Here is a 70,001-nt window from a genome sequence, read left to right as displayed (position 1 = left end):
GAAGGCTTTGAGTGACATGCAGATGTACCTGTTCCAGGAGAGGGAGCAAGTGCTTTGCCTGTACGCAGAGAATGACCGGCTGAAACTCAGGTGAGCTGCCTTGTGTGGGGGCTGAGGCACTGCCAGCAGCAACTCATGGTGCACTGTGTTCTCAGCCAGACCTGGAGTCCTCAGAGCAGCAATTATTCCACACTTCCTATGAAACCATACCAGTGGAGGTGCAGTGCAATACTTTTCCACTTACTATTCCTCCTATTCTGGTAGTAGAAGGAAGAGCAGAATTGAACATTGGTTCGGATTTGAATTGTGTGTTACCAGTTTGAATAAAACTATCTCTGATGGGTTGACCTTGGCTGGATGTCAGGTGCTCCCCCAAGACTCTCTATCACTCACCTACTCTGCTGGACAGAGGAAAGACAATACAAGATAAGTGTCATGGGCCAAGGTAAGGACACAGATCATTCACCAGTTACCATCACTGGCAAAACTGACTTGGCTGGGGGAAATAATTAATAATTAAATCACCAGAAGGCTGGAGCCTCTGTCTTACAAAGACAAGCTGAGAAATTGAAGGCTGTTCAGCCTGGAGAAGAAAAGGCTCCAGGGAGCCCTTATAGCACTTAGAGGGGCAACAAGAGAGCTGGAGAAGGGACTGTTACAGGAGCATGTAGTGACAGGACAAGGGGGATGGCTTTAACTGAAAGAGGGTGGGTTTAGATTAGATGCTGGCAGGAAATTGTTCACTATGAGGATGGTGAGGCACTGGAACAGGTTGCTGAGAGAAGCTGTGGATGCCCCATCCCTGGAAGTGTTCAAGGCCAGCTTGGGTGGGTCTCTGAAAAGCCTGGTCTAGTGTAAGGTTCCCTGCCTGTGGCAAGGGGCTCAAAACTAGATGATCTCTAAGGTCCCTTCCAACCCAAATCATTCTATGAAATCAGAGTAGGATAATGAGAAATAAACCCTGATCTTAAAATACCTTTCCTCCACACCTCTCTTCTCCCAGCTCAACTTCACTGATGAATTTTCTTCCTTTTCTTCCTCCTCCCAAGGGTCACAGAGGGGCAGGGAATAGGGGTGGTGGCAAATTCATTACATATTGTCTCTGCTATTTCTCCTCACTCTGTTTCCCTGCTCCAGCATAAATTTTTCCATTAAAGATTTAAGAACTTAAGTCAAAACATGTGTTGGTGTGCTTTGGCAATTCACAGGAGTGTGATAAAAAGTCTGTTACAGCCCTTAGTGTAGCTTGCTTTAACAACAACGGACACTTACAATCTGAAAGAATTTTAGGTAGTTCCTAACTCTTAATGCAAATTTTTTCCATGATGTGGTATTGTATCAGCCTACATAGTGTTGTCATAATTGAAAAGAGAAATGCTCTCCAATCTCAGCAAAATTGGTGGTGTTCTTGTATTGGCAACATTAAGAATGTCTTTGGGAGCTGATTTTTAAAGTAATATTCTCAGGAATTTCAACAGGTTGGAAAACTGCAAGCATCAACAGGTAAAGGAAAAGGATAGTGTGCCACAGTGATGTGATATACTTAAAAAATCAGCTGACCACTTCTTTTGTCTTCCAGGGAAATGGAGGACAAAAAAAAAATCCAACAACTCCTGGCTGCACTAGGAAGAGATGAAGGAGAAGTTACATATTTTCATAAGGAGCCTCCACATAAGGCAAGTTCCATCTTTATGTAGATCTCCTCTTTGGATTGTAACATGAGTATCTATATCCCAGAGTCTGACCACAGACTGGATCTGTCCCACAAGCCAAAGATGGCTAAATGAGCCCAAAAGAAGGAGGGATCTGTAGCCACATTGGGTTTTAGTAGAAATGCTGAAAAGTAAGTAAGAACAAACACAGTGCAAGTAGGTCCACTTAGCATCAGCCTCATTCTACCTTCAAAACATCCCTCTAAAATGTCAGGAGTGTGAAGTCATCTGGCAAATGGTTGTCAAGAAGATGGCAAAACACCACAAAAAGGGGGGAAAAAGGTGCAGTAAATGACCAGGCACAGTGTTTGAAGCTCAGCTGTCTTAGAATTCCTGTCTCTTAGAGCTTCAGGAAAGAATATGTCAAGGTTGCTGCAGCAGTTTTCTGGGCAGAAGACTGCTGAAGATCCATCCCTCTAGACAACATTGTGTTGCATATTTCAGGAGTGATGCTAAATTGTTTAAATGACAGTGCATATGATGTGCAATGTAGTTGAACAAAAAAGTTGAGTGATTTGGATATACAGAGACTATGATGGGATATAGGATTTACTTCAGGAATAAGGTGCAGAAAAAGGCTGAAATATGCTGCATTGTTCATGGTTGCTCTGTGCTGCTCAAACTCTTCAAAAATCTTGCAGAAGCTTTAAAATTCCTGATTTATGGTAGCTCCAAAATTAGGCCAGTTATGAAATATCAACCTAAAGATAAGCATTGGGGTTATAACCTGCTCTTTCATGGCCTCCCTTTTTTAGGTGGGTTTCAGTTCAACAGTTGAGTTTCAGTGTTTTTATCACTTAGCTTTTATCTCAGGCTTGTTCAGTATCTTGAATGAATGTGCTGATAAATGCATCTTCATGTTTCTCTGTCTAGCTGAGACAAGGAGGAGTATAGAAGAAGGAAATAACATTATCTTCACTTTGTCTTCTGTCTCCAAAATGCTCTTTTTCCTCCTGGGGGTGCTGATTTTCATCCTAATGAAGCCATCAAAGACAGAATCACTTTCCACTTTTTCTGGTGAAAAATATAGAGGCAGTAATGGCAAAACTCAGCCAAGATAAAGGAAACTTTTCAACATGGGCATTACACTTGTGAATGTTTTCTTTGTCTTGTGGTAGAAGTGAGGTAGCTTTTTGGATATCTCTTTTTAACTTTTTAAGATGTGTTCTTGACCACTGCACCTTTGGGGAAGTAGATGCTCAGTGCAGATATCTTGTTTCTGTAGGTTACTGTTCTGCCAAGGCCAGCAGAGACCCACCAACCAGATGATGTTTCTAGCACAGGTACCACACTAAGCTGAGTAACAGCAGCTCAGCCCTTGCTTTTTTTGTGTGTGTGTCTCCCACATGCCAAAAAAATTCCTGTCTGTGAACGCTTTGGTAAATCTCCATTAAGTTCCCTAAATAATTGTCTCATCAAATTGACTGAAATTAGCCAACAAGCTCAAAACTCATTCAAGCCTTGATGTTAGTGCAGCTGTGGCATCTGCCTGCTCATCATTTATTTTAAGAAAACATGTCAGGTTTTCTTTCTACATATGCTGACAAAATTAGGAGGGTGCCTAAATACTGCAATATGAATAGAGGGCATAAAGGTATGTGATCATTCCAAGTTCTAGAATTCTTGTCTTTAGCTAACCCTCCTAGAAAGTCCTTGTGACTGTAGCAGTGGCAACCTTTTTGCTGTTCCTGTAGGCCCACCAGAACACAAATATGCCATGCTTGGAAAGGTACTGCAAGTACACTGGAATACCCTTCCCTACTTCTGTTAAATTTCTTCAGTAGGTACAGAGCAGAGCACTCTAAAACCAACACCAAAAGGAGAGAAACCAGCAAGTTCTGAGAGATATCAAAAAGATGATGAAACACTTCTACTTCAGGTAAAAACATTTGCTAACTGATAGACATAATTGCTGGCTTGCAGAAAATAATGATAAAAACTATGCTGTCTGCTTAGATAAGATGTAGATGTACAATTGCATAAATCCCTGTGTTTTACTATGGATTCACTCTTTGTCAGTTTACTTGGCTGTTTCTTTGCTGTGAATGTAAATTTAAGAACTGATTCTGGAAGCTTTATGTAAGCAGATGTTCCAGTAATGTTAACTGAAATATGTTGTCCTTAAGTATAGAATATGTAGTTGATGTCATCTGCCATAATCTGATAGCAGATATAAATTTACATTAAACCAACTGAAGATGTGCAGGGTTGGGTGTTTTGTGGAAGCATGACAAAAGCAATGTGTTTGAGACAATATTGGGCAGCCCCCATGAGGTGCACTGAGAGAATGAGATGTTCCCTTTTCTAGACTTCCATAAAAGTTTAGGTATGGGTAGCATGACAGAATGAAAGATAAAATGTGCAGAATCACAGACTGGGGAAGATACTAGAAGCTGTATGTAAAGTGTGAGGAAGGATGAAGCATGAAAAGCAAATAATGGACAAACCTGTACAGCAGATATTGATGGTGGTTGTTATTATAAATATTATTTGTTCAACCAAAGGTGCAGAAGTGCCTGTCCATATGCCACAGGATTTGTTAGATGTGTGCAATTTAAATCTTAACAATATAAAAATTTTAACAATCTAATGTTCTCCTTATGGTATGCCTCTCTTGCCTGCAGCATGATTTTTTTTAAAATGTTTTAGTTGTTTGAAATACTTAGCACTAAAACAAAAGCCAAAGATTGAGAAATGAGAACTGCCAAAGGTGTTATCAGGTATAGTTTTTGATCTAAATCTTGGAATTGAAGAGACTTGCAAAGACAGGAGCAGAGGTGTGAGGTCTTGTCCTGTAGTGTCTTTGTTTGCTGGTGCAGGTGAAGGCCCTGCAAGCTCAGATGGAAGAACAGACACGATTGGCCAAGGAGCAGGTTGAGGCACTGCTCGAGGACAGGCGCATTCAGATGGAGGAAGCTGAGTTCCGGCATCGGAGGGACCAGGACAGGATCAAATCTATGTCAGAAAAGTGAGTGTCAGAGCGTGACTGTGGTGTAGTCATGAGATGAGAAGACAGGGACCAATAGAAATGTTATCACTTTCAATGTGTTGCTTCCTGCAGCAGGCAGAAAAGCAAATTATGCAGCCATCTGGTAGTGTGTGTGGAAGATGAGTGGAATAATTTGCTTAAAAGTCCTCTCTCGTATTGGAAAAGCACTTCTTTGATGAGATTAGAAGAGTTAAACTCACATTTAGACCACCTGTCTTCTTGTGCTCTTCTTCCAGCTTGCAGTGATGACTGATGAAATTAAGGTAGGTACTAGGAAAGAAGTTAACTCCACTGAGATCTCTTTTTGCAGGCTCCATAAGACCCAAAGCCTTTTATATGAGAGTACCCGGGACTTTCTCCATCTCAAGTTGAGTGCCAGAGCCAATGAGAAAGCATGGATGGCAGAGAAGGACAGTCTGTTGAGGAAACTTGGCAAAGACCTGGATCATCTTGCTTTCAGCACAGAGTCAGGAAAAAAGAAGCAGAGGGAGCTGAAGAAGACGCTTCAAGAAAATGATGGTGCTTCAAAACTCCACAACAAAGAAATAAAGGTGATTTTTTTTTGTCTTTGGTAGAGGCTCTTTTAACAGTTTTTGACTAGAAAATTGCAAGTGCCTTGGCTTTGGCACAACAGTCGCTAGCAGCAGTTTCAAAGTTCTGCTGGATTGCCTTAAGTTACATTGTTGTTGGCACTCATCTAAATTTAAAAACCTCTCCTACTTCACAATCAGTGTCACTTTCGAATTTCAGAGAGAATGTATAGTTAGGATTTATGATAGCATGTTGCTGTCAGTTTCTTTCATGCCCAGAAAAAAAATCCCTAATTCTGTAAGCCATGTAATAAGTGGGGCCAACAGTTTCTAACCTGCTGATTTGCCCGTGGCTCTCTGTTCATCTAAGTGCTCTGAGCTTATGGTCTTAGAATGCTGTGTCTGGATCTTCTTTGCTGCTGTCAGGGGAGAATGAGTCCTCTCAATTAATGTTTTCTGGCTCTTCTCTAGCAGTCTGAATTTTTCTTCCTCTTCCACTACACTAACAGTGAGACGTTGGGAGGTTAGAATAAGGAATTGGAAAGTAAACAGGCAATATGGAATTGTTTCCATCTGCCCCTAAAATGCAGTGCTGGACAAGCAGCTATGAAAGGGGAGTTACAGCATTAGTTGAATGTTATTTTTAATGATGAGCAGTCATACAAAACTGGTAACTTAATTCAAAGGTTTTGGTAATGCGACTGATGTTAGAATATTGTGCTCACATAGTTATGAACTTTTATTATCACACTTGCTTGTCCAGAGCAGGGGAAGTTTTGTAAACACAGCCTTGAGTTATTCTTTCTGTTCCTCTTATGTCCTAGGTACTGCAAGACAAGCTAATGCAGGAGAAACACCTGTCACACATGTACAGAGAGCAGTGTGTCTCCCTGGAAGGGGAGGTGGCTAGGATCCGTGAGGAGCGAGATGTTGGCAAAGAACTCTTTAAGGTAATTAGTCTGTAATCATCTCCTGGCTGGTGTGATCTTCCAGCACTTATTTTGTACAGCCCATTGAGATTTCATCTCCATAGGAGCGCTCAGAAAAGATGGAGAAGCGCCTTAAAATGATGACTCGGCGATGTGAAGCCTTGGAGAAACGGCGCAATATGGAAGTAGAGGGCTTCAAGAATGACATTAAACAGCTTCAGCAGAAACTGAAAGGTGTAGAGAAGCATATTTATAAGGTAACAGCTAAGCTTTTCTCAGGTAGACTTTGTGGCCTTATCCTATTGAGATGTATTCTCAGTATTTAATGTAGTGTTCCCCTAGGGTTTAGGAAATAATTTCTTTTCTAAGTACTCCTTTAAATATCAGTATCTGACAGAACATGCCTCCTCTGTATTTTACAGAAAATATTTGTCTTTTTTTATCCATTAGGCATTAAGCTTACCAGGTGCTGTCCTGCCTATACATTAGCTATGTATTTTTGTTTCCACTCTCAAAAGTTCTTATGTGAGACCTGTAGCTTAGTTAGCTGTCTCAAAATTGCAAGGCAGTACTTTGATTCAGAAATTTTTCCTGCAAAGAAAATGATTGATTTTCTTTGTGAGAGCTATAGTGTTTGGTTCTGTTCCAGTAAGAGGTAGATCAAAAGTGTGTGCTACTGATGAGTTCTTTTTGCAGACTAATGCATTTAGTTTGATTAAAGGCTTCAATTTTTCTTTTTTTTCTTTGGCTTGTGGGTTTTTCAACTTTATTCTAAAAGCACTAACAGCAGTATATGAAAGGGGGGGAAAGTATTCATGATGCCTTTACTGCAGATTTATATGTTTTATGTCTGTGGGTATGCCCTTCATTGTATTCTCAATTTCTTAACACTGTTAACCACAAGAGGGCAGGGGAACAAAATATTTGCAAGAAGTCTCCAGAGGGATCATTCAATCCTTCTTGTCACTTGAGGTCAAAATGACTAGAGATGACTAGTCTTCCTGATTTTGATATTAAATTTTGGACCGAGAACTTCATGATGACACAATAAGAAACCATCATGGGTCAAGAGAATAGAGGGATTTTAGAGCAGCTTCCAACGCTGTGCCCTTGAAAGTGTTTGGGCTGGCATGCTATCCAGTTGCAGGGTGACAGGAAATGTCAGCCCTGGCCAGCTTGCCATCAGGAATTCTGATTATCCAGCAGCCTTTGTTAGACTCAGCACAGGCCATGTGGCACTGCCTGAGTCAAGGCATTAGACTTGAATTGCTCTTGAATCCTGCAGTTCAGAGGGCAGCAGGTCAGCTGCAGCGGTTAGAGCACCTATGGCTGCAACAGCAAAAGATAAAATGTTATCTCCTCAGGTACTTAGAACTAGACATGAGTTACTTGATAAATACTTTAACTTGCCCCTTTTTGTGTCTCTCTAAATACTACAGGAACTAGAAAGGAGTCAACATGGTTATATTCTATTAAGATTTCTTCCTTGCCAGTGCTATAATACAACAACATAATGTTATGAAAACTTTATTCTTTAATTTTGATTTTGGAGCATTGTGCTATTTGCATTATCCTAGTGCTATTAACTTACCATCCCCTTTGCTGGTTACAAAGGGTCTCCTTTAGAGTTCTCTCCCTCATATACTTTCCATAATACTCCCTAAATTGTATACTCTACAGCTTTGTTTTTCTTGGTCTGTTTTTGTTTTTAGGTGGCTTTGAATCTGGGACCAGACCAGGATCTTGCAATTCTCCGGGAGGTCCGCCAAGGAAACAAACTAACACGTAAAATTCAAGGAGAACTGAAAGACTTAAAAGCCAAAATCTTCACCTTAGAGGATGAACTACGGCACTGCTGAAGCTGAATTATTAGCTGGTATCCTGATTTTAGGACTAGGGCATTGCTAGACTTGAATAGTCATATGCAAGAAGAGCTCCTGCTTGTTTGTTTCCTGGCATCCATTGACAGAAGGTTGAAGAAATCTGCAGTTCATGTCCTAAGTGTGTATGAGGCATTCCTAGTGTCCCAGATTATATTGCTGTTTGAGCTGAGAGATGGCACCTGATAAAACTGACTTTGAAAGAACATGACTGATACATCAGGCTTGTGTGTATGACTATATCTTCATTTTTGTGGTAGGGATCAGTGCATAGTGTCCTTTGCCTTTATTTGGTGCATATTATAAATCACATACATGGTTATAATGAAATTATTAATCATAGAAGGATCTAGTTGAAGATCTGAATTTTGACTGACATTTTCCTATGTGAGAAGCAGCTTTTAAAATAGTTTGTGATTACTGTTTTGGTACTCAGCACCTCAGGATGTAACTGGAAATTCTCATGTAGAAAGTCTGCACTAAAATGTCTTATATTTGACTCCTGGACAGGATAGCTATTTTAAAATTACTCCTGTTTGCTTGGGTTTAATTTAATTGGAACAAACCTAACTGATTTAATATGGTGGGAAAAAGAGAACCCATTACAGAACTCTTCTGCAAGGATGAGCAGCATCTACATGAGTTCTGGATGCTTGGTGGGAAGGGAGGTGCTATACAACTGAAATTGCTCTTCTCTTCACCTTCCTCACAATTGTTTTAACACACAGAGGAAGTCCAAAATAAAGGGGATCTAGTATCTTCCTTAAACACCATATTATCTATCTTTGTAGCTCTAAACAAGATCATTATTATGTGCAGAGAAATCATGGTTAGCTTTTGCTACTGCAGTTGTTTCTACTGAGCTGTAACAAACTGGGGTGGAAGAGCAGGATCCCAGTTGCTACATGAGAGCTGGAACTGTAGCTATATAATGATTCTCCAGCTTGTCTTCATACCAGACATCACAATTCTAGAAAACAGATGAAATCATGACAAGGGTTACAACATGGCTTCAGGTGAGTTTATAATTGCAGGTATTCATGCTTTTACTGCAGCATCAGCAAATCTTGTCCACCTTGCAGCCTGAGAGCAGATCTGTAGTGAAGGGATTTCAGTGCTACTAACTATATACTAACTTAGTAACTAACACTTCCTTGCTCTTCGGGAAGAACTTAGTGTGTGAAAGCAGACAATTTCTTTTGAATGTGGAAGTGGCCCTGCAGATCCTCATTTAGTGTTTCATAGGTAGGTATGGAAAAGATGGATGTTTGTGCTGTGGAGGTTTGGAGAAGGAAGAATTGTTTTTATAGCATCAGCTAAAGCCATGCAGGACGGGAAATGCCCACTTAGTTGTGACAAGCTTTCTGTCCCTTATGGTCCTGTACTGTGGCTTTTATTCTGTATGGGCTCTTGAGGGCAATTGATCACAGACTTCAGTGTGAGTGGGTGACAGTCTGTCCCTGGGTGCTCTACTACACTGCAGCTTGCAAGGGGCTGTTTTAAAGGATGTTGCACTGATCAGTTGAGCTGAAAATGCTGAACTGTTCAGAAACTGATTCAGGAGCAACTTGGGTGCTGATGTGATGTGCACAGTTGAGGAAGGGTATTTATTGCTATCCATCATTTACTCTCACTCTTTCCTAGCTGTCTGGTACTTTCTTAGAGAGATCAAGTTAAAGTGAGTTCAAATGTGGAATAACCTAAATCTGGCTTGAGGAGAAGAAACCAATCCTACCACAGGGCCTAAGAGGCTGCTTCTCAAAATTGCTATATAATGAAGCCTTAGCCACTCATTCAGCAGGATCCATCTACTTAAATTCAGCTGAGAAGAGCCTAGCAAAAAGATCTCCTGAACCTATAGAATCCTGCTTATTTTCAGCTGTTTCAAGCAAAAGAACTGCTTGTGAAATTACATTTTCCTCACTTGAAAGCATGATGTATATCTGGGTCAAGACTTAAAGCTTTTGCATTCAGGTTTGTAAGACTGGGAGAGGAAGTATTGGGGGAAGAAGGATGTAAATGTTTAATTTCCTGTCTTCCTTACCTCTATTCTTTAGACTTCAGAAAGACTGAAGAGAATAAAACGACAACATTCCTAATATATCTTCTAGTGTATCAAAATCAAAGTACAATTTGAACATGATTCTTACTATGTCACTAGGCTATGATCACATCCTCTGTGAAGGGGGTGGGAGGGAAATTACAGTATTGTTACTCTGTAAATCCATTTTATTTGGAACCTTGAATATTTTTCAAGTGCAGGAAGTGCAAAGTATTGTACATGCTCTTTCTGTCTGACATCACGTGATCATGTGAAATGTTGCCAAAACAAGTGGGGACCTTCATGCCAAGAACTGCTTTTAAAGAGCCAAGTGCTTCCTACCACTGGCAACTACCCTTTAAAATGTCAACAAAGCATTACTGGTGCTTTCAAAAAGGTTTCCTGGGAGAAGTTCCACTACATGACTTATTCAACTTCTTTTTTCTACAGTTTTCAGGTAGAAATGAAAAAGTAGCATTTACTCCAAAGATTGATTAGCTTTTTTTGCTAACTGGAGTTAGTAATGTATGACTGGTCATGTATGACTTTTTATCATTTCAATACAGCTAATGCCAGGTTATGAGTGTAGGAGCACAGAATCTGAAAGATTTGAAAAAATATCTGCTTCTAAGATTAGAGAGACTATACTACAGGATTAAAGGTTAGAACTGGACAAATGTTCCTATTGTGAGCCAAGATACTAAAATATCTCTTGCATAACTAGGAGAATAATGAGGACTAGGGAAACCTTGTTGTGTAGCTTCTTTTAAGTGAGGAAGGAGTGCCTGCTTTTCAGAAGGAATGTTGAAATATTGGTTAAGGCATAGAACCACAGATGATTCAGAGGAAGGGAAAAGGTTGTGCAAGAGCTCATTTTGTCTTGCATAAAGAAGACTGATTAATATGTGTCTCTTGAAGAAAAAAAAACCTACCAAAGGCCTCTCTATCCTAGCAGAGCAATGCTGAGCAACAAGAAGTGGCCTGAACCTGAAGTTAATTTACAAAGGCATACATTTTTACCTGGGAGATTGTGCTATTTTTCCCCTTATTGTAACAAACTAGGTGTGGAGGTAACAAATTCTCCATCTCTATCTTCAAATCAAAAAATTATTTTGCCTCTGGAGAAGGTAGCTTGTTTTAATAAGTTACTGGGTTTGACCCATTAGAACTTAATGAAATGTAATGACATGAGCTAACAGGAAATCATTTAGTGGTTCTTTCTGGCTTTAAACTTGATGTATTTTTATGCAGTACTTGTTGGAGTTTACTTTTCATGCAGTTATTTTAATTATAGGGACATGATGTGTCAGCTAACCCTGCACAGCAAGGTTACACAAGGTGAAACAAAACCAAACCAAAATTTTAAAATCCCTCATCTTCCTATATCACAATCTGCAGTAACTCCCAAGTGCATTGATGCTGTGACTGCACTCAGGCAGATCAACATTCTCATAGGTGTTAAAAGTCTTAACAGTCTGAACAGTAATATAGTATATGTATGCAGTGGCTATATTTAAATTGCTTATGTAAATAGAATTATCACTTCAGAAAACATGTACTTTTTGCCATTGTGAATAGACTCTCTGGACAGCCTGATGTTCTGGAATTGAAATGTTTCTATGCAGGCCAGGAATTTTTGATAATCAGTATTTTTGAGACTAGCTAGGAGCAACATGCATATGTACTTTGTTCTGGTGGATCTGTTCATACTCATGCAAAGTGATGTTGTTCAGACTTTTAAGTAACTTTCACAAACACATTTAATTTGATGTTCTAGAATGTGTTTGTGCCTGCTCAGTCAAAATCCTAATAAAGGTGTCCTATTTGTCCCCATTCAAATAGTATATTGTAGACATTCAAAGAGTTTTCTTTCTAATTTTTCTGCAATATTTTGTTTTTCTATTTTCCAGTTGCTTTGAATTGTGAGAAGATATCCACTTTACTCCCTAAAGCATTTTCCTTAAATGTGCAAGTCTAACTGTAGAAGTATACACATTTTTAAGCCTGCAGACTGGGATTATGCACCAAAACATTCTTGGACACAGTGTAGAAAGTGTTAATGGTGGGAGCTGTAGTGATCCCTTTTGACTGCTGCCTTCATAAGGTTTTAGACAAAAAGAGCAAAGTTGGGATTCTTAGGTTGCATCAAAAGTTGAGAACTTCCTGTCCAAAACAGGCCATCAGAGGTAAGCAATATTTTAACCCACTGGCAGGAAACATTTCTGCTATGACTGAAGTATTTGAGAAGAGTGTGGTGGACCTGTGGTATTTCCCATTTAGCACCAAGTGAACTGTTGGAGAAAGGGCATCTTTGAATATGGGATAGAGAGGCTGCCCTGCAAGTAAGCTCCAGCAATACAGCTTGGAAAAAGAGTCCTCAATAGGGTTGACTGTTCACTTGCACTGACTAAATTGCATATTTTAAGAATTGCGATGCTGTTGGACTGGGGACAGATGTGTAAATACAGATTATTTGGGTTTATTCAGAAAACTCAGAAGGGTTTTTAACACAGAAGTGCTTCAATGTTAAAGCAAGACAGTTCTTAACTGCACAGGCATGAAGGGATTCACTCTTGAAATGGGTTTGATTACAACAAAAAGCTCAGGATTTACCCTGGTGAAGCATGTCGGGGATGTGCCAAATGCTCCTGTATTGATTCAGAGATGAAATTGCTTTTCTTTTACTGTAAACATTTATTTCAGTATAGTGTCTCTTCTAAACCATCCAGTACAACTGTTTTTCCTCTTCAGTCCTAACTTGGGTGGACAGATGTCTACAGGGAAAGCTGTTCATATTTGTATCTTGTAATGCCTCTGATAACATGACTATGTTGCATCTTTGGGGCTTCTTGAAAAGTAAGGATGATAAGCACAGTCACTTAATATGCAAACTATGTATTATTATGATCAAGACAGGGGAAGGAAGAAATTATGCAAGACTACATTGAAAACATGGATTTCCCAAGTTATCCAATACATATGTTCATCTTCCATTATGGTAAATACCTGAATCCTGCCATGTCTCTTGAAAGTTCTCAGCTTGAAGTATAGAAAAGCCTTTTTCAGGAAGTGCAAGTGTGTGCAGAATCTTAAATAAGCCTTTCTACCCAGACAGCCAGGCTGTAGGAAAGCAATGAGATCATGATCCTGTCAGTCAGTCATGGCTGTGTGTGCAGCAAAAGGAAATCAAAACCCCCAACTCAGGCCATGCCATACAAATGCTGGCAGTGTAACTGCAATGATAAAATATGACCATGTTAACACAGCCCCCTGTATCAGCACCACTGAACAGGGCAACTTCTGCTGATAGGTTGTTAATTGTGGGGCCACACTGATTCCCTTACAGTGATGTTAAACTGCAGCACTCAGGGATTTTTCTGGGATTGCTCTACCAGTAATGCCTTTTAGAGCCAAATCAAATCCTGAGGAGCAGAAAAGAGAAATAATGGGGAATTGTGTCTTCAGAAACTGCTTATTCCTCTTAGACTTCAGCCTTTGAGCCATTTCTATGAAGAATGTTGAGATGAAGTCATTGTTTGTGCTTCAGAGCACAGCTGAGGTCAGGAAGAGGAGTGTGAAGCCACCAGGGTGGTGAAGCCTAGGAACAGGGACAGTTGGGTATCTTTGGTGTGGAACTTGCAATTAGTGTTGAAAATTACACAAGAAGAAAGAAGGGAAGGAGCAAGTGGCAGATAATTGAACCTTTGGGGAGCCTGCAGAGAAACAATGTTGGCATGGGGCTAAAAGTGATTTACAGAACAGAGAAGCAGTTGTTAGATAACTAGAAGCAAAAACATAATAAGAAGAGGCAGAGATACTCAGAGATGGATCTAGAGAGGAGTGAGCCAAGAGGAATGGGAGATGCTGTTAAGTGCTGCACTTGTATCAAAGGCTGCTTTTATGATGAGGAAGCATAGCCAAAATAGAAAACAAACAGCAGCTCAAACAAAGCCAAAAAATACTCCAGTTGGCTTCTCTGGCAAAGAGTCAGTTTCTTTGAAGTGGGTATTCAGGGTAGGCTGGGAGAGCTGTGTCCTGAAGCCAGCAGCAATGTCCAATATTCAAGGTCCATCAGCAGGCAGCAGTGTCAGCTCTCTGAGCCACCTCCACACACCACAGCCCTGTTCCTGCATCAGCCCCTCCAGCTCTCCTGCTGTTCCTCCCCCTGAAGGGCTGAGCCCAGCCCATGCTGCCATATCCCACACAGTGAGGATGAGACAGGTGGAGGTCTGACAATCTGAGACTACAAGACTGCTGGTGGACTTGAGATAAAACCAGCTATGTGAGGTGCTTTGAACATCACTGCCAGAATCTTATTTCTGGACATCTGTACTTTGTGCAATGAATAAGCAGTCCAAAATAAGTTATTTCAAGTATAGTGCAGAGCTATTCAAGTTTGACTTCACTTTTCATTACACATTCAGATGAATTTTGTTCCTTAATACTGTACTGCTGTGACTGGATTGTAACAGATAGGCTAGTACCACACCATAGTCATTTCTATAAACTTTTTCTCCAGAGACAAGAGCTTTTCTGTATCACAGCACAGTCAGGAAAAAGTGTTTTTCTTTATTAGTTGACAGTGCTACTGTTAGCCTCCACTTTCTCTTTTCCCTTCCCTCCATTTTAGTAGAATGTTCACTAGAGAAAAATGTGATTACTTATTTTAATATGCAACAAAGTACAGTTGTTATTTTTCAAGCATAAGGCTGTTCATTGAAGAAATGCAGACAACTTTATGCTAAGAATACATCCTTCAATTCTCATGTTTTAAATGGTAAACAAAGTTTAATTTAGATCTGTATTTATTACACACTTTTATTAGTATTTTCTGCCTTTTTTGGAACAAATATAAAAACTTAGTTTATTTCTCTCCTGCTGGATAAATCTCAACGCACCACAAAAAACTCTTAACAGTTCTGTGCCTTGTAAAGATGTAACTGGACAGAGTTTCTCATTTTTAGCTGTGTGGGTGCTGGTGCTGTCTGGCTATTGGCAGCTCTTGCTGTTTACACTGGAGGGATTATCCCCCATTATTCAAGCTTGGATGATGCATGTGCATCCCTGGCCTCAAATGGGGTAGGAAGGAGGAAAACAAGCATTGCATCCATGTCATTTAAAAGGCTTTTGGCACATTTTTAAAGCTGAAGAACAGTAAGCATCCTTTTGTGCACACTTAAGAAAGCTCCTTCTAAGTAGGAGTCTCAAAACAAAAAAATAAAAAGAGTAACAAACTTTCATTAAAAATTGACTCTTTCTCTTCATGGCTCCACACAACACAGGAGCTGCATCTGTGCAGGAGTGGAGCTGTCAAGGAAAACAGTTGCCACCAATGTCCCAACACATATCACAAATTTTCAGAAAGAGGTAACTGGAGTAGTGCCCCAGCTGGATACAAGATGTACATTCCAGATGTTATGTCCCATTTTCCTTCACCGAGGAGAAATACAGCATCTTGGTGGATGTGAATGAAACCAACAGCACGGGAAGGACTCTGAGAAGTCAAAAGTGTGCTTGAGCCATATAATGGAGCAGCAGGGAAAGTCCTGGTCTTCCTGTAAGTCTCTGCCATCCTCCCGCTGAGGGGTCTGACGATGGAACATTTCAGCTGCTTCAGAAAGCAGCTTTGGAGGCTTCACCTGCCCCCTTGTTCATCACTGAGCAACGCACCTCCAAGTACCAGGTGAAAGACACTTTAGAATGCATTCAGCTGCGTGTAGTAACAGCGTGAATTTGAATCATCCCCCGGCAGAGCAGTTCTCATCCCCGTCCCTTCACCGGGGGGATGCATCAGGCGCGGGTTTGGAGCTGCATTCCCCACCGAGGCGGTGCTCAGGATGGGATGGGAGCCCGGTAGGTGCGGGGAGCGGCTGTGAGCGGGTTTGGAGCTGCATTCCCCACCGGGCGGTGCTCAGGATGGGATGGGAGCCCAGCAGCTGGCGGTAGGTGCGGGGAGCGGCGGAGCGGGGCCGGAGCTGCCCGGGAGGGCGGGGGCCGCCCGCACCTGGGCCCGCCCCGGAGCGGCGGAGGGTGGGAGCGGCGGGGCCGAGCGGCGGCAGCGGCATGCCCGGGGACAGCGGGGACAGCGGCTCGTCCCGGAGCGCCGAGCGCTGAGCTCCCGGCGCCATGCGCGGCCGGCTGCTGGCGCGGCTGCGGCGCCGGAGGCAGCTGCGGCTGCTGCTGGCCCTGGGCGCGCTGGCCCTGGCGCTCTGGGCCGCTTACCTGGAGCTGGTGGCCGTGGCCGCCCCGCAGCGCAGTGAGTGACCCCGGAGGGGAGGGAGGGAGCGGCGGTGCCGCGCTCGCAGCCCGCGATCCTACCCCGCGATCCTGCCCCGCGATCCTGCCCCGCGATCCTGTCCCGCGATCCTACCCCGCGATCCTGCCCCGCGATCCTGCCCCTCGATCCTGCCCCCCGATCCTGCCCCGCGATCCTGCCCCGCGATCCTGCCCCGCGATCCTGCCCCGCGATCCTGCCCCGCGATCCTGCCCCCCGATCCTGCTCCCCGATCCTGCCCCGCGATCCTACCCCGCGATCCTGCCCCGCGATCCTGCCCCGCGATCCTGCTCCCCGATCCTACCCCGCGATCCTGCCCCGCGATCCTGCCCCGCGATCCTGCCCCGCGATCCTGCCCCCCGATCCTGCCCCGCGATCCTGCCCCGCGATCCTGCCCCGCGATCCTGCCCCGCGATCCTGCTCCCCGATCCTGCCCCGCGATCCTGCCCCGCGATCCTGCCCCGCGATCCTGCCCCGCGATCCTGCTCCGCGATCCTGCTCCGCGATCCTACCCCGCGATCCTGCCCCGCGATCCTGCCCCTCGATCCTGCCCCGCGATCCTCGGCAGCCGCGCCCGCTCTCCAGGCTGGGCTCGGAGCGGGGCTTTCCCCCGGCTGTTCCCTTCCCTGCCCCCTTTCTGCCGGGAGACCTACCCAAATCTGACCGTGCTTTGAGATGCTTCTCGTTCTCGGTGCCCCGGTGCGAGCCTGGAAGGCGGCAGGGATGCTTTGAAGGCGGCTTTGATGCGAGAAGTGCATGCAGAGCAGCGGGGAATGCGTACCCTGGAGAGGCGCAGCGCTTTGTGCAAACTTTCGGGAGTACAAGGCTCGGGCTAAGTGCAAGGAGCTGTGCCTGTTTTTGTCTGAAGTACAGGAAAATTCTGTCATTGTGGCGCGGCTTTTTGCGCTTCTCTTTTCTGAGTTACAGAAAAGTTTCATGTGGCTCATAGTTTTGTAAAAGGCTGTGATGTTGCTGCTGGTTTTTAAACAATATCAGTGCTTGCTATTAATCTAATTTGAAAGTATGTTTTCAACTACGTGTTCGTGCTTAACTATTGCTACTTTGTGGTATACTGGTCCCTTCATTACTAGTTATAAACTTCCTAATTTTTACTCCCACGAGTCAGCCTTGGTTTCAGTCTTACAGCTTTGGACTGTAACTGTGCAAAGGAGCACCATGAGGGTCTTATTACAAGACTTCAACTTGTACATTTGTTCTCTATTATATGAGATATTGAGGCTAAAAACACATATTTATTGTTCCAGCGGTGTAACAGATCTGATTTCTCTGGCTAGGATAAATCCTCTAGTAATAATCCTCTTTTTATGCCCAGTGAAATGAGAAGATGGGTTGTTCTACAAGTCTACTTTGCATTACATCTTTCATGCAATCTCACCGTGCCCTTTACTGTACATCACTTTGTCAAAACCTCACCAAAAATGCTTAGAGAAGATTTGTATGGCTGGGCAGAGGGCTTGTGTAGAAGCAAGGGAGAAAACAAGTGAGAAGTATTTAAAAAATGAGGAGAGAGGGGCTGAGTCAGGTGTTTGGAGTTGTACAGCTGATGGTGCTTTCACTGCCAGCAATGCACAGGGAGAAGGAGGGGATGGGAGAAATGTCCCCACTGAGAGGGGGGACAGCAGAGATGTGCAGGAGAAAACAACTTGCTTAGTGAATTGGATTCTTCCCCTTTGCTTTAAGACAGGGTTATTTTTACATCTCTGTCATGGCAGTTATTGTTTCAAAACTGAAACTGGAAACAGTGAGATGACTACAGTTACTACCAACTAAGACAGAACATGAACAAAATAACTGCATTATGTTAAAATTCAATTATATAAAATTCCAGGTTCTCCCAAATCCACCAGAGATGTTGCTGCTCATTGCCAGCAGAAGGTATTTAAATGCTGCTGGAAAGGGTGGGAGGGTAAAATCCTCTGGCAGACAGTTCCTCATGGCTCAGCATCACAGGGGGCTGTGGCCACACTGGGCACTTGGTGTCATGTTTTCTTGGCCTTGTAGCCAGAATCCTGGAACCTGCTAACAGGAGGAAGGTTAATCTATGACCTTCCCCACCCTTCCTCTTGCCCTACTACCTCTAAAAGCCTGTTTTGTTTTAACAGAAATCAGAAATCCCAGCAGAAGACAAATACTATTTGTTTTCTTTTGGCTGCTAAAACTAAGTAATATTTCTTTTTCTGGGGACAGGGATGTTTGTGTGTGTTTGTGACTCCTTGTGGTGGCTCTTTCCAGGATCCTGGGAAGCTGGTGTACAGGGGAGTGACTCTGCAAGCAATTAATAGTTTTTCCCTTGTTTCTGCATTGTTTTCTGTTGCATGTCCCAGGTGGGAACCCTGTTGTAAGTCACTCCTGGGACCAGCCAAGAGCTGCCACCTCAACTTAGCTGATGCAACAGACTCCCCAGTTATTAATGATAAAACACAAAAGCTCTTTATTGGGCAATTTTTCTTGGCAAAAGGCTAAAAGGCCATTGGGGCCAGAAAAATGAAAAGCTGCTGGGCTTGAAAGATTTGCAGGAGATCACTGTTTCTATCTCTTGTGTCTGTAATGGAGTTTCTTCTTGCCTCCCTAAAAGGCATTGTAGTACAGCTTGTTTGGAAAGCCAAATATGTTTTTCTCTTTCCAGAAAAGTGATTCCTCCTCTTGCAATGCTGTAAGGACTCAGAGAAAATACTGCTTTTCCTCTCAGCCATGCATGAGGTGGAGCACAAGCTCCTCTGCTGCTCCCACACCATCCCTGCTCTCCAGTCAGTGTCTCAGAACAAGTCTTCTTCTCCTCCTGAGCTTTCTGCTCCTCTCCTGTCTTACCCCCCAGATTAGTGTGTGGTGGAGAGAGCAGATGTCAGATGCCATGGGGTGGGTGTTTGAGGAAGTGATGCTTAAAAACTGGAGCCTTGACTGTGCTCTCTTGAGGTATTTGCAGCTTTGCTGTGCAACAAAGTCAAGCATATCAAATAGTTTGGATAAAAGTGAATAAGGAGTCTAGGAGAACATCCTGGAGTCATCAGTGCCCACTGGCATTCCTGATGCTGGGAGAGTCTCTGGCATGAGGAAATCTCTCTGTAATGTTAAAGTCAAAGGTTGAGGGATCAGCCTGAGGTGCAGGACACGTGCTGGTGAACACCATGGGATTTCTGTGTGCCAAAGCTGATCTGGAAAGTTGAGCTTTGAGGGAGGCTGGGATGGGCTGGACAGGCACAGAGGATAGTTTGGGCTCCTGTGAGTGATGGCTTTCCTTGGAAGGTGATGCTGAAATGAGTAGTTGGTCAGGTAAAGTACAAAAATTTTGTTTTTTTTCTTGTGAGTATATTAAGGTGATATTCCTACACATTCCTCCCAGGGAGCCTTGTTGGCAGGACTGTTTGCTCATGAGTAGGAAGGTGTTTCAGGTATTGTGGGGTTTGCCTTTTTGCTCCTTTTTTTTTTTTTTCTTTTAATTGAGCATGTTTGACTGGTTTGCTGTCCAATAGGTGTTCATAGGAATCTTAAACATGTTTACAGCTGAGTGAGGAGAAACAAGCAGGAGCTGAAGATGGGCACACTCTGCTCACACGAAATGTGGCCTGTTGTCATCCAAAACAAGTTGTAACAGGCAGGACACTGCTCCCTGCCAGGAAACCCAGGGAGCTGGAGACAGTCTGTTTACTCCTGCTGCTGACAGGCACTGACCTCTCTGGAGTGGGCTCTCCACTAGGAATGTTTTCCTCATCTTTACGAGCTCCTGCTGGGGATGGGGAAACTTTATTATTTCGTGGGTGAATGAAGTGTTGGGGAGGGAGAAAACACAGAGGTCTGGAGAGCAAGCCCTGCATCCTGCCTTTACTGCTGTAATGCAGTTGGCTTGACAGCAGAGATGGAAGGGACAAGGGCAGGGAGAGGTCTTTCCTCAGGGATAACCCTCATCCCAAAATATTGCCACCTTCCAGAGCTGCTGCAGTGCTGTTTGGATGGAGAAGGTGGTGGGTCTGACAACTCCTCCTGCTCCCTCTGTTTTTCTCTTTTCTGTGCCCTGCAGTGCCTCTCTTGCCCACCTGTGCAGACAGGTTCAACTTAGGGAGTGAGGTTGATGTCAGTGGGCTGTGTTTGCAGGCAGGATGTGCCACAATCCCCTTTCCTCTGAAATCTGGTGTCAGCATAGTAAGAACACAGCCCCATCCCTGAAGAAACTCGGAGGTGAGGTCATTCCCAGCCATTGCTGTGCAGATTCTGGTTTTCCTGCTGCAGAGACCATGGTGTTTCAGGAGTCTGTAAATCATTTGCACTAATTTATTTTATAGCAGGTCTGTGTGTCACACTGAGCCAGGCACAAGGAGGGTGGGAGAGAGTCCTGGGAGGTGAAGCTTGGAGGAACAAGGAGTTGGGGACCCATATTTAACCTGCCCTTGACAACTGCTTCAACCTACCCCTGTTCCTCCACATTTTATTGTTGTGAGTAAATAACACTGGGAGTGTGTTATCCTCCTATCTTGGATTGTGTTAGTGGTTTGTGTCTCACTTGGGTTTTCAGACTGTTGATTTTCTAACTTGGGAGTGCACACTGGAGTCTGGAGTGGAAAATGGGAGGGCTTCAGAAGAAACCATGGAAATGTGCAAATAAAGGAGTCCTTATGGCAAGACTTCCATATCCCCAGTATGTGCATCTTCAGTATCCCTTTGCTGTCCCAGAACATCCAGGCCACTGAAAAGCACTGCCTGATTACTGATGTGAGCGGGCAGGTGTTTGTGTGAGCAGAGTATGTGCCAGAAAGGTGAAGTTGGACATTTAATGTAATGTATCAACTTCCTCCTCTTGCCTGGGTGCACAAGGAGGAGCACACCTACATCTGCAGGTTCATTCACATGCTCACACAGGCTGGCTTTGCAATCCCTCCTCCCTTTTGCAAGCTTACCTGCCTGGGCACGCACGGTATCGTTCTCCTGCAGAGCCAATTGCCCCCGAGGTTCCCTGGTGCACGTGGAGAGAAATGGGGCCATGTGGTCTCCAGGGGTGTCTGAAGGATGAATTCCCCTGTGTGCAAGCTGTTAACCCTCAAAGAACCCCATCCTGACCGAAAGGAGTGTCTATACCATGAAGCTTGCATGTCTGTGCATGGAAGGGCATCCATGGTGTGTCTGTGCTTGGAAGGACATCCATGGTGTGTCTGTGCTTGGAAGGGCACTTGTGAGACCTCTGCTCACAGTGATCCCTGCCAGGCAGCACCATTCCCAAAGCTCACAGTGATCCCTGTCAGGCAGCACCATTCCCAAAGCCCACAGTGATCCCTGCCAGGCATCACCATTCCCAAAGCCCACAGTGATCCCTGCCAGGCATCACCATTCCCAAAGCCCACAGTGATCCCTGCCAGGCATCACCATTCCCAAAGCCCACAGTGATCCCTGCCAGGCAGCACCATTCCCAAAGCTCATTGTGGGGTGATGGATGAGCCCTGCAGGTGGGGTCAGGGCAGCCTCCCTGGATGCTGAGCAGAGGTACTGGGCATCCTGCTGTGCTGTGTATAAGGAGAGCATCCCCAGCCCCATGTCTCACAGCTCCAGGGGAGAATCCAGGCTTACAGGGAGCAGCAGGGATCCCCCTGTGGCTTGGTTTGTGGGTTCACTGACACAGCAGGTGGGGAAGCCCAGACCTCATGCAGGGCCAGTGCATCCCTGCACTGCTGCTGGGGCATGTGCTGCAGGTAGGTTGTGAACCTGGTGCTTTTTCACCACCTAGCTTGGAGTCAGGTGGGTGTTTGTTTTCTTGGAACTTGGCCTGCAGTTTGTCTGGCCTCAGCAGATCCCCAAATCATTTGCCAGGATGACATATTACCTTTAACATAAGCTCTTGTGTCATCTCTTCATGTACTCATGTTAACTGGAACAGATTTATGTAGTGGTGTGCCAAAACAGCATGTATGCCTGCACACAGCTTCCTGCTGTGAGTTGGACTGGATTAGGATCTCTTGGATCCCAGTGGGGTGCCCCACACCACGGGGTTGGCAGAGGAATGGTTCTGTCTTCTAGAGATGATTCTGTGTGCTGCAGTAACAGAGAGGCTCTGCCTTCCCTCACCTGCAAGTTCAGGCAGATGTGAGAGAAAATGCACATCATCTTTAATCTGGTGTTTGGAATGACTGACATCTGCAGGGTGGAAAAAGGCAGGATGCTCTCCTGGGGAGAGAGAGAGCCTTGTAGGTCCTGGCAGTGGGGAATGGAGTAATGATGGGCTTCTTCCTCCAGTGCTATACCTCAGGAATTTATGTGTTGTGTTGAGTTTCCCTTTCCTATTTGTTCTTGCTCTTCACTGATGTTGCTTCTCACAGCTATTTCCCAATTCCATTTCTTTTTTCAGGCTTGCAGTAATAGCTAAGAAAGGAAAAAAAAAAAAAGGAAATAAGCTGGCTTATTTACATATGGTGTGAGATTTCAGAAAGACCCATGTGCCTTGGGGGGAAACAGTTGTGAGTCTGGGCCTTGGATACTCACCTTTTTCATGGTGTTAGGAATTCACAGCCTGTGTGTGTCATGAGCCAAGCCAGAGCACACTGGGATCTTGACCAGAGCTGCTCTGTAGCTCTGTTTTCCTGAGGAGGCTTTCCCATACCAAAAGGATGTTCCTGATCTGGAGAGAGCTCCTGATGCTTTAAGATGCTTAGGTGATCTTGATTATGCTGCCATTAAGTTCTCCTAAGGCATCACAGAAAAAATAATTTGTGTTGCCATAATAAATTGTTTAAATCAACTACACAGAATAATAATATTCATTATTATTATATATTCATAATGTAGTCACTAATTAAGATGTTGAATCATTTTAGATAATTCAAAGCCTGTTGAGTGGACTTTAGTTCCCTTGAAGCATCAGTGCCCCTCAAAAGATCACTAATTCTGATTTTATAATTTCCTAAGGCTTAGTTATTTCAGCATTTTCTGACTCTTTCCCATTTGAGTTGTCCTGGGGGGTTTTTGAGGGAAAAAAGGTCAATGTGGGTTTTTTCCCCAACTTCTAAAAGAAGGGGATTAAGCTGTCAGAGGTTACTTTACAGTGTAGGTCTGGTACCCTTGTGTGGCAAAATTGTCACCTCTGGGGCTGTTCTTCCTTTTCTGTGGCACTGCTTTCCATCAGAGACACAAATGGAAAGTCCAGGCCTTTGCATCAGCCATGGGGCTTTCCTTTCTTACTCCAGTGACCTCGATGTTAATTTCTGTTAATTTCAAATATTCTTGGGTTGTTTGGTTGGCTTTTTTTACCAGTTGGAAATTGACAGTCAGTGCTAGTCAGTGATGTAAAAACCCTGAATACAGATCAGTGGCTTGACTATAAGAGGCATGTGTTATCTTTTTGACTTTCTTTTTCTCATGCCTTCTGAATTGTGAGCTTTAGGAACTAGTAGCTTTACATGGCAGCCTGTGTTTCACTGAAATATGTAAATTCACACTCACTAAACAGTACTTCAGTGTCACATACTGTTGTTTTCCATTTATCAGTAAAAATATTTGATCTGTATCATCACCTGTGATGGCCACAGAACTGCCTAGTAGAGCTCTCTTTGAGTGGGGATAATCTGTATTTATGATACATGGACTTTTTTTTCTACCATTCTAAATAAATATTTCTACCTTCCCTGAAGAGGCTATTTACTTATTTCCATGTCATTAGTGTGGGCTTGGCCCATATTTGGAGCTGGCAGCTCTGACAGCCTTCCTCAGTGCTGCCACTCCTTTGAGCCTAGTTAAGATATCTGCAGCCCTTCTCGTAAATACTTCACTTCCCAAATTAGTTTTATTTATATTTCGTAATGCAATTTTCTGTAAAATTGCAGCAGTCATGTCTGGGTGCTCTTAACCCCATCTGAGCTGCAGAACAAAGTTTCTAATGGGCTGAGAATATCCTGTCCAGACCACCCTGTATTAATAGCCTCCATTTACCTATTGCCATGTTCTGTTGTAAGCAGGCCAGCTGGGAGTGTTTTGTTTGTTTTCCATCAAAAATGCAAAATAAACCAACCATCTGCCAAAACCAAGTTTTCCCATCAATCCTGACTGAGCTATAATTTCCAGAGGTGCACCTTGGTTAAAATTGTCTGCCTTACATAAGGAGTAAAGAGCAATTGCAAAATGAGACTTGAAAGCATCAAAGTGTATCAGAGTAAATTCTGTAACCAGCATTTATGCCCCATAGTCTGTACTCTCATACCAATGGGAGGGAGTAGTTAGCTGCATCTGCTTGGAAATTCAAAATAACATCCTAGACAAGGGATTAAGAACTAAGGCAGCACATGGAATATCTGCATGGATCTAAATTCATATGGGTTCTAGAAAGATTTTCAGTGCTAAACACAGCCTGAGCAGTGGTTTGTGGAAAAAGGTTTTGCCAAGTTGATATTTGATTTGTCTCCATGTGCTGGCTGGGCCACCAGCTGTAAGCACCCCAAGCCCCAGAAGTGGTTTGGTATTGACCATCATCCTCCTCTCCCCTCTCAGGCAGAGGCAAAACCCTCTCTCTGCAGGTGTTTAATTATTCAGGACCTAAGCAGCTGGGTTTGTTGGATGAGGAGCATGGCAGAGCTTGTTTCATCACCTTTTTTTGACCATGTGCCTTGGCTGCTCTGTCTCTCAGTTCCCAGGGCCATTCCTGCTCCTGCTCCTTTTCAGCTGCTTCCTCAGTCAGGAAGAACTTTGTAAGTTGCATGAGTTGAAGGACACTTGTACTGCTATGTTGGGAGCTTATTTATACTTGAAAAGATGTATTCTAATTCTGTCTCTGCTGTTTTGGTTACTTCTTCAGGGAATTGCACACACTTTGTGACACCAGGGTTTGACAGAAATTAACCTTGGTCATGGGTGTTTTCCTTTTCCATGGAATTACTGCCTGTAGCTGATCTGTATTTACTTGTTCATGTTGTACCAGTAGTGGAGCTCAGATTGTCAGCATTGAGCCTGAATTTAATTTGCTTTTTCTGGCAGTGCCTTTCTTCCACTGGCAGTTTCCCTGTTGCTAGCAGAACCTAGTGTGAAGCTAATAAAGCCTCCACCTGCCTTGCTCCCTTCCCCTCTCTCCCAGCCCTCATCTTCATCCCTGCTGCTGCTCTGAAGCAGTGCTGATGTTGCTAGCACAGCTCTGCACTTGTGATTCCTTGGAATCCAGGCACATCTCCCTGGCTGGCACCTCATGCTGCAGAGGGGAAGAGGCTCCTCCATGTGCTGGAGGGGCAGGGGAAGGTGCACTCCCTCTTAAACTGCTGCTGCACCCTGCCTCAGGCTGGCTGGTATTATTTCAGTTTCTCTGAGCTGTCTGATTGCTGTCTGCATTCCATCAGCCCCAGCCATGCTGGCCCATTTCCTTTGCTTTGCAAATTGTAATTGCTTTGCCAATTAACTCTGGGTCTTCCACTGCTCTTTCTTGAGTGCTTTTTCCCAAAACTCCATGCTTCCCAAAAAGGCATGGCTAGTTATTTTGTTTTTTTTTTTTTTTCCTGTTTTTATTCTTTGTAAATTTTGTTTTCACCTTTTTCATACAACTCTTTAATTCAATGCACAACATAGGCAGATCAAGGAGGGAAAGCAGCATTTTAGCAAGTTTTGCTGCTCATGCAGAAGTAGAGGAAGAAAGAAAAGTGGAAGGTAAAACCAGCAGAAGAGGAAGATTTGCAAGTACAGATGACAGAAATTATTGAGCAAATATAAGGAATAACCAAAAAGGGACATAGTGAAATGAGTGTCAGAGCAGAGTGATCAGAAAATGCCAGTGGCCACTAAAATATTGTAATGTGGAAGGAACTGAAGGCTAAATTAGAAGCAAATACTTGGGATTTCAGTGGAGCAGAGGGGCTGGAACAGAGATCAAAAAGAGAGATGTAGAAAGAAGAGTGCAGAGAATAAACCACTGTTTTAGGTTTAAAAGAAGTGGAGGAAAATACAAGGATAAAAGTTACACAAGCTTGTATGGATCATAAGCAGCTCTACCAGCATGATTAAAGATGTGTTTGGTGTCATAAGGGTGTTTGGTACCTGGAAAATCAGTAGTTTGATGGCTTTTTGCTGTGGTCAGGATATTTATATATATATATCTCCTTATTTCCAAAGAATGTAAAGACCTTTTTCTCTTGCTACAGTGAAAATTGAATAAAAGATGCTTGGAGAAAGGAGGAAAGAGCCAGAGCAGGCTCTCCTATGAGCAGCATTTGCAAATTAATGCTTGTTCAGCATCCAAGGAGCACCAGCTCCAGGACTGTCCAAAAGTGTGTCAAACTGATGGAATCCTTGCAGGTTTGCAGCCTCAGTTATTCCCCTGGGCTGAATGAGAGTCCTGAGAGCACAGCCTGGGTCTAGGAGCAGATCCCTGGGAGCTGCAGTTTGTCCCTGCTCCATCTCAGGGATGGGATTTGCTCCATCCCAGGAGCAGATCCCTGGGAGCTGCAGTTTGTCCCTGCTCCATCTCAGGGATGGGATTTGCTCCATCCCAGGAGCAGGTCCCTGGGAGCTGCAGTTTGTCCCTGCTCCATCTCAGGGATGGGATTTCCTCCATTTCAGGAGCAGGTCCCTGGGAGCTGCAGTTTGTCCCTGCTCCATCTCAGGGATGGGATTTGCTCCATCCCTGGAGCAGATCCCTGGGAGCTGCAGTTTGTCCCTGCTCCATCTCAGGGATGGGATTTCCTCCATCCCAGGAGCAGATCCCTGGGAGCTGCAGTTTGTCCTTGCTCCATCTCAGGGATGGGATTTGCTCCATCCCAGGAGCAGATCCCTGGGAGCTGCAGTTTGTCCCTGCTCCATCTCAGGGATGGGATTTGCTCCATCCCAGGAGCAGGTCCCTGGGAGCTGCAGTTTGTCCCTGCTCCATCTCAGGGATGGGATTTGCTCCATCCCAGGAGCAGATCCCTGGGAGCTGCAGTTTGTCCCTGCTCCATCTCAGGGATGGGATTTCCTCCATTTCAGGAGCAGGTCCCTGGGAGCTGCAGTTTGTCCCTGCTCCATCTCAGGGATGGGGAGGGATTTGCTCCAGCCCACATCAGCGTGGCACTCACTCCCTGTCCCCACTCCTTTGTCCCAGCCCTCAATCAGTGTTGCCCAGCTCTCCACAGCAGCTGAGCAGGGTGGAGAGCTGCAGGATAAAATTAGCAGGGAGCTCTTCTCTTGCCAAGTGCAGTGTCTGACCCAGCTGGGCCTGGCAGGGTAGAGAGGAAAACTCTTCAGTCTCTCCAGGCAGAGCACCCTGTGCTGCTGGGAGGGTTCCCAGGGCTGGGGATGCCTTGCCCTAGGGATGCTTGGCAGGATGCTGAAGCTGTTGGGAGAACAGGGTATTGCCAAGACAGTCCTGGGACACAGTAGGAAATCCTGATTCTCTCTCTGTTTCCTTCTTGTTCTCCCTTTGAATAGCATATAAACAGCCAGGAAGGGCAGCTCCTGCTGCTGGACACCTTCAGAGCTTCAGGGGCATCCTTGCCTGTGGAAAGGTTTTCTGGGCAGATGAGGGGTTTGGCTGCCCTGAGAAAATGAGTGTGCATTCACCCCTGGCCCCCTGCCAGAACAAGCTGCTGGAGATTCCACTGTCCCACCATAAATGAGAGCTTGTTTGCTCTCTATTACAGGGTGGCCTGGTGGTTACAGTACAGATTTGGGTGGACAGGGCCCTAGGCCAGCCTTGTCTCTGCTGCTGAACAAGCTGCTTTGACCTCCCATGCCTCAGTTAGGCTCTATGTCAAAGGTGTCAGTGACAATTTTTATTTGTTTTTTTGAAATACTTAATGTCCACGAATGGAAAAGCATTCACTGGCTCCAAATGAGTTCCCTGCAAGGGGAGAGCCTGTTGTTCCATTATTGTGCTGGAGCCAGCCTGCCCTGCTGGAACAGCCCTTCCCCAGGCTGCCACCCTGCCTTTGGTGAACCAGCTCTGCTGTGTCTAAAGCAGGGGCAGGAACTTGTCTGGGCCCCAGAATACAGATCTCACCTCTGACCTTTCCCATTCATTGCACTCGCCTGAACTGGATAGCCTGGGGCAAAAAAATGGGTGGAAGAATGCAGACTTGGTTTTTAAAACCCTGTTCCTTTCTCCAAGGCTCATGGATAGAGCTGTCTGCAGTTTGTGCAAGGGCAGCACACTGGCAAAGTGGGACCATTGCAGGGAGAAATAGTGAAAAGTTTGCACATCATTGGTCCTGCCAGCTGGAGGAGGCAGCCTGAGGGACACCATGGGTGTGGTGCAGCAAAATGAGCACCTCTTGACAGCCTAATAAAGGTCAGAGTAAATGTCAACATGGTTTGCATTGGGATTTGTGTTTTATCTGCAATGGCTGGCAGGCAGTGCTTCTGGGGAAAGCTGTGCCAACAGTGGGAAGAAGAAAAGAAAAGGCAAGTTCACTGTCTGTCTGGTGATTGTTCCTGCCCAAAGGGACGTGAAATTCCCCTTTTTCTGCAAATAGCAGAGAAATGGGAGCAGCTGTGAGTTCTGCATTTGGCCAGCCAGCGTGGCAAGTGGCCTCTCTGTGTCTGGAGGCACATCCAGACCATGTGCCAGGTCTCCATCACATCAGATGGATGGGGGAGAGCTCCAGGAGCTGGAGGGGATGGCAGGGTCCAGCCTTGCTCCTGTCCCAGCTCAGGGCACAGGTGGTTTCACTGGTGAAAAAAAGGAAACAAAACTGCCAAGTGGGTCTCTGGCTTCCTTTTCCTTTTCCCTGCTGGAGGTGGAGTGAGGACTGAGGGACATCAAGGTATTTTTAGCATGGGTGAAGAAAGGCAATCCATAAAATATATGGGCAAGTGTGTCTCCTACAATTGCAAGAGGACCTGCTTGGGGCTACTGTTTTTGCTGCAAAGACTTATTTGCCTGAAACCCAGCAAGGTGAAGAAAGCATCACTTTCTTTCAGCACAATCTGGGGAAAAGGCAGCTGTGTCTTGCTCTTCCCCACTCACACAAATCTGGCAAGTTCTAGTAGAGGATTTTTTTTTTTTGCTCCCTCCCCTCTGGAGAGCTGGGCATTTACAAAGCCTGCAGAGATCTCTGCTCAGAGTTAAGCTGCTAAAATTCATGGAGATGCCTTTCTTGGGTTCAGCAGGTCTCAAGATTTACAGTTTACAGCTCTTGTCTCAGATCCTGAAACTGGAGTGGTTCAAGGGGGAGACCTCCTGCTCTTCCTGGGGTGGTTCATTGGCAGGTTGAGCAGGACCCCTGTATCCCCTGCTGTTAGATCTGGGTGTATTTCTCTAATTGTGGAGTGAAATGAAAAGGCAGCCTAAAGCTTTAGGCACAGAAAGCTTTTTTTGGGAGAGTGGAGCTTCATAGATTGCTTGGCTGAGAGTAGAAGCCCCCAGAAGGAGAACAGCTCAGGTTCTCAAACCAGTGCTTGTGGGGGGAGTCTCCCAGAGCAAGCATGTGCAAGTTAAAAAATACAAAAACAAGAAAAAAGAGAATGAGAGAAAGTAGTGATGGGGAGAATAAAGCACCACCTTGGCCACCTTGGCAGGACAAGGCAGAGGCATGAGGCTTTGGTGATTTTTCTCATTAATGTTGTTGATCCATTTGTACAATTGGAGGCACATAAGTTATCATTTTTCTTTAATGCTTTCAGATTTTACCAGCTCTGTCTGTTGCAGGTGCTTGGGGTTTGTCATTTCATTATGTGGCTTAAATGAAACCACACAATTCTCTGTGTGCATTTCCTTGTCAATAACCCATATTTTAAAATTACTATTATTGTTTAAAGTCGATGTGATGGTGCTGTCTGGATCTGTAGCTTTGTAAAGAAAATAATCATAATTTTATTCTCTGCAGGTGTGTGTATTTCAAGTTCTAAATGTAAATATGTAGAGGGTCTCTGTGTGCTTTAAGTTCTACAAAATCAGCCCAGAGTCCAGAAACTCAGAAACTAGCAATCAAATCTCCCAAGAAAACATAGCCTAACCCTAATTTTGCAATGTGTGCCTCATGACAGCACCTTTTAGGTGCTGTGCTCCAAAGGCACCTGTGTTCCTGCTGTTTGCTGAGCACATCTAATCAAACCTGTTTGTTCCAGGTTAAGAGCCATATCCCATCAGAAGAGCTGCAGCACCTGGACTTCACTAGGAGTTCTTTCAGGTGGCCAGGGAAGTTGGTGCTGAGCTCCACTGCTAGGGCAATTTTACATGCACCTCATTGCCCAAGGTGTGTGGAGCTGAAACATCCAGCTGCAGCTCTTCCCTCTGAACCAGAGGAGGCCACAGGGTGGAGATGAGATGAGGGTGTGCTGCTGCTCTTAAACAACATGCTGACAGTGCTAAGTGAATTTTTTTATAGACCAGAGGCACATCTTCAACACCAGCTTCACTATTCTGCATAAAAGCTTTGCAGTCTGCAGTGGCCTCCTTTCTGGGAGGCTTCATTACACTCTGCCCTGATGCTTTAGCATTACTTAATGCTGAGATACAGCCTGGGATTTGCAGGACAGTCTGGATGCAGTTTTAAAGCATTGTGAGTGATACAGGCTGTCTTCTGCATTTGCTGTCTACCAGAGGAGCAGCTGCTGTCAGGCACTCTCTCTCCACTTAGGGTTTCTCCTGTTGCCTTCCCCTGTGCATGGAGAGATCCAGGGATCCCCTCTGTGTGGGATGTGCAGTGAAGGCAGCACAGGTGAGAGACTTGAGGAACCAGCTCGTGTCTGTCCATGCTGCTGTCTCCCACGTGAAACTGTCCCAAGGAACATTTGCAGGCACATCACAGGTGTGTGCTGCAATTCCTCTCCCAGCTCCCTGCCCAGGGGAAGGCAGCAGCACCTGGATAATCCCAGCCTGTGTGTCAGTGACTGCAGCACTTGTTCACTCCTTTATGCTGTGGCACCAGTTTTCCTCCTTCCTTCCACCCCCAGAGCTCTGCACCTCTCTGCTCCTCCCTACAAAACATCTCTCCTCTTGCCAGAAGGCATCCATCCCTTCATCTCTGAGGCTGTCCACCCACCTCATCTCCCAGCTTCAAGTTCTGGGTGTGTGGCTGTGCTCCCCACACGTTCACTCCTCTTCACACATGCCTGTCCACCCCAGCTTGCAAGTGCCTGCTTGCTGCTGACCTCACCTACTTACTGCTGCTTCACTGTGCTCCCCTGAATGTTTTCATGGCCATGAGAGCCTTGCTGTCTCCTGCCAAGCTCCTGGGGCTGCACAGCTTGCTGTATGTTACAGCCCCTTTACCTTCTGGGATCCTTTAAGGTGCAGAACAAGGCTGATGTATGCAAGAGGTCAGATCCTGGAATAAATAAGGCATGGCATGGGCACTGCAAATTTCCTTTCTAGGGTTGCAGCCATGCATTTGCATTTCAAATTGTTCCACTATCCCACACCATCCCTGGAGGGGTGGCTCTGTATGTAACAGAGGGGTTGGAATGTACAGAGCTCACAGCTGGGAGCCTCTGGGTGAGAATCAAGGAGCAAACAAATAATTCAGATATCATTTTGGGAGGCCACTATGGAGCTGAACCAAGACAGTGGCACCAACAAATTATTCTTGGAGGAGTTAAGGGAACACTTCTAAGTCAACTGCCCTGGTCCTTTTGGGCAACTTCAACTTGCTAGAAGTTAACTGGGGGCATCACACAGGTGGTACGACCTGGGTACAACTAGAAAATCCAGAAAAACTAGATGACAACTTTATGGAACAGGTCCTAAGGGACTCAGGAAGATGTCCTCCTTGATCTGCTGCTTTCCTACAGAGAGGGTCTCATTGCTGGAGTGGAGATTGGTGCCACAACCACAATCAACACTCTGACAACAATCAACCCTGGATCAGTTGCAAAGGGACCAAGAGAAGGAGAGGCCAGGGATCAGTGGGAAATAGCCAGAGCATGAGCTAGGATTAGGTTAGGAAGATAATGATTAGGTTATAATAATTAGTTATTATCTGAGGAAGCAGCTGCCAGTGGTCAGGACTAGGGGCTAAGGGAAAGGACCAGGTCTGGGGGAGCTGGGTGGGCACAGCAGGACAGCACCATGCCCCATGGATGGACTGCCATGGCAGCATCATGTGTGAAGGCAGCACTGGGGTGCCAGGAATGAGAGAGGGGAGCAAAGGATGCTGTGGGAGGGTCCTAACTACAGGAAACACCCTGCCTGACATGGTCAGACTTGATGGCTTAGGGGCACCTGGGATTGAAAGCTGGAAATCTGGGTTGGCCTGGAGCTGCTCCCATGGCCATTCACTGCTCAGCCCTTGCAGGAGTGTAAAAGAAAGAACTTCAGGGTCTGAACACTGTTCTCAATACTCTGCTGCTCAGGGGAGTTACTCCAGATTTACCACAGCACTTCTGAGCTCAAAGACAGGCCATGGGGAGCTAATTAAAGCCAGGCTGTGTGAGATTGGAGATGGTCAATCCTTCATCTGCATAACTGGATCCCTCTGAGCTGCTGGAGTTGTTTGGAAAGGAAACAGGACACCTTACACCTGAGACTGGAAAATACAAGGAAGCCTCTTTCAGAAATGGTCACACAGGTGCTGCTCAGGAGGAGAAGCGACCCAGGAGTCTCTCACTGATCTGAATGGTAGAAATTTGGCTGTGCAATGAAGCTGTCTGCCTTGCTGGCTGCAGCCACCCAAACATGGATGGAGTGAGGCCATGGCTGGATCTGAGCCCACAGCAGCCAGCAGTAGGGCTCCTCTGGGCTGCAGCCAGCATGTTTTAAAAATGGAAGAGAACATAAACAGGCATGACTGAGCTCTGACATTCCCTTGAACCCACATCCATCTCTGTCTGGAGCAGAGCAGCTCTGTGTGCTTCCATGGATATCATCAGGTCTCAGAAGGAACAGCAGATGTGCTGAGGCAGAGGATTTTCTTGTGACAGGATTTACTTGTGTAAGGTACCTATGTCCTGATCTTTTCCCCTGTGGAGACAATTTCATGCTGGTCCTACAGCAGAATTCATAGTGGTTTTAGAGATTAAATCAGTTTCTTGATTTCCCTCAGCACTGCACCATTAAATAGGAGTTACACCATGAGCCTGTAAAGCATTGTTTGTAAAACAAGTCCATTGTGTGTGTGCTGGGTGCTCTCAGCATAGTTAATCCAGTGCTGCAAGTGGTGTGGCTGGTATTTATTTTAAGGGTTGGATAATTTTATGACTAATAGTAACGCTTGCAATTATGCTTGGTAAGAAAGGAGTAATCACAATTTGTGCCGCAGGGCATGGACTGACTGTTTCTGTAGGTCATGAGGACTTTTATTTTTTTCCTTCTCTGTAAAGTAATACAGCTAAAGGTACTTTTGAAGGTTGTTTTCTTCTGCCTTTTAAACATTAGATCTTGGCTACTGGTCAAAGATGGATTATCTGATGGGATGAACCAATGGCCTGATCTGCTAATCACTAAATTCCTGTGTAAGGCTTTGATTTTCTGCACAGTGAGGTGCTGTGCTGAGACTTTTCAGAGAGACCCTTTTTTGTGGGATGGAGCTGAAGCACCAGCTCTGGTCCCTAATTGAAACCAGCAACATTCAGTGAGTTTGGACCATGTCAGCCTGCTGAGCAGCCCTAGGCAGTCCCCTGTGGGTTCTGATCCATGCACAGGAACTGCATCTCTGGCAGAAGGTCTTAGAGTTGAGTGAAAAAACTGCAGTAGATAATCTACCATATTTATTTCACTTTGTTTGTTTGCTTGTGCTACTTCCAGGAGCAAATCAAAAATCTCCTGGCACATGTTTGATATTGTTTAGCACTTTGTAGAGGCTCTGCTGTTTCTTTTCTATTTTTCTCCTGATCTGGCTAAGGCTAGCCTTTAGATAATCCAGGCTGTTGTGAATGCTTTTAAGAAGTGAATTAAAAACTAGCACCTCTCTGAGTAAACCAAAACACCATTTGAAAATATGTTGGGGTTGATTCTTCCAGGGTGGTTCAGTCACTCAGAAAACTGGAAGAAACCTACTTTAATTACTGGGAAGATGAGTGGTAAAAAGAATCTTTGCTCTGTTCCTTCCACTCCAGAGCTGTACAGCTCTGTACAAACTGTGTACAGCTGTGCACACAAATAGCTGGGCAGTTCTGACCATTGGGCAAAATCCCTGGTGGGTGATGTTTTTGTTTTTAAAGAGCAAAAAATAACCTGGCTTGGTTTTCCAGCTTGTGGTTTGCAGCACCATTGGTTAGAAAACATCCTTTTGATATAACAGTGAGCTGGAGCAAGCTGCTAAAAAGAGAGAAAATACAGAATACTGAGCTGTTGTCCTGTGTCACCTCTTTGACTGTAATTGCATTTTGGCATCTCATGGGTCCTACTGAAAGCCTGCACATTGAGTTGATGAACAAATGTGCTGCCTTGTGGTATAAACAGCCAGGATTTCACCAGGGGTTTATCTCCTGTCTCAGGTTCACAGGTACCCCAAACCCTGCTCCCATCAATCTGTTAGAGGTCTTGTCAGGCTGGGGAGGGGGAAGGACTTGTTGTGCTGTGAGAAATGTGACCCTACCCTGCCAGGACATGAGCACTGAGAGCTCCCCCAGGCCTTTGTAGCAGCTCAGGGGTGGTTTGGTGTCCAAATGTGATGGTTTCATTGGTGCTTTTCTCATGTCTGAGATGGCAAAGTCCTGGCTTATATGACTGTTACTCTTTTTTCTCCTCATCCTTGCATCCTTTCTTAGATTTACCCTGGGCTGAGGGATGAGTCACAAAATCTGATGGGCTTTTGGGAGAAGAGCCTTGGGCACCAGGCAGGGAAGGAGCAGGGGGTGGTGGACCAGGTAAAACAGCTAAAATGCAATGCTGCTGGAGCAGTGCTCTCCACTCCAGTGCTGGCAGCAGGCTGGGGCAGCTGGCGAGAACATTTTGGCTCAGCCACCAACCTGTCCTGGAGCTGCACAAGGCAGGAGGGCTGCTCACAGCCAGGGAGGAGGAGATGAAAGGGGGAGGAGGGACCAGCTATCATTTATTCATGCTGATGAGTTGTGTTTCTTTGCAGTGCTGTGAGACTGGGACACTTGCAGGCAGCTGATGAAAGAGGAGACAGGAAACATGAGAGAGCTTTCAGGAGGGCTGCTGGGGAGCTCTGTGTGCTCCCCAAAATAGTCAGTCTGAGAGGGCAAGGGAGTGCCCTTGAGGGAGAAAAGAAAATAAATAAAAAGCATGGAGAGGCCAGCTGAGAAGGGATGGAAGAAACTGGGAAGTCATCTTGTTATTGCAGAGTTGGTAGAAAAAAAAAAAACTTTTTTTTTTGTCTTCTGTGATATTTCCTGTTTGCTAAAAATTTTAAATAGTGTTAAGTATTTCCTCTCTTTTGAGCTATTGCTGGGTGAGAGCTTGCCTGTCCAGAGAGCCCACTGCATTGCTGGCATAAGTGAGCTCAGGCTTTGTGAAAAAGACCTGCAAGACTTCCTGGGGTTAGAGATGGGAATAGGTTTTAGAAATATCTGAAAAATTTCTGTGGATTCTGGTGGAAAATTATGCATGCTCTGGTTTTTTTTTTAACTCTTCACAGCCTGCAGCAGAGATGAGTTTGCTAATTAAACTCTTCTTTTATTTGAGATAACCCAAAATAGTTAGAAATGTTCATAAAGGACATCTCTCCACAAGTGTTGCTCTCAGCAATGAATGCTTTAGGGACCAGATTTCACCAAACTTAGGGACATGCTGTGTGTCTCTGGTTTTGTGACAGCCATGCTTTTGATCATATGCAAAGATGAGCAAAAAATGTTGCTCTGACATTTCCAAATTATGCAGTTACAAGCATTTGAAGTTAAACCCAGTGAGGCTTTGCCAGCTGCTGGGATACAGAGATCAGATTTTTTTTTTTTTTTTAACTAGAAAGCAAGTTGGTTATTTTTTTTTTTAAATTTCTAATGAGTATCAGAGAGCCCAGAGGCCTGATTTTTCCAATAGAAGGAGCAGCATTTTTGTAACAGATCTGTGTGAGCCTGAGTGCACAGACCCTTTGGAATTAGAGTCCATCCTGGCACTTTTTTTGGTGTGATATCTGTTGTGCAGGTGTCACTCTTGATGTTGGCTGAAAGAGCAAGGGGAGCACACTGGGCCATCCTGGAGTGCTGCTGTCTTCACCAGGTTTTCCTCTTGGCTTGACTCTTGCCAAGAGCCAGGGCAGCACAGAAATGAACCTGGTGGATTTTGGTTTGCTGCCAGTTTACCTGTTGGCATATTCATTCAGATTTTTTTTTTTTTTTTTTTTTTTTTTTTTTTTTTTTTTTTTTTTTTTTATTGATGGGTAAGCTCCTGGGCAACAGACTTCTGAAATTCCCATTGCATCATTTTGGCATCAGGTCTCTAAGTAGAAGAGCATGTACAGTGGCACTTATGTGTGTTATGAAATGAAATAGACAAAGCCCTAACATCCTGTAGCAAACAGGATTTACTTTCTGCTCCATGTTTTATAAAGCCCATTAAATTCTGATTCATCCAGAACAATAGCCAGGTGGTAGCCTGGATATTATTCTGTGGTTGCTTCATTTGAAATTTAAGAAAAAAAAATTTGAGAAAAATTCCTATCTCATTAATATAGTAGGGATATAAATAAAAAACTCAGGTTGCAAAACCTTATTCCTTCTGGCATTCAATCTCTCCTCTTTTGTCCCTACCTTCTCATTTTCCAGGATCACAAAGATTTTTGATCACAGACTTGAAACTTGCTGTGAAGAAAGTGCATCTCTAATGGAGAGATGGAGAGCCCAGAATGAGAGAGGAAGCCTTGCAGCATTCCTGCAAACTCTGAAGCACTTACTTGTATTGCCATTTTAGGCTAGGCTCTAAATAGGCACATGTGTGGCTTGGCCCAAATCCCAGCACTTTCCCTTGGGATTTCAGCTTCCAAGGAACTTAAAGACAGGTTTTTCAAAAGTAGTGAAGTTGTAAATTTTTGGGGTTGAGAGTTATCAGCGTATTTAGGCTGGCTGTTTCAAACTACTTCACAAATTATTTTTGTCTTGTGTGGTGAGCAGGATGGAGTTGACTTGGAACAAGGGCTGGGACTTGATGAGAGAAGAATTTTCTGTGTTCAGGGACCTGAATTCAGAGAATCCCACAGGAGATGGTCTCAGGGAGCTTTGCAGGAAAGGACTTTGGGATTCTGGTAAAAGCTGCTTTAGGTGACAGTGCTGCTGCTGTGAGCAGGGGTTCAGACCAGATGATTTCCAGAGGTGCTGCCCAACCTCAGCAGTTCTCTGCTTTGGTATTAGCATGCATTAAAAATAGATTAAAAGAGAAGAATGAGCTGCCCTGGGCTATTTTTGGAGGACACACAGTCCCCATCTCCATCCTAAGAGACACTGCACTGGGAACTTTTCCTATAAAACTGTTTAGCACATAAACTGCACTGTGATGTTTCAGAGCACCAGCCCTGAGGTCTGATGTAGAACCTGGAGCTTTGGGAGTGACTGGGGTCACAGGAACATAAAGGACAGACAATAAACAGCTTTTGGCAAAATGCAGGTGAGAGGACAGCTGCTTTTTCTGGCTTCAGTTATGGCAGAACATCCTAGAATTTTGGGTATTTTGATATATGTGGTTGTGCAAGGCAGAACACTCTTACCATTATGGAAAAAGACTAAAATTGAACAGAGTCAGTGGAGCTTGGTAGGAATCACACCAGGAGCCTGTGGAAAAGGTCAGTAACACTTAGTGAAGAGACTGAGAAGAGTATTTGGATGAAATTTCAGGTCAGCATGTAAATAACCAATGTCAGATGGCATTTTCCGTGGATATTTGTTCTGGAGCCAGTACAGGAATTACTGTGTGAGTTTCCTGTCCTGAATTACACAAGAGGCAGATTGGACAGTTGTTAGGGTTTTGTTTGTCCTGAAGTTCATTAGCTGGACGAGTGCTGGGCAGTAGGAAACCCTTTTCCTTGGCTTATGGAAATTTCCAGTGCGTTGGAAAGAAAATTATCATTTTGCAATCCCTCCCTTGCCAAGCCACCTTAAGCAGTGGGAAGGGCAGTTTCAATGCTGTGGTAGAAAGCTGCAGCACTGTTAAATATTCCACTGAAACAGGATAGCTCTGTGAGGCATGCTGGCCCAGCTCCAGGGCTGTCTCCTGCTGGGTGAAGGATCACCTCCTGGAAGCCCTTAGGAATGCCTGCTGGTGGCAGAGATTCCTGGTGGAAAACAGGGGCCCTGCAGCAGCTTTTGGCTGGCCCCTGCAGCCTGGGCTTTGCAAAGTTCAGCTCCTGAATGCCTCTGAGTTTGTTCTGTCTGGGGCAGAACTCAGCCCAGAAATCTCCCAGGGAATAATTTTTCATTTCCCTGGAAGGAGCAGTAGAAATTATTCCCCTGGTTTTATGAAATGTAGGGCAGTGTGATAAAACACTATCACACATGGATTTTGTTAATACAGAAGGTAGCACAGGAATGGGTTAAATTTATAATACAACTTAAATGTCATTCATGAAGTGCAGCAATGGCACAATTTTATCATCATGTTTCCACTGTCAAAGCTGTTTTAATTTGTGTTTCCAACTCCCAGCTATTATAATAATGAAAATATTAATATATTTAAGCTGCATCACAATGAAAAAAACTCCAACAATCTGCAACAACTCAAAGTGCCTATACAGAGAATGACAGGAGATATAGTATATAGGGGATTTTTTCCCTAAGAACATGGATCTCTTTCAGGATCTACACTTGAAATCAGCTAAAAATTAACAATGGCTGGCACTTCAGATAAGAAAGATCTTCATTAGCTTCAAAACCCCCCTTAGTGAGGGATGTGCCTATGGATCAGCTGAGAGCAGAATAGTTCCTTTGTATTGCATGTGCTTTGCTAAAGCAAACTGAATCTTCCCTATCAGCCAGCAAAAACTCCTTTAAACTGCTTGAATCATCAGCCTCCCTGGCTCTGAGCTGTGCCTTACACAGGGGTCTGTCTTGTACTTCCTATAATTGTGTGTCTGCCCATCTGCAAATGTGCTCATGGTGAGCAGCCTGCAGCAGCACGGGGAATCTTTGGAGGAAAGTTCAAGGGGATTGTTCCATGCAGCAACAAGGAGACAGACCTGGGCTGGGCAGAGCTGGGCTGGGTATTTTGGGGCTGCTGGTGCCCCTCAGCTCAGTCCCAGTCCTGCTCTGCAGGAGGGATTGCCAGGGGTGTCTCCACCCACAGCATCCCTCCTCCATCATCATGCCTCTCCCAGCTCCAGTGGATTTTAAGGATGCTGGGATGCTCAAAACAAAGAGCTTTTAAGGCAAGGCTTACAGAGCAAATTGTTCTTCTTGCCTCTTCTTGTGTGGCTTCTCTTAAGCCTTCTTGAGAAAGTTTTTAATTGGAAGATGCCACGTTAAAAAAGATAATCCCAAGTCAGAGTGGAGTGTGTCCCAGTTTAGCAGGCTGGAAATAGTCAGCAAACTCAGCACATCTTCTCTCAAACAGTGGGATTTAGGCATGAGTGTTTTAGCAAACTAGGCAATGGTAAATACAAGCTCTTTTTGTCTCTGTGGAGGTACAGATTGAATATCAGGGAAAGGTTTTTCACACAGGGGCTGTTCAGATACTGGAACAGGCTACCCAGGGCAGGAGAATTTAGACAAAGCTCTCTGGAATTCTTGGGGTTATTCTGTACTTCCCTTCCAACTCAGAATATTCTGTGATTCTATGGGATAAAAAGTAGTTTCTGTGAACTCCTCCTGGATCCCACTTCCTTAATTATTTTTGTCAAGTGTGTTGCAGAGCCTGGCTTGAGATCCAAAGCAGGACATGGATGTGGGAGTTAGGTCAGGCAGAGGAGAAACAATATTTCAGAAGTTCATATTTTGGAATTATGTCACTGGGTAAGAGCTCAGTAAAGAGAGTTTACACAACCCTGATTTTTCCTCATAGCAACCCATGTTGTGTAAATAAAGCTGTCCCAGAAGCAATGTGTCCCATTGCACAGCCTGCATTTGCTGGGAGCAGAGTGCCTGGAGGGAGGACTGGCAGCTTGTTTTGTCCATGAGAGTTTTTGAGCCTCTGTCATGGAAGAGCTCTTGCCCCCTTAGCACTCTGAAGTTTGATATTTTAAGTCATAGGTATATAGGATTTTCCATTAGCTATCAAAATGTTAAGCCTGTCTTTGCCTGTTTGTGTGCCCTGGCTAGCAGTTGGTGTTTGATGATGGTTCAGAGGAAATCAGGGTTACAAAGCTCAGCTTTGCTAAGCTGAGGTGCTGGTGTCAGGTGGCATGCACAAAGACAGATGAAGGCTGGCATTTAGGCTTAGAGGTCACATAAAGCTTTGAGAGTGGGTTTGGTGGTGTCAGCAGCTGGCTGACATTCAATTTCAGGCATTCTTGAATAATATTCCTGATATTCCAGTTGCCTTTTGCTGCCATTTTAATTGATGTTTGATTGTGTTTACAGCAGCCTTCCAGTACCTAAAGACAGCCCACAAGAAAGCTGGAAAGGAACTTTGGATGAAGGGATGTAATGATGGGACAAGAGGGAATAGCTTTAAACTGAAAGAGGGCAAGATTAGATATTAGGAAAAATTCTTTACTGTGAGGGTGGTGAGGCACTGGCACAGGCTGCCCAGAGAAGTTATGGATGTCCCATCCCTGGAAGTGTCCAAGACCAGATAGTGGGAGATGTCCCTGCCCATGGCAGTGGGTTGGAACTTTAAGGTCCCTTTCATCAATAACACCCAAGTCTGAACCAGAAGCTGCAGTTTTGGATTTTGAATCAAAATTGTGGAAGTAAACTTGTACACAGGGGTTGCATGCAGGCTCCTGAAATACTTGGGAGTAGTTTTAGAGCCTCATGCAAACCCCAGCAGCATTATTAGAAGAGCTTGATCTGACTCAAAATGCAATCACCAGATGTTTCCAGTGTGCCATACCTGGAGAGCAGTGCCTCAATCACTGCACTGTCAGTTCCTCTTTGTTGTATTTGAAAACTTGTGATACTGCTGTGGGTTTGAGATTTATCAGTGTGCCTGCTTCCAGCTCCTCCTCAGCAGAGCTGCTGTGCTGTCCCACAGTTAGAGGAGCCTCTGTCCTCGGGGCTTTGTTTGATGTCAGAGCAGGGTGTCCTGTGCAGAGCCATGGGCAGAACACTCATTCTGCTATCCTCAAGAGCACAGGCAATTTAAAGTCATTTAAACAAATTATAAGGTATTTCTGGGGTGGCTGCAAGGGAGTTGTTTAGCTTGCTTCCTTGCCTTGAGGTCAGGTCACCCCTGCCTGCACCATTTCTGGCAGGTATTTGTCCAGCCCCTTCTTTATTTTCCTCTGCCCATAGTCTGATTCCAGTCAGGAGCTGAAAGTGTAGGGCAGTCATGGAAACAACACATTTCAGCAAGAGTTACTGCTTTGGGGGTGAATTCAGGGGAAGATTTGAGCAAAATGGCAAGTAGAGATGCAAATAAAGTGTGGGGGTTTTTCTCATGGAAGCAGTGAATGGCATTTCCTACAGCACAAAGTTCCACAGAACTTGACTGAAAATGAAGCTGTAAGAAGATATTTTGAGAATGCTGCATCCACATGGAAGTGGCAAGGTATTGAGTCTTCAGGAAAATCCTCACCCAAAATAAAAAATAATGCATTAGCTCTGTTTGGTAAAGCAGTAACAAATGTTGGCCTGAAGATTTGTTGCTCAGTTGATGTTCAGCTTCACATCCTATATGGCTTCTGTAAAAAAAAGTCTTGGAAAGCTCTTTGGGCAGTCTGTTGCTGCAGTTTTTGGATCAGTTGAGAAAAATGCACTTACCAAATCTTTCTGAAAGCTTTGTGGATGACCTTGTTGAGCTCTCTTGGGCACAGTCCTGTTGCAGAAAGAAAAACAGACTGCAAAGACTGCTGAGCATAAAATTGCCATTTTCTTTCTTGATTTTTGTAGGCACCTCCCCATGCTCAGTGGTGGGAAGCTGCCTTCATATTAACTTCTTATTAATTGCATTTATTCAATTATTGTGGAATCAAAGCAGCAGATCTCTTGGTGGTAGACAGCATTTAGAAAAATGCATCTCTTTACAAAATCAGTCCTCACTGCTGCTCATGGTGATGCAGTACATATGAATTAGAGCCTGCCAGGACTGTGTCCAAGTGCAGTGCCTGGGATCTGTCACACTGAGGTAAACTGAAAATAAATGGAAGCAAACTTTAAATAACTTGTTACCTCAATGGAGCAGACCTTTGTTGCCCCTCCTGTCTCTGAGCTTCACCACTGCCTCCAAATGATGGGGAGAGTGCCAGGAAATACCACTTGCAGTGATCAAAACCAGGTGGAACATCTGCTTCTCATGCCAGTCACCTTGAGGTTGGGGTAGGAATTTTTTAAGCTGTTACTATTATTTGTATTCAAAACAGAGTAAGGCAGACAGCAGAGTGTGAGTCAGCCACTGAGGATGTGGTCACTGGGAGAGAATTGGTAGAAACCCATGCAAATGTTCAAGGTTTAAAGGTATTTTTGAAATTAAAATAATGCCTAATTTTACAGTTTCACCATCCAAGTAGCAAATTACTTTTTCCTTAGAAGAGGGAGTAAAAATCAAAATCTAGCCTTGTATACAAAACAACCTGCTGGTTTTTCCAAATGCTCCAAGCACTGGAGCTCAGGCAAGGCAAATCTCACACCAGTAAATGTTCTGATGCAAATCCCATATTTTGAAGACAATGACTGGCAGTAGGCTGGGCTTGGTTAAGTGTGATTCCATGATGAGAGCTACTCAAACACCTTAATTCTTAGTATGGCTGGAATCAGCCCTCCCTGGCTGGCTGTAGCTGTTTTGAGAAAACTGTAAAAACACAGAGAGACTGTTTTGATGGCAATATTGAGCAAAGAGGCAAACACAGTGTGCAGCACAGTGTCTCAGGGACAAGCACACCATAATTGCAGCACAATTGCCATGTTCTGTAAATTAAAGAGTGGAACTTGCCAGCAGTTAAGGGCTTTAACTGCACAGCTATCATGGCCATAATGTTGAATATATATTTTATGATTTAAAAGCATCTGTGTGTGTTTTTATGTGGTTTAAGATGGCCCATGGAATACCTCAAGAGGGTAACTAGCCAGCATTTCTCCCTGCTTTGCTGCAGAAGTTAGCAGTGCCAAAATCGTGGCCATTTCTCTGATGCAGCAGTTGTTGCTTTTCTGCTCAGCCTTCATTTGAGCCAATTTGAGCTTCCCCTGAAAAACAGAGTGCTCTGTTCTTCCCCCTTCTCCATCTAATGGAGAGGGAGAGGGAGAGGGATTGAGTTGCATGGTTGAAGAGATGAGGATGGGCAGGACAGGACACAAGGCTCTTGTGGGCAGAAGTCACCTCAGGCAGGGTTTGTGGCTGCTCAGCCAAAGCTGTGCCTGGGCACCTCAGCTGCATGTTTGCCTTTCCATGCTCACATGAACTCCTGAACCTCCTGTGCCTTCAGCATGGCAAGTGCAGACAAGCAAGAGTTTACAGTATTTTTCCTCTAGTGCACTCTTGGTTGAAACAGAGCTGACAGCATTTCTGGAGCTGACACAGGAGCTCAGCCCTGTAATTTTGAAGGATAGTGCAGCTACATGATGGTATTTCTCACTCAAATCCTGCCCTGCATCTCCATCTACACAGATCCTCACTGAGCTTGCAGACAGCAGGCAATATTTGCTAGATAATTGTGTGCCATGGGTGGTTTCAATGATTTAACTAGGGCAGTGGAAATTTTTAGTGGCAGAAGGAAGATTTGAATTATATTTTCTGTGAAACCAGTTAGTGCCCCAGCCACTGTTTTTCAGTTCCTCCCCTGCTGTATGAAATACATTTCCTATACCTAGAGGGGAACAGCAGCAAGGTGTTATTTGTGGGTGAGTCTGGCACTGAGATTGCATTAGTGCCCTGGGTAGTTAATCTGCTGATTTTCCTCCCTAAGTGCAGTGCTCTGCCTTTTCCTCTGTCACACTTCCAGTACCTTTAATGCTCTGCAGCTTATTGTCAGTTTGCAAAGCCATTCACACAGCAGTGAACCAGAGTTGTACCTGGAGGAAGAATGGAGCAATTTATTTCTGCACACAAGGTTCCAAACTTGAGCTTTGTTCCTGGAGGAGTTCAGCAACCTGATTTGTGGGTTCTGCACTAACCAGAAAAGGAAAGGTTTGCAGGGCTCCCTCTGTAACACTGGGTTTAATGCTTCTTGAATCCTTTTAACTGCAGGAGTGATGTTCCAATCTTGACCTGAGGACAAGTTCACTCTTTTCTCTCTATCCTTTTAATTGATCTAAATAAGTAACCAAAGAGACTCCCTTGGACTGGCCCAACCCTTGAATGTTTTGGGGTTTTTTTGGTAGTTCTCTTTTGGACCAGTATGTTTGCAAGGCATCTAGTGGTAATATCTGGGAGTATTGGGTATTGCACCTGCATTCCAGTTCAGCCAGGAGGAACACTGGGAAAGACCTAAAATGATGCTGAAGTCCCATGGAATAACAGCAAGTTGAAAATATTCAACCAGAATAAGAGGAGAAATAAGATCTAAGGGGGGATTAAAGCATCAAGCCACAGTGAGGGGTCTGTGAGTGCTGGGGGTAATGAAGAACAACACCCTGCTTCTTTCCTGCCAGTTTCTTTCTTGCAACAAAAAGAAGAAGAGAAGGGTCTCAGATGAGAAGGAAATGCTTTTGTGCACAGCAGCCTGTGGACCTGCTCTTTGCTGAGGCTGCTGAGTGAAGTCATTTAGCAGGGTTACAAAAGGGCTGGCTAGCATGTGGGTGTTAATGGCATTTGCAGCTATGTAAGCAGCACTAACAACAGCAGAGTAATCAAATCTGGCCTTTCAGAGGGGAAGCTGATCACCTGTGTGGGTCTGGGATTTCCCCTTGCACAATTGCCAGGTATCTTCACGGGCTAATTGAAGCCTGGAGTGCTGTCTGAGCCAGGGGCAGGGCAGATGGATCCAAGGATGGATCTGATCTCTGAGCACAGAGCAGCTCTGGTCACACTCCTGCCCTGAGGCCTGATAGCTCCCTGGGCACTGCTCCCTCTTATCTCTGGCTGTGGCTTTCTGCTTCTTTTTTTTTTTTTTTTTTTCCCTCTTGAACTGGGCTTCAAGTGCATTGCTCTGGCAGAGTCAGAAGTGTGGGGTGAGATCTCTCCATCTCCACTTGCAGCTTTCTTTGCTGATTTTAACCCCAGAGCAGTCAAAAGGATGGCTGAGAAGAGGCAGACCTGGCACTCACACCTGAGCAGACCCTAGGCAAGAATCATCTCTATCTTATTTTCTATTAGTACAGCTTTTCTCTCTCTTAATGTTTGATTCACTGGAGCTGTGGGCAGCTGGCTCCAGACTGGCTGCCTCTTGCAGGGGCTCTGCTGTAGAACACAGCATCTGTTTCAGCCTCCCCTTCAGCTTCTTTGCCTTTTCTTTGTATTCACCTGGCTCTTACTTCCAGTAGGAAGCTCAGGCTGGGAGGGCTTCCAGAGAAGCAGCTGAGGGTCAGCCCTGCTGGGCATTTGGATCCTCAGCAGGCATCTCCCAGGGGACAAAAAGGACTTTTCTCAAAAAAAAAAACCACCACCTTCATGTTTCTGGCTGATCCCTGTGAGACTGGAGCCTTGGATCAGTTGGGTGCAGAAGGAGAAAGGATGGACCTGTGCTTGTAGCAATCCTGGCTGCTGCTCTTGGCCAGCTGTGTCTGCATAAGTGCTGCCTCCCTTGGAGGTGTTTGAGGTGAAAAAACAGCCTGGGAAACAACTGGTGTGATTTGGAAAGTGATGGGAAATGCTTTGGGAAGTGAAGCCCAGAAGACAGAAAGGAAGGAGCTGGCTCATGCATCTGTCTGACAGGCTAATGCAGCAATGCCTGGCCCAGCATCTTCCCCTGGCTGTGAGGCAGGCTCTCCCCAAGCCTTTGATTTCTGCCTCCAAGGTTTTTCTGCCTTTTCACATCCTGGCCAGAACCGGTTTGGTAGAGGGACTGCAGCAAAACCATCAAAGCTCACAGTTCTGGCATTCCTTGTTAGCAGCACTGAATGTTTGCTGAGGTATTTTAGCTCTTGACTCCTTAAAGCTTGTTGGCTTTAAGTATCCACCAAGAGTGCTGGAGCAGTTCTCATGGGGAGCTTGGGCTGAGTCTGTGGTGGATCACCTTGCCCAGGTGCTCCTGAGACAGGGCAGTGCCTGTGGCCTCAGGGCTCCCCTCTCCTGCTGTCACACAGCACTGGGGACCTGCAGGGCCATGTCTTCAATCCTGTGACACGTGCTGGGCTGCAGGAAATCTGTCTTTTCTGTGCTTTCCTCCCTTTAGTGAGGAAAGCATGGGCAAAACCAGATCCTTCTCAAGGGTGTCCCATGGAGACCCCCAGGGAAAGGCCAATCTTTTCAGAAGGAACTGGAGTGCCAAGAACTCTCTCTGGGGGGAGTGTTGATGCTATTACATTCTGAAAATCATTTCCTACCAGGCTGGAGAACTGGCTTGCCAAAGCACAAATTACCCAGCGAGGAAATCGCTGCCTTCAGATTAATTCGTGGCTCCTTTGTCTGTTCTGTGCTTGGCTGATGTGTTAGGTAAATATTTGTACAACACAGAGAATTGCCTCCCTTTCTTCTCTTTTCCAAGGGTCAAAGAAATGTCAGCCATTGGCACTTGTGTGCAGCCAGGCTTCTGTGTTTGCTGGGAGGCAGGCTCTGTGCCAGCCCTGCAGCGGCCAGAGTGGCTCTGGTGGCCAGCAGCCCTTCCCAGAAGAGCCAGGATTTCTGTCCTGAGCTTATTCCACAGGGCAGTGAAGTGCTGGGATTAATGATGAAACCAAATAAGCCTCTCTCCCCTGCACAAGGGAAAAAAACCCTGCTTTTCTAGGTGTCTTCTCTCAGTGAATCTCCAGGGGTGAACTGACTTTTGTTGCCTTTTTTTTCCTCCCCAATATACTTGGTTCCCTTGCAGCTCAGGATATTCTGTGCTTCTATGGGTCTAGTCTCTGAAAAAAAGCCTGCTGTTCTCTCCCACTATTATAAGGAGCCCTCAAAGCAGCAAGTGCTGAATTTCACATGAAATTTCACATCAAAGTGTGTTTCAGCCCCATTCCCATGTCCAGCTGCAGGACACTCACCAACAGTGGTTTCTGCCTCATTGCTCTGAACTAGGGGGAAACTCACCAGTTACACATCAAATTATATAAAGACAAAGGAATTTCTCCTGTTTTTCCCCATGGCAGTCAGTCCCTGAAGCACAAGTTGTGCTTAGCTACATTAATCAGTGGGTTACTCACCCAGTGACTGAAAAATCTCCTGCAGAGGAATTTGTGGTGACTAATGAAATATTTGATATATATTTTAGAACTATGATGAATCTTTAATTTAAGAATTAAATTAATAAGAAGGAGGGAAGAGCTTTTAAGGAAGATAAAGGCAATTTTTCTCTCTGTGCCAGTCTGCCAACTCCAAGCAACTCCTGGTCTCTGCTGGACCATTCCAGACTGTTAGGGAGCTCTTAACCTTTTTTAAACCTTGTTCCTTGACACCTTTCTGTTTCCTCTGTACAGGATATGAAAGCTGGAGGGAGCTTGCTAAGGTTCTGTCAGACACCAGTGTCCCAGATGAGGACCCAGACATTCAGCTGGACCATCCACACCAGCTGGGACACCAGGTGAGGATGCTTGGGCTGCCTTCTGTGCATTCATTTTGAAACAGAGATGGGGGAAAAAACCCAGAGAATGACCTGAGGTTTGATCCCTCTTGTAGAGCTTGTGTAGAACCATCTCATCCATGTCAGTGCCATGTCATTTATCAGGTTATTTTGACTGTTCTCTACTTGTATTTCAGATCCAAGAGCTGCAAAAAGGTGGAAGGAATAAATCAAATTATGCAGCTGTGGACAAGCCTGTCCCATGGATGCCAGAGGTGGGTGCCTTTCTCTATCATTTGGTGTGAGAGGAGTTATGGCTAGAGACCTGTACAGCAAAAGTGAAAGGCAGAGACCTATGCCTGGAAATTAATTCACTTTACTGGAAGTCCACTCCCTATCACCTTCTCCCTGCCTAATGACACTTACAGACCTGAGTAATCATCTGGAAAGACTGGAGTGTCCAGATTCCAGGTAATTTGGTGTTTCCACAAGTCCTGAAGGCTCCAAGCACCCACCCACCATTCCAGGCAGCCCACTACCTTCCTGAAAATGAAGTTTATTCATGGCTGGGGTGTGTAGGGCCCATCACTCAGCAAGCAAATGCATGACTGTGGCACACAGAAGTGTCACACAGCTCTTGCTCTGCCTTTTGCCATCCAAGCCCTGCATACCTGGGGGTTTCTCCACTTCAGTGGCACTTCCATGATCAGGGACCCTCTCTGGTGACCTTTGCAGGCTGGGCTAAACACTTCCTTTGTTTCCTTGGTGCCTCAATTATTCTTTCCTCCCATTTCCTTATCTCATCATTCCCCTTCAGATAAGGGAGCAATGCAGCCTGTTCCTAATGAGAGGGACACCAGCCAGGGGGCATTTAGTTAATGGAGCCAGATCACGAAATTCCTCGAGGTGATTAGAGACCTGCACAAATTAAGCAGCCTCTGTGAGTCCCCTGGGATGGAGCAGGCTGCTGGCCCTGCAAGGAGCAGTTCAGGTCCTTGCAACCTGAGTCATGCCTCTCCTGGCAGCAGCCTGATTCCTGGGGTAAGGGACACCAGGTTACCTCACACAGGTCAGGGAGCTGGTCTTTGTTTGAATAGAGAGGCATATTCCAGACAAACATCAATAATTAACAGCTTTGCAGGGTGAGCTGGCAGCCAGCATTGCCAAAAAAGGACAGGTTTCAATTTTCCTCTCTCAGTTTCAGGATATGAGATAGGCAGCTTAATTCTTCAGCCTTGGATAATGTGGTAGGACAGTGTGCTCATTGGAAATCCCAAACTGAAGTTTTGCTCTGGGGGAAAGGAGGGTTCACCCATGATGGTCCCTATCCTTGCCATCACTTCCAGGCACCAAAGTCTTCCAGCTCCCAGCATCACCCAGGGCCTGCTCAGCCTGGAGAGATGGGGAGAGTTTTGTTTCATTAATTCAGAAATGTGCCAGGACAAACCTGTGCTGTGGGGTGTGAGTGTCACCATTTGACACTGCTGTAGGTGTGGGTAGAGCTTTTAGAAAAGTGGCTGGTGAGGCTGTTCTCATTTACCTCTGCAAAAGCATCTGCTCAGCTCTGAGAGGAGAAAGGTCTGGGCACTGCTGGGGTGCATTTAAAATGTCCTTTTCTCCTTCATGCCAGGACTTCCTTCTCTGTGCAGGGAGGTGTGAGGCATGTCCAGAGCACAGCCCCTTGCAGGCACACCTGTCCAGTTGCACAAAACCAGAGGGTTTAGCTGCAGTGTTGTCCTGTACCAAATCCCAAAGAGGAAGCATCCTTTGCTGAGAGGAAGGAAAGACAAAGCTATTGCTGCTCACTGTCTCTGCTGATGCCCTTCCTTGGCTCCTCCTGCCCATCCAGGCAGGGGGCTGTGTTGCTGACTTGTCCTGATGGATTCCCACAAGTGCCCAGCACAGCCAAGCCCAGCTGCTGGCTGCTGAATGTCACCCAGTCTGTCAGGGGAGCTGGGCCAGGCAGGAGGAGGGGCTGCAGCCACTCTGAGGAGACAGAAGAGTCTTACAAGCTCAGGAGCTCCTAGCTGGCAGCACAATGTCTCCTTTCTTCCGTGGCTCAGGCCCCCTCTGTGCCTGTTTCTCATGCCCTGGGCTGCGTGCAGCTATGCAGCTGATTTGCCTCTGTGATGCCAAAGCTGCCCAGGATTAAACTGGGAAAGCCTTCTCTGCTCCATCCTGCTGCAGTTATAGGGCAGGAGGTCATGTCTCTGCTGCTGCAATCCTCTCAGCTTTGCTGCTTGCCCAGATCTTTCCTCCCTGTCATCCTGCCTAAGGACACACTGACACTGTGCTCCAGGACACACTGACACTGTGCTCCAGGGCACACTGACACTGTGCTCCAGGACACACTGACACTGTGCTGTGCTCCAGGACACACTGACACTGTGCTCCAGGACACACTGACACTGTGCTGTCGGACACGCACAAAAGAATCTGTGCTCCAGGACACACTGACACTGTGCTGTGCTCCAGGACACACTGACACTGTGCTCCAGGACACACTGACACTGTGCTGTGCTCCAGGACACACTGACACTGTGCTCCAGGACACACTGACACTGTGCTGTGCTCCAGGGCACACTGACACTGTGCTCCAGGACACACTGACACTGTGCTCCAGGACACACTGACACTGTGCTGTGCTCCAGGACACACTGACACTGTGCTCCAGGACACACTGACACTGTGCTGTGCTCCAGGGCACACTGACACTGTGCTCCAGGACACACTGACACTGTGCTGTGCTCCAGGACACACTGACACTGTGCTCCAGGACACACTGACACTGTGCTGTGCTCCAGGGCACACTGACACTGTGCTCCAGGGCACACTCACTCTGTGCTCCAGGACACACTGACACTGTGCTGTGCTCCAGGACACACTGACACTGTGCTCCAGGACACACTGACACTGTGCTGTGCCCAGGACACACTGACACTGTGTTGTGCTCCAGGACACACTGACAGTGTGCTGTGCTGTGCTCCAGGACACACTGACACTGTGCTGTGCTCCAGGACACACTGACACTGTTCTGTGCTCCAGGACACACTGACACTGTGCTCCAGGACACACTGACACTGTGCTGTGCTCCAGGACACACTGACACTGTGCTCCAGGACACACTGACACTCTGTTCTCCTCCTGGGCACGCTCACACTGTGCTGGCAGTGCCCTTGGTGTGTGACCTGGGGCTGTTCTGGGTCTGAGCTGTGATCAGGCAGTGCTGCTATTTCAGCAGGGTGATAAGCAGCTGGGAAGAGGTGTTGGGGCAGGAAAAACCTCATGGGCAGGAGAAGCCATCTAAATGGGAAGGGCACATAAATCCAGCTGCCACTGAAAGCTCAGACTCCTCTTCCTTGTTCTGGCCCAATCAGTCTATCCAGAACTTTCAAAGCAGATATTTTTAAAAGGAGAAGTTGAGCTTAACTTGTTGCTTGCTAGGTCCTGAATTTCCAGCCCTTTGTAGAACAGGGCCAGGTAGATCCAAGGTGGGAACTCAAACATAGTAACCATGTTTTGGAATCATGTTCTAATTTTAGAAAAATCCATTGACGTTTCTGTGTGTAGGAATTGGGAATGGTGGTGCTGTTGCTCTATAGCTGCAATCTGGAAAAGCCCCAAGCAGGAGAGTTTTACAGCACATTGCATGAGAGGATACTCATATAGCAAACAGAAGAATTTCTCAGCTGCCTGTAATGCAGCTATGAATTGAGTTGAAGGGACAGAGCTGATAGAGTTTCAAAACAGCTGCTACACTGATGACTTCTGGGGGCCTAAAATTAAAGCCTAGCTCAGTTTTCAGTCCCAAAGCAGCACTTTGAGCAGCCAGCACTTATCTGTCAATAATGTTCTTTTTTCCCTTTAGGAGGAAACAAACTAAGTCAAGCTGCTGTAACTCAGGGGAAAATCTGTTGATTTAGAAAATATTCTAAAATTGCATGCAAGAAATACTTATTATTTACCAGTTAATTGTTTCTAGTACCTGTGAGTGCAGGAAAGCAGAGTGATCTCATTAACTCCTGCCAGAATCTCCTCTCTGGAGGCTTTGTAAAGACTTTGGAGGCAGGAGTGTTGGGCTAGAAATTTCAGGAATTATCTTTTAAGTATTGATGGTGCACCTAGTACAGTGGTGTCTGTCTTATTTTTTATTAGGCTGCCCTCTCCCTAATATTGCTCTTCAACTGCAGGGAAGTGTTGTATTCCAATGGGACTGGTCTGAGTTTTACTCTGCAAACATTTCAGCAAGTCTAGCCAGTCTTTTGGGATTTGCCTCATAAATATCTGGTTTTGCATTTGGGCTGCCCCATGTCAAAGCCAGCCCAGCTTCATTGCAATCCTGAGCTTTGAGATCATCCTCTGGGTCTGTCTTTGGCAGGAGGGGACTGCAGTGCCAGCCTGTCCACAGTGTGGGAGTGTTGTGCTGCATTTCAGGCTCATTCAAGAGCTCTGAGCCTGCTGTCTGCCTTGTGCAAGCAATTCTCAAAAAAAAAACCAAACCAAATATCAGTTGTGGGTAGCAGCAGACTTCCATAGGACTCAGCCCAGCCTGTTCCTCTCACTCTGTGTTCCACAAGAAGCAGCAGTTGTCATTATTTGATTTGGCTGAGAAAAGCAGTGTAAGACTCTTGGGTGTGAACCTGGACTTGGCCAAGGGGCACAGCAGTTAAATTCCCATTCTGGTGTTTGCCACACTTGCAGTGATTTATTTGTATCACAAGTTCCTCAGAGCCCTGGTTTCTCTGGGCTGCATCCATCACCCTGAGCCCTCTGTCTGTCTCCACTCTGATTTTGTGCATTGCTCTGAGGAATCACATCCACTTTGTCTCGCTGCTTTTCCTTGTCTGGCAGGCAGAATACAGCTGAGGGGTGTGAGCAGAGGAGGGAAGAGGAGGAGGTGTTAGTGGGGGCACTGTGGGCTTGCAGACACCCACCAAGCCCTGGCAGTGGGGACACCAGGGACAGAGGGCTGACAGGACACCACTCCAGTGCAGCATGAACTTGAATGTGCTTTTCCTAGCACACAGAAATGGTTTTCACATGCACAGCCTGCAAGGAGCATTACTGGTGCAGAGCCAAATCTGCTTCATGGCTTTCCATCAAGCCACAGTTGATTTCAAAACACACCCCCAGCCCACCATCCTGGGAAAAATAACTCAGTGAAGAAGTTTCTCTGGCAGAAGTGCATGGAGAGGTTGGACCCTCCTCCTGTGTGCTGCTTCAGGCCTGCTAGAGCCTCCCCAGCAAAAACTAAGAATGTGCTGCCATCTGTAGACATTTGGGTGCTGTTCAGGCTGTTTCCCCAGCCCTTATATAGGCAAGACAACCCCAGCAAAACCTCCCTGGTCCCAAGGCAACCTATTCCTTTCTTCAGCCTTTTGCCATCTAAGGCAGCTTGTACTGTCTCCAGCTTATTTATTCTTTGCTGCTGGATGCCAGTCCTGCAAGGAGGGTTCAGCATCCAGCTCCACTGGCTGCTGGCAGAAAGTGTGGACTTTGCTGGGGGGCAGGCAGTGGTTCCCTTCTGAATGGCTCTTTGAGGAGTGTGTTCCTGGGGTCCCACAGTGGCCAGCAAGGTTTTCCCAGCTGTTCTCCAGGTCTCCTGCAGACCAGTCCATCATAGCAGAGGAATTTTTTTTCCCTCTCCCCAGCACTCTGGTAGCAGGGCTGTGGGAGCAGGGGAGGCACACAGGGCTTGGATGAACCAGTTCATCACCCATTTATACCTTCTAGTTCCAGGGCCAGGCCAACCTGCACGTGTTTGAGGACTGGTGTGGCAGCTCCATCGAGCAGCTCAGGAGAAACCTCCACTTCCCCCTCTTCCCTCACGTGAGTAAGACCATGACATGCACTGTCCTGCACTTTCCCAGGTGGATCACATCCTGTCCCTACCTCTGTCCTGCTCTGTTAAAAGCCAGCACCTCCCTCTCAGCCACCTCTGTCCTCCTCCTGAGGAGCAGGAATCTTTCACAAGGGCTCAGGTGTGGCAGCTCTTCTGCTGCACAGGGGAGGGTATTTCACACAGACACTGTCTGAAGGAGCCTTTATTTGCTGCTTTTCTTCCAAGTGGCATGTCCATGTTCTTCCCTGTCCTGTCCCCACCATCTCAGTGGCATCCCCATGCAGCTTTTCCCTCCTCAGCAGCACCTGCTCCACCTCATTTCTTACTTGATTTGCCTTTCCCTCTGCCTCCATCCCATTCCATACCCCATCCTCCTCTCAGAGAAAATCCTCTGCCCACCTGTCCCAGGGTTTTTGATTCTCCCTTTGTTCCTGTCACATCTAAAATTATTTTTATGAATTTTTTTCTCCTTCCGCTTCAGACAAGAACTACACTGAAGAAGTTGGCCGTGTCCCCAAAATGGACCAACTATGGTCTCAGGATATTTGGCTACCTGCATCCTTTCACTGATGGTGAGGGTTCTGAGTGCCTTCACTCATGACTCCTGTCACCTTCCCCTCCCTCCCCTCCTGGTGCTGAACCACTGGTGCCACAACAGGTCCCTGCTGTGCGTGACTGGAAACACGTCTGCCCCTGTAGGGTGGGAAGGAAAAGCCCAGGAGAAAGCAGGTGGGAGGGGCTGGATAAATAACAGTGCTGCTGGAATGCACATCCCCATGGCATGGACGTGGGCACAAACAATCCCTGGGCTTTGCCTCCCTCCCTCGCATGGCCAGTGCTGTCCCTGACATCACTCGTGTCCCTGCTGCTCCCTGGGTGTGTGAATGCCATCTGACAGCAGCTGACAGCTGTGTCCACAGCTGCATCCCTGTGCCCCCAGCAGCCTGCTGGCCTCACCCTGTCACTGGCCTGCAGCTGCCATCCCTGTCACCCAGACAGAGGAGCCCCAAGCACCTCTGTCTGCCTCTGGGGCTCCACGTGCACGTTCCTCCATCCAAACACTGCATCTCACACAGAATGCTGCTCTGAAAGCAAAAGGGCTGTTGGGAGGCTTTGCATAGACTTTTTAGGTGTCAGGTGAAGCCAGTGCAGGAGGGACAGTGAGCCAGTGACATCTGTGAAGTTTGTTTTCAGAGTTAAGAGAATTCAGAGAGGTTCAAAGGCTGAAACGTGATAGTAGCAGAAGGGAAGGATGGTCTCACCAGGAAAAAGGGCAGGGACAGCATTTTAGAGCAGCAGGATGTGTTCTGTGCACAAGCCCTTGGCCCAAAGCCCAACCTGCTCCCTCCCTCTCTCGGCAGGGGAGTTCCAGTTTGCCATTGCTGCGGATGACAATGCTGAGTTCTGGCTGAGCCCAGGTGAAAACCCCTCTGGTCTCCAGCTGCTGGCCAGTGTAGGCAAGGTACAGTGCATGCTGCATGGCTTCTCCCATCCAGGCTTCAATGTTTCTGTGGGAACAGAGACCTTCCTGACTTACTGCTTCCTTGGACTAGCCAGGCTTCTTTCCCTGCCCAGCTACAGACAGCACCATGCCAGATGGGGTATGACATTGATACCTTAAGCCAGTTACCTCTTGGTACTGCTGTTGGGAGTCCCTTGTTCACAGTTAATGGACCTAAATCTGTCCACAGGTGATGGATTTCACAGATGACTTACCAGGAGGAACTGGAGGGAAGGGGGAGTTCAATTTTCTGTTTTTATCATTGTTAGTGCAGTAGCAAGGGAAGAAACTCATGTTAACTAGAGCCATTGTGTGTCTCTTCACAGACAGGGAAGGAGTGGACTGCACCAGGAGAGTTTGGGAAATTTCACAGCCAGAAGTCAAGCATGGTGAGGTGGGTGAGCAAAGTCCCTCAGTCCCAGCCACCTCTGCACATGACCAGGAAATCACAAGGACAAGGGAAAAGCACTCAGGCTTGTCCTGAAGAGTTTAGCAATACAGAGAAAGGGATTACTCTGGGGTATTGCCAAAGCCTTGCTGATTTACTGCAGGAATGCAACACTGAATTTTCCTCCCTGGAGCAATCAGCCACCAGCACATCCAGGCTCCCCTGTATGAACTACATCCCAAGCTTCCTGCCTTGGAACTGGCCAGGTTTCCCAGAGACCAAAACCCAGCAGGTGACACTGAGAGGGAGTTATTCAGAATTAACTGAGAAGGGTCTGGAGTGCTCCAGGTGCACAAGTGAAGCTCCCTATCTCACTGTCAGGATCTGGATTTTCTTGGCAGCCTAACCCTGCCTGCCCTGAGAATTAGGTTGTTTCAGGGGTGTGGTTGCTCTCCACTCATTGTCTGCTGACAAGCTAAGAAACGCTCCCCAGTGCTCCTGGTGACAGACACCTTGTTCTTCACAGGTTGTCAGCAGCAGGCAGGTACTACTTTGAGGTGCTGCACAAGCAGGATGACAGAGGAACAGACCATGTGGAAGTAGCAGTGAGTCTGTGGGAATGGTGCATGTGTCCCCATGGGAATGATGTTTGTGACCATTTCCCTCCTTTCCCTGGCCTCAGCTCCTCCTTGCTTGGGATGTAGCTTATCCCTTCCAGAGCCCTTACCTGCTTCTGTGTGGGGTAGTCCTGGCCATGTGTCAGGACCCCTTCCTCTGCTTATTTGGGATAGATCTGCCTTCTCTGGGGTCTGTTGCAGATTTTTGGCCTTTCCTGGTTTGGATGAGTCCTGGGGGATCTCAGCTCATTCCCAGTCTTTTGCTGCTGGGTAAAATCAGTCCTAGTAGGGGTAGTGTGTTCCTTTTGTTCATGTTTGGTTAACTGCATAGGTAGTTCATTTAATTCAGTGTTTCTCTGTTCCAGTGGAGACTGAATGACCCAGAAGCGAAGTTCAAAGTCATTGACTCCCAGTATCTCTCGCTTTTTGCTAGTAAGTATCTTCATCACAAGTTTTCCCAAGCACCTCCCCATTCTTCCTGAGTGTATCTGCATCCAGTGTTTCACCGTGAATCATTGTCTATCCAGGCAAATACCAGGCATACACATCACTGGGAGAAAAAGGTGGAGACAGTTCAGGAGAAAGACTTCTGGACAAGGGTGTGACTCATTATTAAACACAGGAGAATCAGAAGTAAGATTGGAGCATTATTTCAGGGAAGTCTGGAGGTAGTGAGGAAGGGCAGAGGGGAGAGTCTGCATAGGTGAGAAGTGTTGTAGATTGAGAGTAGCCCAGGATGGAGTTTGCTTGCTGAGAGCCAGGGGGAAGTGAGTCCCAGAAATGGGAGCTGCAGGGGTGTGCTGCCAGCCAGACACAGCCAGGGAGAAGGGGCTGCTGTGGCACTCCAGGAGATTTCCCTCTGGGTCCTGAGCACAACAGGATGCACTGGTGATGCTGGGAATGCTGCTTTCTTCTGTACCAGCCTCAGGTCTCCTTGAGTTGGTGCTGGATTGCTGCAAACACATCAGTCCAGTCCCTCCTGTTTTGTAAACCCTTCTTAGCACATCAAGTGGTGGTGTTATCAGTTAAGAAGCTCCTTAGTCCTGTTTACCCTTACCCAGCTTTGTCAGCATCACTCTGCTCTGCCAGCATTCCCCCTTTCCATATCTACTGCTGTTGCCTTCCAACATTTCTGGGCTTTTTTCCATACCAGCCCTTTTGTGCTTGGAGGACTCCCTGATGTAATCAAGGCATCTGTCTGCTGTGTCTTGGATCACAACCTGCTGCTGTGTTTTCTGAAACCTCCCATTTGGCTAAGACTAGGCTTTCCATCTTCATCCTTTTTCCTTCTGCTTTTTTCTTCTTACTAATTAGGGTTAGGTAGAAAATAAGACTGACTTTCCAGAAGATCCCTTGACAATTAGGTGCAGTGTTGCAGTCTCATTTTTATCTGTTGCCTTCTGCCCATAGTTTTTCCCTCGTCCATATTAGCCTTTGGCTGTATCACATGACATCCCATTCTTTCTGGGGTCCCATGTAGTTCAGTACCCAGGAGTTGCACACCAGTGCTCTTGACAGGATATAGCTTTTCCTCATGGACTTTTTATTCAATTCCTCTCATTTTAGAGTAAGATCCATGGAGACATGAACTCCTGTGACAGCAGTACCCAAGGAGAAATGTAACCAATACCCAGTCTTGAGTTTGAGGTTCCTGTTGTTCTTGCCTTACTGTGGGGCTTCATTCTCTTTCTGGAGTAACATCCTCCTCAGCCACTGAAGGTCCTTCCCCAAGATCCTGATCCTTATCCAGCACAGGCAAAAGCTTTGCTCCTGAGGTTTCTCCTCTCATTCATCTTTCTTTATCTCCTTTGAAAAGAAACTTAATACTAATAATACAGAGGTGTCCAGTAGTTCCTGCCAGCATGGGGCCTGTTCAGCACACCCCTGGTGCTGTATCCAAGGCAGGAGGTTATTTTCCTCCACTGCTCATCACTGTGTGTGTTTGCTGTCAGTGAAAGCAGTGCTCCCACCCCCCAGCTTCTGTATCTCAAACTTCCTGGGTAGAGCCTTTCCTTTGCCTGTGCCAGAGACAGCATTGGTGCCATGGAAAGGGCTGGCACTGGACGAGGAGCAGGTGATCCCCTGCCTCCCCCTTGTGTTGTCTCTCTGGTTTCTAGACGAGACGCTCCTGAAGATGGACGAGGTGGGGCACATCCCGCGGACGCTGGCCAGCCGCAGGAGCGCGGCTGCGGGCAGCAGGGCACACCCGGCTGACATGCTGAAGCCTGACCCTCGGGACACCCTTTATGAAGGTAAGACTTGCAAAGCAGCTGAGGAAGTATCAGTCACTGCAGGAGACAAAGCACAGATTAAAGCCAGCTGCCCATTCTTGGCATCCAGCTCACACAACATCCCCAAGCGTATTTTTGTGTAAGCGCCTTAAAGGAGCGCGAAGAGTTGAGCAGTGCAAGAAGCTTTGTTTAATCCATTTCTTACTATTTCACATGGCTGAATAGAGCCCAGAAGTAGCTGAGCTGGTGCATGGGTTGCAACAGGGCTCCTCCTGCAGCCCTTACCCCTGTTCCTTTCCTGCAGTGCCTCTGCTCAGCAAGTCCCGTGTGCGCCGGGCGCTGCCGGACTGCCCCTACAAGCCCAGCTACCTGGTGAATGGATTTCCTCTGCAGCGCTACCAGGGGCTCCAGTTTGTAAGTTTTCTAAGCCCTTGTAAGGCTTTCTTAGCCAGGAGAAACGTGGTGTTGCATTGTAATGGTTTTGAAAGCAAAACTGGTGAGAGACTCCAAGTCAGAAGTACAATTTAATAGGAAAAAAGAGAAAAATAAATACAGGCAATAGTACAAAAGAAAAACTACTGACAGAGTGAGAATACAACCTGACACCACGCTAGTTAGGGTGGTGGTAGCAGGCCAGATGAAGTGGTCTTGTTGAAGCAGTGATCCTGGTAGCTCTTGACCTCTGGAAACCAGTGGGTAAGGGCTGCTCTAATGTTCCAAATCTCAGTTTTTATCTAGGTAGGAAAGGCTTAGCTCCTCCCCATGGGTGAAGCATCTCCCAATGGGATGATGTAATTTTATCAGTCATACAGTGGGACTCAGTGGCCCATTAACAGAAGATACGTATTGGAGGAAGAATAGGTCATGGGAAAGATAAAGAACATGCCCCATCTGGTTTTAACAGATGGCCCATTAGCAGAGAATATCTCTCACAGAGATAAGAATCACTGCCCCACCTGGTTTCAGCAGATGGTGATAGAATACACAGTTTGGGCATATTGTAATCTAGGACATCCATACTCCAAGAGGAAGAAGAGATCCTGTGAACCATGGGGCCTGAATTTGCATTCCCAGGGAGCCTCACAATGGCTGAGGGCTTCATTCTCCATGCAGTATGTGTGGATTACCAAAGCCACAGGCATCTCTTCAGGAGGACCTGGCTCTCTCTCTCTCCCAGCTAGTTCTCACTCTGTTGCAGGACTTGAGCTCACAGAGAGGTGGGCAGATGCTGAGGAAGAGGGTGAAAGGCACATGCATTTAACAGCAGTGGGAGTTTTGCACCACTTAATTAATTGTTTGTTTCAGTCTTTTTTGCTTTTACTCAGAGTTAGGATTAACAAATACACCATGGAAACAGATTTATTTTGTGTTTGGGTTTGGTTGTTTATTAAATTTTATCAAAAAGTACAAAGCGTTCAGCAGCACTTCTAGGTAGCTGTTAAAAGAAAATGGAGAAAGATCCAGCTGCTACAAGGTCTTTTAAAGCTAAACAACCCAATAGAGAATTAACACCTATATTATTTATACTCTTAACCTAATAACTAAATTCCCATGACCTTTCAGTGTGACACTGACTGACTAACCAGAAATTACTACCTGAAACCCATGAAGGAGAAGGAAGATGAACACTGAAAAGACACCACCCAAAATCTTCTATCTTGTTTCATACCCATTACTATACTATAAAAATCTCATATTTAAAACCATTTACTATGTGAAGGCACACACTTTTATTTAACTACACACCTGTGATTTTAACTTCATCACTTAAATTTGGAAGCCTTCTGTAAGGCTTCAGGTCAAAAGCAGTGTTCTCCAGGGGGCCAGACAGCACAGAAAGCTCAAAACCCCAGGTTTCTGGGATCCAACACATGCATACAGAATCCTGCATGCTTCTTCTGTCTTCCATTCTCACAGCTTGCTACTAGAGAGGCAAAGAGTGAGCAGCTCCTGCTCCCTCTAAAAAGGGCTGGTTATCCTGCAGCTATGTCTGGGTCACCTTGTGGCTGATGTCTGGCATTTCTGAGGGTTTCACTTTGTCTTTCTCCCTTCCTCACAGGTTCATTTATCCTTTGTTTACCCAAATGATTACAGCCGCCTGAGTCACATGGAGAAAGACAACAAATGCTTCTACCAGGAAAACCCTTATTATTTGGAAAGGTAGCATGCTGTAAATTTGGGTTTACTAGCAGGGTGGGGAGGAGCTTGAAGGCTGGAATTGGTGTGGAATTTCATGCTCATTTCTGTAGGACTTTCTTAATTCTTAAAGATCCCCTAAGTTTTGCAAAACATTAAAGCATTTATAGTTTCTTTTGATAACTTAAGTTGAAAATACGTTTGGGTCTCAAGGGCTTTTAGGTCTACCAGCACTTTTCTTGCACTGTTAACCCAGCAGCTGAGTCAGAGCATGTTTGTTCTCTTACATCAGGGAGTGTATTCCCAGCAGGCTTGGCCTGACAGTGGCTGGAACCTCCTGATAGCTGTCACTGTGAAAGCCAAGCTATGCTCACCACCAGGCCTCTCTCTGGGGGAAGAAATGCATTTTCACTGTGCCCAGATCCCAGTGGTGGCCCCACAAGGGAACTGCTACTTGAATGCCCCCTGCATTTTTTGCTGCAACAGTCAAACACTTTGTGCAAGGACTCCCAGCCCTTCAGGGGGACTTTTTTGCAGGATAAGGAGGGTCACTTTTCCAGCAAGATAGCTCATTATGGTCTCCCTGTGCTCAGGATCTTCTTCCAGGTAAGGGCAAAGTAACTTTCATCAGACTTGTGTTTTGCTCTTGTCTCTGCAGATTTGGATTCTACAAGTACATGAAAATGGATCGGCCAGAGAAGAGCCTGGACTCTGGAGACAAGACAGAGCAGCCAAGTAGGGCCCTAACGTCAGAACCCAAGGATTCTTTTATGTGTCACTTTTGTGGGTGGTCTTGTAGCACCAGCTGAGGTGCAATTCTAGCAAAACCATGGGCAGGAGTAACACAGCCAGAGGTGTGCAGTGTGGCAGCCTCTGGTCACACCTGCCCTGCAGAGCTGTGGCCAGAGCCACAGCTAAGAGCAAAGCCAGACAGATCCACAGCCTTTGGCAGTGGTGGGTGATGGGTGCTGAGGAGGCTGGTGGCAGCAAGAGCTCAGCTGCCACGTGGGAGAGCATCCCTGACCTCTGAGCAGGAGGGAGGAGGTGAGAAGTAGCTGCACCCCTGCCTGGTGGGTGCCTGGGCAGGGCAGGGAAGGCAGAGGTGTAACCTTGATTCATTCAGGGAGGGTGCCAGAGGTGTAACCTTAATCCATTCAGGGAGGATGCCAGAGGTGTAACTTTTCTCATTCATTTAATTCTTTCATTTAATTCATGTCAACGTTTTTGATTCATTCCTCAGGCTCCCAGGAGGGGAACCTGGATGACCTGCAGTACGAGGAGCAGGATGTGGAGAGCACCAGTGCCCCTGAGCAGGCTGGCACAGGGAAGGCAGGGCCAGCAGGCAAGGCTCCCAGCAGCTTGGTGGGCAGTGACAATATCCATGACGACTATTCCCTCCGGGAGCGCCGCCGGCTCCTCTCGCTGATGGGTGACCATGCAGGAGGGGAGATGTGGAGGAGGAGGATGAAAAGATCTGGTGTCAAATCAGCCATGCTGGCCTCTACCAACCAAAGCCTCAGACTGACTGGCCTAGAGGGACACCCAGTAACCAAGAGACCCCGTTTAAAAGCTGCTGTCAAAGACAATTCCAGGAGCCCTCCGCAGCATGCCAGGGCCATCCAGGGCAGAGTGCCTGTCAGAAGGGAAAACCCCCCTTCTAGAACTGTGTCTCAGCAGTCTCTTGGCCACCCCAGGGACTCAGAGGTCACAATTCCCAATGGGAAAGGACTTCAAGGAGGCCTCAGCACCACGAGGGACAGGCTGCAGCCAGCAGGCACCGTGCCAGCTGGGAAAGGAGGTCCGGTCTCTGGCAAAGCCAGGAGACACACAGTGAGCACTGGCAGCCCCAGCCAGCAGCCCAGGCTGCCACAGGGGCTGAGCCAGGTGCAGCCCTACATTGCTGATCCAAAGGTGGCCACCAACGGGGATGTGGGACAAGGAGAGGCTCAGGGGGCCTCTCCTGTGAAGGGCAAGTCTGGAGGAGCAGCAGAAGAGGAAGAGGTGGATGGGGACCCAGAGGAGGAAGATGAGGAGGATTTTGATTATGTCCCAGTGTTTGACCAGGCTGTCAACTGGGAGCAGACCTTCAGCATGAGCAACCTGGACTTCCATATGCTGCGCACAGACTGGATTGACCTGAAATGCAACACCTCAGGAAATTTGCTGCTCAGAGAAAGTGAGGCCCTGGAAGTTACACGTGTCTTCCTGAGGAAGCTCAACCAGAAAACTAAAGGGTAAGGCACAGTGAGAAAACCCAGAGCTGGTTTACTGTGTTGCATGGGGAATACCTGTTGTGTGAGTAATTGGTATTGGGGAAGCAGGGGATGAAGTAGATGTGATAAATAAGATTTCAGGCAAGGAATGGGTGTAAAACACTGCTGGACTTTAGGCACACTTCTTTTGCCTGAGAAATAGTACCAGCATTTTTGCTGGTACTCTTTTGTTATGTGGTCTTGGTATGGTTCTTCTTCTTCTCAAGATTTACCATCCTTTCTGGTAAACAGACACGCTTCCTCTAGGCTCCACAAGCTAACCATTCTGACTCCCAACCCTTCTGTTGGGCTGGCCTTAATTTTTATTATTTTTATCATTTTTTAACCAGTCTTTTTCCATGCAGGTTTCAATTTGTGTTAGTCTTCCTATACATAAGTGCCCAGTATCCTGGATGTTTTATGGAATGGGTATTTTTAGCTTCTATTCCCTGCTGGAAGTAGGCCTAATGCTACATATTAAGATCACATTTGCTTTTTCAGGGTCACATCAGTCACAACCAGGTGTAACTGATCAGTACACACAAGATTTTCTCAGGATTTTCAACTCACAAGGAAAATATTATGATTTGAAAGGGCACAACCTGGCATTTCATCCAGTTTTGGCCATTCTGAATCTACAGCTCCTGCCAGTTTTTACTGTATGATTGCTCAGTCCTACTCCATATTCTTGTTTGATAAGCTGTCATGAGCCACTTTCAGTAGCCCAAACATAGTCCTTGTGCCAAGATCGCTGTAGGTGGTGTTGAATACACTCACTCTTACCAGCCCTACACAATCATTCAGGCACATTTGTCATTTTCTGTGTCACCTTTATTTCATTTCTCTTGCCAAATATTTTCTCTTGGCTGGAATCCCAGATGCTTGTGGATTTAGGAGAGACAGGTGCTAAACATTCCCATGGGACTTTAGAAGCAGCACAGCAAAGCAGGGGGAACCTGGGGACAGAAAGGTTTGTGGTAGCTTGCAGGAAGGAGCCCAGCAGGGCTGAAGGAGGGAAGGGATATCCTGGTTTGAAAGACAGGTGTCTGCTAAGAAAGGCAGGAGCCTCTGTTTGGAATGGAGAATGTAAACCCCCTCCCTCCAAATTATTATAATTCTGAAATTAAGGGGCTCTCAGGCAAAGATATGGGAATTAGGAATAACAGTTCTTTACTAGGAAAATTAAAATAGAAATACAGTATTACAAAGAACAATCCCAAAACACTGACAGAGTCAGAATCCAAGCTGACACCATCCAAGCTGTCAGTCAGTCAGGGTGTTGGCAGCAGTCCCATTCAATGGTGGCTGCATCCTGCTGCAGTGGCAGATGTGGTTCAGCTGGAGCAGTGCTCCTGTAGAAGGTGCAGTTTTCCTCTGAAGGTCCAGGGATGATGAGGAAAGGTCTGGCTTTGCTCTGGAATCCAGTGGAAAAGGCTGCTCTGATGTTCCAAATCTCAGATTTTACCTGGGTAGGAAATGTTTGGCTCCTCCCCCTGGCTGGAGCATCTCCCAGTGGGATGATGTAATTTTATCAGTCATGCCCTGGGACTCAATGGCCCATTAACAGGAGATATCTTCCTGGAGGAAGGATGGGTTGTGAAAAGATAAAGATGGTTGCCCCAGCTGGTTTTAACAGATGGTCCATTAGCAGAGAATATGTGTCACGGAGATGAGGATCACTGCCCCACCTGGTCTCAACAGATGGTGATAGAACAGATACTTCTGGTCACATCCTGTACTTCTGGTCACATCCTGTACTTTTGGGCACATCCTGTACTGCAGCCTAAGGCAGAGTGCTGGTGCCCACTCCGCTGTGTCTCCGCAGGCGCTTCCAGCTGCGGCGCATCGTGAACGTGGAGAAGCGGCAGGACCGCGTGCGCGGCAGCCGCTACCTGCTGGAGCTGGAGCTGCTGGAGCGCGGCGAGCGCCGCCTGCGCCTCTCCGAGTTCGTGTTCGCGCCGGGCTGGCAGGGCAGCGCCGGCCACGAGGACGAGAGGAGGATGAGGAGCCTGGCCTGGGGCCGGCGCCGGCGCCTGATGGCCGCGGGCAGCGAGCCCGAGCTGTGCTGGCCACAGGGCTTCTCCTGGAACCACCGCGCCGTGGTTCACTTCGTGGTGCCAGGTAAGGGGACATGGAGGGGTGGCAGTCCTGGGCATGGGTCGGAGCCTGGCTCAGCCGTCTTGTTGGGTCACTTCCAATTTCTGTTCTCTCCAAGTTTAATATGATAGGGCCCAAGCAGCCATGGCTTGTAACTCAGAGAAAACCTCTGTCATGTGGTGGGAAAGAACCCACACTGATTCCTGGCTCTGTGGACCAGGCCTATTTCATCATCCCTGAAAGGTTGTTGGGGTTTAACAGGAGGCAAGAAACCTTGCCTGTTGAGACAAAACACCACCACTGAAATCAGCTTGCTTTGGTTCTCTCCCTGTTGCAATACAACCAGTGAAAAACCAGGCACGTTGGGTACTGCAGTTCATCTCTGACATGGAAGAGCTGTTCCGGGTCACCAAGGATCCCTACTTCAGTGTCATCATCACAGACTACAGCAGTGAGGACATGGATGTAGAGAAGGCTCTGAAAAGGTCTACCTTGCACAGGTGGGGGGACTGCTTGGTCACAAAAAGCCACTCACACACATATGTGCAGCAAATAGCTGGAACACCACAGGCACTGTCCATCCAGACCTTGCACATAGACAAGAATGTGTTTTTGTTATGATGTGCATACACATATATGCATAAAACAGTCTTACAAAAGTATAAGGCAATACCTGGTGTGGTTTTCCAGCTAAATTTATTGTATTTGCCTCTTTTTTCAAGATTGAAAGAGAGAAGAGAAAGCAAGTCTCACAGTGATGGGGTGGAGGGGGGGACAGAAAAGACAAGAAAGCTGTGAGAAGTGGGAGAGAGAGCATGGAGACCTCTGTTTGCTGGAATGACCCTGCTCTGGTCTGAAACAGCCTTGACTGGTCATTTCCATTATGTGCCAGGAGTTTCCAGTTCTGGTCCTAGGGCAGAGCTGGCCTAGAGCTGAGGAGAGTTTTGCTAGGCTCTGCTCAGGAGCAGGACTCTCTAGGCACACTGGGACCAGGAGCAGTGCTGGGCTTTTGCGCTCCCCCAGCAAAGGTTTCCTCTGCTTCAGGGGGTGCACAGGGCAAGGGCAGCTCCACAGCCCAGTGCTGGTGTGGAGCTGCCTCCTGTGCCACTGAAATTCCCTTTCCCCTCTGACCCCCAGCTATCAGTACCTGAAGCTGACAGGGAATTTTGAGCGTTCTGCTGGGCTCCAGGCAGGGATAGACCTCGTCACGGTGAGTCTGGGGGCCTTGGGTGGGTGGGGAGGTTTGTGGTGTGTGTGTGGTGTTACCACTGCTTTTGGTACTGAGCACACTGGTTTTTAGCAGGGGAATAGCCTTACAGACCAGCTCAAATGTGCATGTGTTTCCTGTCCTTCCAGAGTAAGGGTCTCTTTATTCTGTGCTCTGATTCTTGGTCCACCAGCTGGGGCTGCCACACAGGATGGAAATCAGCAGTAGCAGCTTTGTGATCCTGGCTCTGCCAGCTCACAGTCATGGTATTTCACACTTGTCACTGAACATCAGTGGATGCTTTGCCAGCCCTTGGGATCTCAGTTTCTGATGCAGCACTGAGATTTTGACTCCCATATCTCTGTCTTCCTGACCCTCAACCTGTTTTTTTCCTGCCTCCAGGACCCACACAGCATTGTCTTCCTGTGCGACCTCCACATCCACTTCCCAGCTGGAGTCATTGATGCAATCAGGAAGCACTGTGTGGAAGGCAAGATGGCCTTTGCCCCCATGGTCATGAGGCTGCACTGTGGGATGTCCCCACAGTGGCCTGATGGTAAGAGAGCTCAGACATTGGGACATGGGGGAAGAGCAGAGTTCCTGCCCCCTCTGCATTTGTTCCTCTGACATTGTCAAGGTGTGGAGCTTGAGGTACTTCCAGGTCCACAGGGTGAGTGTGTGTTAGACATAGGATGGGGTTTAACAGCATCAGGTACCTGGAATTTGAGATCAAAAAACTAGCAGAGCCCTTTACTGATGTTTCTCCTGGTTGTCTCCTAGAGTTCTTTATGGATTTAAGGACCTTGGAAAAACCATCCTTTATTCCTGTCTGTCCATATCTCTCTTTTCTTAGGGGGCACAGCCTGTCCTGAGCAGAGCTGGTAGACCAGGAGGGAGGGAAACCAAGCCAAGTTGGAGAGGGAAAAGTGGTACAGCACAGGATTTCCCTTAGCCTGAGGTGTCCATCCTGGGCCATCCAGGGACAACTGTGGGAAGCTGAGACCGTCCAGGAATTGTGTTGCCAGACAGGAGATGTGAGAGGCTCTGCTAGCAAGTTGACAGACAGACCATGCTGTCTGTCCACAAGCTTTTCCCATTCCCAAAGCTGGTTGGCATGGTTGGCTCTGCATTGGTGCTGAGTTTGCTCCCTGGTGTCAACATTGTGCTAAAAGTAGCTTGAGTCTCACTCAGCAGCTCTGCTGGAGCCACCAATGGTTCAAAACCCCAACAAAGCTGTGCCTCTTTTGTGCTCTCCTCAGGCTACTGGGAGGTGAATGGCTTTGGTCTCCTGGGCATATACAAGTCTGACCTGGACAAAATTGGAGGCATGAACACAAAAGAGTTTCGGGACCGCTGGGGAGGAGAGGACTGGGAGCTCCTGGACAGGTAGGCATCCATTGTCATTGTTCAAGTGCTCAGGAGGGGAAGCCCATCACATCCTGGGGAACCAATGTCCACAGGAGTGGGGATCTAAGGAGATTGAGATGCCTGCTTGGACCATAACCTTGGCCAGTGAGGGAGAGTCTTTGAGCATATCCTGACCTCAAACCTAGTAGGTGAGGAGACACAAAACACTCTACTGTAGCCACTAGTAAGAGAAGAGCAGTTTTCTGCTGCCTTCCAGCCACACTGCTGGTTGGTCTCATGCAGATCAGGCACTGGTGATTGTGAAGACTTTGTCCTGTCCAAGCACTGCAGAGCATAGTCTGGGTCCCTCACATTTCCCATGTAACATCTAGCAATTGAATTGCCTTGAAGACCAACTGGTGGAGAAGCATTTAAAGATTATGAGGTACAGTTCAAATATTTGAGGATTTTGTGATGAGGGATTTCTGCTGCACAAATCCTGGGACTCTGGGTTTGTAGTTGAAGGATTTGGGTCCTGTCCTGTCTTTCCTGTGAGCTGAATGCAATGCAGCCAGCCATGTTTCCTCCTGACCAGTTCTGCTCTCAGAAGGCATCATTAGATTGCTGCTTGTGGATACAGGATACCCCTGAGCTATTCTGGACTATCCAATTTGCTTGCAGCAAATAGTCAACAGCACAACTTAAAAAAACAGTTTACCTGGGGCTGAGTCCCTTAGTATCTCTGTGATGACATTTTCCCTAAGTCTCCTCCTCTTTCTGCCAGGATCTTGCAGGCTGGGCTGGAAGTGGAGCGTCTGTCCCTGAGGAACTTTTTCCACTGGTTTCACTCCAAGCGGGGCATGTGGAACCGGCGCCAGCTGAAGGCAGCGTAGCCCCCAGCCCCAGAGCTGCTCAGCAGCACTGCCCACCATCTCATCCAGATGTGCACTTTACTGGGCACTCAGCTGAGTGCCCAAACTCCTCCTCTGCCTGCAGAGCCCTGGCATGGCACGGCACAGCGGAGGAAGGAGTGAGCAGGCTGGCGGAGCAGGAGCTTCCCAGGACGTGGGAGCCGTGTGTGGGGGAGATGTCAGCAAGGGAAGGACTTGTATTTCCTGCCATGCAGTCTGGTGGAAGGTACAGTGGGAGAGGTGCCTTGTTTCCTGTTGGGTCTTGCACCAAACAAACACAAATCCCAGCTAAGCCCAGGATGGTTTATTCAGAGCAATGCAGCTTCTCTTTCAAAACTTGAGTGAAAAAAAAAAAGGGAAAATAACCCACAACCATCCTCATTTCCTCTCCTTTGCCATCTCTCCAGTACCCATGGTTTTGGGCAGGGGACCAAAGTTCTCTGAGCAGTATTGCACCCACATGCCCATGTGCTGACTTAAGGAAATCTGGATACTTTTCACTTTGGTCATCATGAAAAACTGTGCTCATGCTCAGCAAATTATGGGCCATGGATGGAGTTGCAAATACATTTCTCTTGCAACAGCCATGTTTGCCTGTAGCTGGGTGAGCTGGCAAGGGTGATGTTACAATTCCACCCAAATTATTGACCCACTGCCTGAGGCTGGTGGAGGAGCTATACAGAGAAACTAACAGAGCATCTCAGGAGGAACTTTCCAGCCTTATCTGACAGACGTGTGTTTGTCCTAACAATATCAGGGAAACCCTAGCAGGGAAGAAATGGCAATATTTTATTAGTTGAAATATTGTGATTTGTCAGAAGAGGAGACAGAGTCTTCCACTCTCAAAGTCCTGTACATTTATGCAGCGTCTAAAAGTTAATTTAATAAGTTATGGTCTCACAGCTGTGTCTTGTTCCATCTCTGGAACAGCCCTGGGAATTCTGGCCTGGTACAGAGGAGGTGGCCTCAGGACTTGGCACAGGCACTGGGTGTAACAAACAGTGAGAACAGAAGAGAGTTGAGTGAACAAAAGGGAAGTCTCATCCCCTAAAACTCCCTTTAAATGTAAGGCAAGATTTTTTTTTTTTTTTTTTTTTTTTTTTTTTTTTTTTTTTTTTTTTGACCCTGTAACTATTTTAGGAGATTATATAAACCCAGAAATCCCAGCTCACTCAGTGCTTTACACTGGAGGTTCAGTGTCCCCATGCCATGCTGAAAAGGTCTCAAGCTTGAGGGGAGAGTGTGACACAGGATGCTGCTCATGGTGCCCAGTTCTGTGGGGAAGGAGCAATGGATATATGTAGAATACAAGCAAAGCTGACTGGTACTAGATTTTTTTGCTCTTTGCTGATGGAGTAGATGCCAATTCAGAACAGGCATTCATTTATTACTGGGTCTGTGGTGCTTGTCAAGTCCATCAAGTTCCACTATTGCAGTAGAAAACTGAGCATGCAAGTTCTGGCACGTGAGATAGAAATCGTGTCAAATGGTCTGTGTGCATCAGTCTGGGTTTGTGAGTGATGGATTCAGAAAAAGTCAATCAGATACCAGAAAGTTCTGCTGTGCAGAACAGTGTGCAGCTGTGGTGAGAAGTAGACAGGAGGTGGCTGTGTCTCTGAACACAGAGTGGAGACACTGAATATCCCAGAGGAGCCAAGCCAGG

The 70,001-nt window shown here is 46.5% G+C and overlaps 2 protein-coding genes across 4 annotated transcripts in view; both read left to right on the top strand.

Annotated features, from left to right (window-relative positions):
• Positions 1–8,251, top strand: part of CCDC77 (coiled-coil domain containing 77) — an 11,299-nt gene extending 3,048 nt beyond the window's left edge. Inside the window, exons 3-11 of one of the 2 annotated variants that reach the window (XM_056482512.1) lie at positions 1–90; positions 1,580–1,676; positions 2,938–2,995; positions 3,494–3,591; positions 4,532–4,680; positions 5,012–5,252; positions 6,056–6,181; positions 6,265–6,417; positions 7,873–8,251. The exon at positions 1–90 is cut by the window's left edge and continues 53 nt beyond it. In XM_056482512.1, coding sequence (XP_056338487.1) covers positions 1–90; positions 1,580–1,676; positions 2,938–2,995; positions 3,494–3,591; positions 4,532–4,680; positions 5,012–5,252; positions 6,056–6,181; positions 6,265–6,417; positions 7,873–8,019 — 1,159 coding nt within the window. In that variant the 3' untranslated portion in view covers positions 8,020–8,251. The remainder of the gene's footprint in view (positions 91–1,579; positions 1,677–2,937; positions 2,996–3,493; positions 3,592–4,531; positions 4,681–5,011; positions 5,253–6,055; positions 6,182–6,264; positions 6,418–7,872) is intronic. The other variant, XM_056482513.1, reaches the window with a different exon arrangement.
• A 7,532-nt stretch (positions 8,252–15,783) lies between these two features.
• B4GALNT3 (beta-1,4-N-acetyl-galactosaminyltransferase 3) lies at positions 15,784–69,366 on the top strand. Of its 2 annotated transcripts, XM_056482510.1 has the most exons (21): positions 15,784–15,938; positions 16,018–16,337; positions 47,727–47,830; positions 48,007–48,084; positions 53,543–53,638; positions 54,133–54,223; positions 55,013–55,113; positions 55,479–55,546; positions 56,067–56,145; positions 56,523–56,589; positions 58,275–58,409; positions 58,693–58,802; positions 60,448–60,548; positions 61,183–61,259; positions 61,765–62,758; positions 64,602–64,897; positions 65,220–65,373; positions 66,011–66,083; positions 66,483–66,636; positions 67,340–67,466; positions 68,212–69,366. In XM_056482510.1, exons 2-21 carry the CDS (start codon positions 16,208–16,210, stop codon positions 68,318–68,320), a joined length of 3,144 nt encoding a protein of 1,047 aa, XP_056338485.1. In that variant the 5' UTR covers positions 15,784–15,938; positions 16,018–16,207; the 3' UTR covers positions 68,321–69,366. The 2 variants fall into 2 exon arrangements, with proteins under 2 accessions (XP_056338485.1, XP_056338486.1); XM_056482511.1 differs by lacking the exons at positions 15,784–15,938; positions 16,018–16,337; positions 47,727–47,830; positions 48,007–48,084; positions 55,013–55,113 and having other exon boundaries at positions 53,550–53,638.
• Positions 69,367–70,001: the final 635 nt, after the last annotated feature.

This window comes from Oenanthe melanoleuca, chromosome 1A, assembly GCF_029582105.1.
Source record: "Oenanthe melanoleuca isolate GR-GAL-2019-014 chromosome 1A, OMel1.0, whole genome shotgun sequence".
In the NCBI taxonomy this organism is placed as follows: Eukaryota; Metazoa; Chordata; class Aves; order Passeriformes; family Muscicapidae; genus Oenanthe; species Oenanthe melanoleuca.
Note: the sequence above shows the minus strand (reverse complement) of the source record. Positions and strands in the feature narration are given on the sequence as shown.

What these genes read in the sequence shown, in the direction of transcription:
- B4GALNT3 (XM_056482510.1), top strand. Translation starts at nt 16,208, where the DNA reads ATGCGCGGCCGGCTGCTGGCGCGGCTGCGGCGCCGGAGGCAGCTGCGG. An exon ending in CAGACCATGTGGAAGTAGCA is followed by an intron (nt 56,146 to 56,522) that starts GTGAGTCTGTGG and finishes TCTCTGTTCCAG; the next exon opens with TGGAGACTGAATGACCCAGA. An exon ending in AAAAGGTCTACCTTGCACAG is followed by an intron (nt 65,374 to 66,010) that starts GTGGGGGGACTG and finishes TCTGACCCCCAG; the next exon opens with CTATCAGTACCTGAAGCTGA.